This window comes from Pleurodeles waltl, chromosome 5 (genome assembly GCF_031143425.1).
Source record: "Pleurodeles waltl isolate 20211129_DDA chromosome 5, aPleWal1.hap1.20221129, whole genome shotgun sequence".
Classification (NCBI taxonomy): domain Eukaryota; kingdom Metazoa; phylum Chordata; class Amphibia; order Caudata; family Salamandridae; genus Pleurodeles; species Pleurodeles waltl.
In genome coordinates, this window is record NC_090444.1 from 1,822,266,733 (window position 1) to 1,822,338,821 (window position 72,089).

Below are 72,089 nucleotides of genomic sequence, written 5' to 3' on the forward strand. Positions count from 1 at the left end.
TTAAAGTGTATCTAGGGGTCTTGTGATGTACCAGGTAGGTGGCATCCCCCTTCTGTTCCATCACCTCATATGGGCCTACCCAGTGATATTAGAGAGCTCTACAGGCTTGATGGCTCACAGCTTGTGATCAGGCTGAAACTCTACCAGAGTGGTATTCTGGTCATACCGGAGTTTCATTACCTCTTGACTCTCCTCATGATTGTTTTTAGTCTTTTCCCAAAAGAGCTGCAACTGTTTTAAGTAGAGCCTGCATGTAGCTGACTACATTTTGAGGGGGTTTCCTGGGAGCATGTGCCAACCCCTCTCTCACAAGGCTGAGAGATACAGGTTGTCAGTTGAGGAGCTCAAATGGGCTAAATCCCAACCTCCTTCTGTGGCACCTCCCGGTAGGAGGACAGCAGGCATGGCAAAAGGACATCCCACTTCTGATTCATGGGCTCAGGCAGGCCCATGATAATGAATTCTGGATACTGTTGAGTCTCTGAACAAGCCCGTTGGTTTAAGAGTAATAGGGTGTGGATAACTTAAAGGTTACCTCACATTAAACTCACATGGACTTCTTGTACACTGACATGAAGTTGGTGCCGCTGCCAGACACCATTTCTTTGGGGAACTCCTCCCGGGTAAAAATCTCCATCTGGGCCCTGGCCACTGCTGGTGCAGTCACTGACCTCAGAGTGATGGCCTCTTAGTACCATGTGGTGTGGTCCACCAAAGCCAGTGTGAACCAGTTGACTAAGGCAGTTTTGTGTTCCAAGGGTCCAACAATGTTTATGCCAACCCTCTCAAAGGGAGTGTCAATGACAGACAAGAGAACCCGAGGAGCCTCGTTCCTGCTGGCCTGACATTTTGGACAAGATCTATTACAGGATATATCTGAGACTGTCTTCACCTGGGGCCAGTAAAAATGGGGGACAAGGCTGGCAAAGTTCTTGTCCTGGCACAGATGTCCTACCAGGGACCATGACCCACCCCCATTAAGAAGGCCCTGTAACACTGAGGGACCACCAGCACAAAGGATGCCCCAAGTCCAGAAACCTTAGGCTCACTGTAAAGGAGGTACTTTTCCCAATAGGTGAGGTGATCTCCAAATGTATCACTGCTGTCTAGGCTTCAGCTTGCTGTGTGAAGCCCTCTAGAGTTGGGTATGCGTTCTGCACCTTGCAAAATTCCTCCCTGATGAGCCCATCCTCAACTTGCCATCCTGCAATTTCTGGCAGGCCTTCCAGAATGGCAGTGTCCTCCCCGGTAGGTTCAAGGGTGGCTTCCTCAGGCACCCTGTCAATCTAGACTTAGCATTCCTCTTCTTGGCAGCTGCCTGGGTCATTGTTCCAGGCTCCAGGCTTCCTTGACTCCCCTCTTGAGCAGCCATGGACAATGTGGTCATACAGACCCATTCAGGCAAGTCTAACATCTCCAGGTGTAAGCTGAGCTCCACCTCCTTTCAGACAGTGTGCTCTAGGTGGTTGATTAGCAATCTACAGCCATGGCAGTTACATTTACAGAACCTGAGGACCCCCCCTCAAATGGAACCAGAGCCACTGACTAGTGGCTCTCACAGGTGACTGCGACTAGGGAGGACCTGCTCCAAAGACACCAGATGGCCCCTCACAGTAATCATACTGGCTCCTGTGCCTTTCAGAGCCTCCACTCTTTGCCTATTGATGGTGACCAACTGCCTACACTCAGAAGTATTGGAAGGCATGTGGGCTTATGGCACCATCTCTCTATTCCCTAGTGACTCTAATGTAACCTCTGCTTTCTCTCCCCATTCTAACTAGGACCATCTCCTCCCCAAGCACTATGCTGGCCAACCCAGGTGTCTGCCCCTGGTGGGGGCTGTGCCCTCTAGGGGCATTTAGTGTCTCCCTTGGAGTGCCCATACGTGTAGCATTAAGTACACTGGGTGATGAACCACACTGTCTGTTTCTCAAAGAACCCCTTACTTTTAGGCTTAGACTGGGACTGGTTACTGGTGTTCCCTTGGGATTTATTTTGGGGGCCTTTAGAAAACTCATTTTCAAGTTTAGCTTCCCCCTCTTTCTTCAGGTGTGACCCCAGACCACCCTTCTGCTGATCCCCAATACCTTTTTCAACACTGTGGTGCTGACACAGAGGTCTGTCCACTGAGCAAGCTCCCTAGCTGACAGCTCACTGTCAACTAGGTGCTGACACAACTCTGTAAAACAAATATTGCGCATGTGCTCTCTTAGTACCATATTAAACAACCGAGTAAAATCATCAACTCTGCTGCCCCGCACCCAACCATTCAGTGCCTTGCTGGCGTAATCCAGAAAATCCACCCAAGACTGGTTCAGTAACTTTTGCCCATCCTTGAATCTAATGTGGTACGTTTCTGGGGTGAGTCCAAATTTGATGACAAGGATGGTTTTCACTGGGATGCTCTTCATCTGATCCCTTACCTCCAAGGTAATCAAGGGATACCAGCCCATAGTAGGCATGTGTGTCCAGAGTGGTGCCCCCCATAAACCTCTTCTGGGGCCCTGTGCATCCTAAGGGCCACCTGATAGGCAGAGAACTCCTTGCCTATGTCATTCCTTACCACAGAGCTGGGCACCAGTTCTTTAGGTGTGTGAACTTTCTTGCCCCCCTTTATGCTGCCACCATTGTTGCTGGACTCTGCTTAACTAGCTCTTATGCCCAGCTGTCTGAGGCTCCTCTCCTAAGCCATTTTTCTCTCTTCTGCCTCCATGGCCAGATTATTTTCCACCATCATAAGCTTTGCCTTCTGCAACTTAAACTTCCTCTCTACCTTCCTGTCCGCCAGCTCCTATGGGAACAGGTCTTGGGAAGACACACTCTCTTCTCTGGCAGGGAGTTCCAATTCAAGGAGACAAGTCATTCCACTCTCCTGAGTGTTGCATCTCTGGGCTTGCATACAGGCCTTGCTCGTGTGCCTGTGCATCATCTCCCTCATTCTCATCCTCTGTTGTTGATAATACTTGGTGAACCTTGACGCAGGCTTTTATGGTCTTCTGGAGTTCCATTTTCCTGATATTCATCTTTACTGGAAGCCCCCTCTCCTTATAGAAGTCTTTGAGCTCAGCCACAGTGTAGACATGCTGGCCAGCTCAAACCCCATTACTGCAGGTATCGTCCTAGGGACAGACAGTCAGGTAGAATGAGAGGGGATTTAGAAAAAGCATAAGACTCAATGAAGGAGAATTGAAAAGAAACTTGAAAAAATCTCAAAATATTTATCTGGGATTTTAGTGTTACCAAAAATCACTGTATGGCACTGCACAAACACGTCCTAATCCTCACTGTTAAACACTAGTGTTGGGTTACTGGTTGAGGGGGCTGAAACCCTACTTAAGTAGCAACCACAATTTATTTTTGGGTGAAGTCACAAGCAAACCCCAAATTAACCTGTGCTCAACCCTCTGGTAGCTTGGCACAAAAGCAGTCAAGCTTACCTTAGAGGTAATGTGTAATGTATTTATAATACAGTGAACACACAACACAAGAAAAATCCCACACCAATTTAGAAAACTAGAGTAAAATGTAATTAATTATTTGAAATAAAAACAATAAAATTCCAATCAGTAGAACAGGAGATATTCAATTTTAGAGTTTTAAGTAAAAGTAGCACCCAGAAGCACAAAGAGCCAGCTGTGGTTATCTGGTTGCACTGGACTGGGACAAAGTCACAAATTCAGGCCAACTGCTACAGAGTGTGGGTCGGATACAGGAACTAAGTTAGGCCTTCTGAACAAAGTGCCCTAAAGACTGCTTTGCAGAGCATTGTGAGATCCCACATCGAGGAAGTGTCACACAACGGCAGTTCCAAGGAGCTGCGGGGCTGCCATGAGGAGTCCTGCATCGTCATCAGGGGTGCTGTTGACGAGGGGCTTGCCATACAAAGTCCTGCACCAAGAATGTGTTACGCAGCGGTGATTCTGAAGAAGCTATGGGGCTGCGATGCAAATTCCGCTATTGTTTTCAAGGATGCTGTTGATGAGGGGCTTGTGATGCGATGGCATACGTCGAGGATGTATCACGCTGCAACTATTCAGAGGAAGCTGCGGGCTGTGATGCAAGGTGCTACTTCAGGGGTGCGTTGTGCAGCGGCGGGTCCGAAGTGGAGCTGCAATGAACTTCATCATGCTGCTTCCCACAAGACCACAGCTGGGCTGGCAGAGCCTAGTTTGCTAAAATAACGTGTATGAAGCTATAACTAAAATGACTACACAACAATACCTGGTCCCCAGTTTGAAGTATGAGAAGTTTCCTGAGGTTTCCACCCAAAGAGGTGTCTGGAATGTATTGCTTCCCTGGTCCTAGCTTGCCTGGCATCACAAAAGACTAGTGTCAAACCCTTTCTGAGTTTGCTTAGGCAGAGCCTTTGTGATATGTAAGTATGGTGGGTGACAGTTCCTCCCCCTCATCAAGTCAGAGATGGCCCATCTTACATCTGTTAGCCTTAGGGTGAACTTCCCACACATATTTGGCCTTACCTCTCCATTTATACTGATCTTATTTTTGTTGGCATCAGAACTCTGTGGACTTTACCACTGCTAACCAGTGCTAAAGTGTCTGTGCTCTCTCCTTTATACATGGTGAAATTGGCTTATCCCCAAATAGCACATTTAATGTACTTGTAAGTCCCTAGTAAAGTGTCAATACATGTTCCAGGGACTGTAAATTAAATCTACTAGTAGGCTTGCAGCACTGACTGTGCCACCCACATATGTTGCCCTTTCAAACATGTCTCAGGTCTTTCTTTGCAGCCTTTTAATGCAGTTTTAAACTACCATTTCGATCTGGCAAAATAAACCGGTTGCCAGGCCTTAACCTATCTTTTTAACACATATAAGTCACCCTTCGGGTAGGCCCTAAACAGCCCATAGGGCAGGGTGCAGTGTATTTAAAAAGCTGGACATGTACTTTTAACTTCTACATGCTTTGGTAGTGAAAATGCTTAAATGAGTTTGTCACTGCTGCATGGTCTACCTCTCCCACAGGATAACATTGGGTTAACATATTACATTTAATTAGTGATAACTTTCCATTGGGAGCAGGTAGGAATATCAAGTTTTTGAACTTGGGTTTGCCATAGTCCAGGCATCAGTTGTCTGTATGAATTTACTTCACTCCTTTGTTTCCAAGGTTGCACCAGTCATTAACTGAATGTGTAAGGGCAGATTCTGCAATTCTTTGTGCAAGGTCTCTCCCTGCAAAACTACTTTGTCTGAGACCCTGAGGATGAAACATTTCTCAGGCTATGCACTGCTGAAGGGTGTTGAGGGATTCCTGTATCTCTTGACAATCAGGACTACAGATATGCTGAGGTCTCTCTGGCCTGCTGTCTTGGTATCTTCTCGATTTGTTGTGATACTGAGGTACAAGTGGGTGCTGTAAGACTATAACGCAGGGGTGGTTCCCAGACTCTACAAGAGTTAGTTTTATGCATTGTTGACTGTGTGCTTGAGGTAAGTGAGGGTAATGGGTACATCAGCTGGCCATTCCAATTTGGTTGGCAATAGGTGCCTGTGAATAATACATCTGGAAAGAGCATTAGAACTGATTTTCAAAATCTAGAGCTTTATTGGGATTCATATTTGGTGATGTGTCTAGTTTTGGTGCCCAGTGGCATTCATCTTGGCCAACATCCTTGTAACGATGAGGATGATTTTGCCAGTTTTCACTGGAAATTTGTACAAGTAGCCACATAACTTTTCATTATTTGCCTGCATTATTTAGGACTACGATTCCAAGCTTTAATAAAGGGTATTTCTTACATGGTCCAGAAATACTTTGTCAGTCTCAGAACTTGCAGCTTTGCCATCTGCTTGACATAGGACAACTCCTGATCCATCTTTGCTGCTATGCAGAAGTCCCTGGAATGGGCTGAGAGAATAGCAAACAAATATCATGAATACTTTGTCAATGTCTTCTGTCTATTGTCCAAAAAAGACTTGCATATAGTCGGCATTCTCTGGATGTGGATCAGTGTTCTGGCTGGTTTCTTAGTTTAAAATATCCAACCACATAACGCTTCTTGGCAGAAAAACCTACGATCTCAGACAGCGAACGCAACACATGTAGTCATAATATTGGCCGAAGGCTGCAGCTTGATTGACGTACTTCACACTGGAGTGGTAGAATGGATGTTTCAGTTGGTTGAAATCCTTCAAGAGGTTTTGCACCACGAGTTTCTGAGATGTTACCTGCAATACTGCGCAGCAGTGGGATGTAGATGGTAGATGCCAAGAGGGAAGAGTTACACCCTGTTTTCTTTACTCTATTCTCCATAGCAATCTAATATATGTTCCTTAAGTCAAGTACTGAAATCAGTGGCTTCTAGCAGGGCTGACATGATTGTCCTCATGAGTGCCATATGTTGGTCTGCTATGATTTAGTTGTGTAGTGTGAAGTGATGAACATATAATCAAGCCTTACTGTTCTTCTTCCCGGTGAACACATTAAGGCATAAAAAATGTAAGACTCATGGATAAACTGATGCTTCAGATCTTTCAAGTTTCTTTTCATATTCTCCACATTTGCTAAGAAATAGGTTACTTATTTAGGCAAATGTTTAGTTAGACCCTGTGAATCTCTCCAGCATCCATCTTGCAGTTGTGGAAGGTGATTAGAGTTGACATCTGGCAGATCCCATGCCCAAGTGTTGTCCATAGTCTGTGCTATGCCATTATCTACCCAAGGGTTATGGCATGCTTAAAGACACTCTACAATACAAACACTTACCCCTTCACCACCTGAAAGATTCCTATTTCATCCACTAGATTTGATTATGGTCTCCTCCTCTTTAACTCCTTCCAGAAGAATGCCTCCTGCTTAGAGTGTAGACCAACAGTTTTCAGATATAGTCAGGTCCAGCTGTTGCATGACAGCTGTACAGGCTGGTGAAAGTGCTGAACAAGGAGGAATGTTTTTGCAAAAGTGCTTATGACCATGTTATGTTCTTATGTAAAGGGGCATATGAGGATCAGGAGAATTAATTCTCAATTTATGCCAGCAATCTATTTCAGCAGCCAAAGGTGAACATGTATGGGAGTGCAATCCCATCCAATGGCTCCAAAGACTTACCTTCTGTAGATCAACATATAAATGATGTTTACCTTCAAGTAACTCTCCAATATTGCCAAACGGTCCCTCCTGATTCAGTCTTGGAAGGTGTAGGAGGCTGGACTGGCTTGTAGTGAGTACCAAGGGGTACTTACACCTTGCACCAAGCCCAGTTATCCCTTATTAGTGTATAGGGTGTCTAGCAGCTTAGGCTGATAGATAATGGTAGCTTAGCAGAGCAGCTTAGGCTGAACTAGGAGACGAGTGAAGCTCCTACAGTACCACTAGTGTCATATGCACAATATCATAAGAAAACACAATACACAGATATACTAAAAATAAAGGTACTTTATTTTTATGACAATATGCCAAAAGTATCTCAGTGAGTACCCTCAGTATGAGGATAGCAAATATACACAAGATATATGTACACAATACCAAAATATGCAGTAATAGTATTAGAAAACAGTGCAAACAATGTATAGTTACAATAGGATGCAATGGGGACACATAGGGATAGGGGCAACACAAACCATATACTCCAAAAGTGGAATGCGAACCACGAATGGACCCCAAACCTATGTGACCTTGTAGAGGGTCGCTGGGACTGTAAGAAAACAGTTAGGGTTAGAAAAATAGCCCACCCCAAGACCCTGAAAAGTGAGTGCAAAGTGCACTAAAGTTCCCCAAAGGACATAGAAGTCGTGTTAGGGGAATTCTGCAGGAAAGACACAAACCAGCAATGCAACAACGATGGATTTCCGGTCGAGGGTACCTGTGGAACAAGGGGACCAAGTCCAAAAGTCACAAGCAAGTCGGAGATGGGCAGATGCCCAGGAAGTGCCAGCTGTGGGTGCAAAGAAGCTGCTACTGGACCGTAGAAGCTGAGGATTCTGCAGGAACGACAAGGGCTAGAGACTTCCCCTTTGGAGGATGGATCCCCCACGCCGTGGAGTGTCGTGCAGAAGTGTTTTCCTGAAGAAAGACCGCCAACAAGCCTTGCTAGCTGCAAATCGTGCGGTTAGGGTTTTTGGATGCTGCTGTGGCCCAGGAGGGACCAGGATGTCGTCAATTGCGTCTGGGGACAGAGGGGGCGTCGAGCAAAACAAGGAGCCCTCTCAGAAGCAGGCAGCACCCGCAGAAGTGCCGGAACAGGCACTACAAAGTGGAGTGAAACGGTGCTCACCCGAAGTTGCACAAAGGAGTCCCACGCCGCCGGAGGACAACTTAGGAGGTTGTGCAATGCAGGTTAGAGTGCCATGGACCCAGGCTGGACTGTGCACAAAGGATTTCTGCCGGAAGTGCACGGAGGCCGGAGTAGCTGCAAAAGTTGCGGTTCCCAGCAATGCAGTCTGGCGTGGGGAGGCAAGGACTTACCTCCACCAAACTTGGACTGAAGAGTCACTGGACTGTGGGAGTCACTTGGACAGAGTTGCTGGATTCAAGGGACCTCGCTCGTCGTGCTGAGAGGAGACCCAGGGTACTGGTGATGCAGTTCTTTGGTGCCTGCGGTTGCAGGGGGACGATTCCGTTGACCCACGGGAGATTTCTTCGGAGCTTCTACTGCAGAGAGGAGGCAGACTACCCCCACAGCATGCACCACCAGGAAAACAGTCGAGAAGGCGGCAGGATCAGCGTTACAGAGTTGCAGTAGTCGTCTTTGCTACTTTGTTGCAGTTTTGCAGGCTTCCAGTGCGGTCAGCAGTCGATTCCTTGGCAGAAGGTGAAGAGAGAGATGCAGAGGAACTCGGATGAGCTCTTGCATTCGTTATCTAAAGAATTCCCCAAACCAGAGACCCTAAATAGCCAGAAAAGAGGGTTTGGCTACCTAGGAGAGAGGATAGGCTAGCAACACCTGAAGGAGCCTATCAGAAGGAGTCTCTGACGTCACCTGCTGGCCCTGGCCACTCAGAGCAGTCCAGTGTGCCAGCAGCACCTCTGTTTCCAAGATGGCAGAGGTCTGGAGCACACTGGAGGAGCTCTGGGCACCTCCCAGGGGAGGTGCAGGTCAGGGGAGTGGTCACTCCCCTTTCCTTTGTCCAGTTTCGCGCCAGAGCAGGGCTGAGGGGTCCCTGAACCGGTGTAGACTGGCTTATGCAGAAATGGGCCCCATCTGTGCCCATGAAAGCATTTCCAGAGGCTGGGGGAGGCTACTCCTCCCCTGCCTTAACACCTTTTTCCAAAGGGACAGGGTGTAACACCCTCTCTCTGAGGAAGTCCTTTGTTCTGCCATCCTGGGCCAAGCCTGGCTGGACCCCAGGAGGGCAGAAACCTGTCTGAGGGGTTGGCAGCAGCAGCAGCTGCAGTGAAACCCCTGAAAAGGCAGTTTGGCAGTACCCGGGTCTGTGCTACAGACCCGTGGGATCATGGGATTGTGCCAACAATGCCAGGATGGCATAGAGGGGGCAATTCCATGATCTTAGACATGTTACATGGCCATATTCGGAGTTACCATTGTGAAGCTACACATAGGTATTGACCTATGTGTAGTGCACGCGTGTAATGGTGTCCCCGCACTCACAAAGTCCGGGGAATTTGCCCTGAACAATGTGGGGGCACCTTGGCTAGTGCCAGGGTGCCCACACACTAAGTAACTTAGCACCCAACCTTTACCAGGTAAAGGTTAGACATATAGGTGACTTATAAGTTACTTAAGTGCAGTGTAAAATGGCTGTGAAATAACGTGGACGTTATTTCACTCAGGCTGCAGTGGCAGGCCTGTGTAAGAATTGTCAGAGCTCCCTATGGGTGGCAAAAGAAATGCTGCAGCCCATAGGGCTCCCCCTGGAACCCCAATACCCTGGGTACCTCAGTACCATATACTAGGGAATTATAAGGGTGTTCCAGTATGCCAATGTAAATTGGTAAAATTGGTCACTAGCCTGTTAGTGACAATTTGAAAGAAATGAGAGAGCATAACCACTGAGGTTCTGATTAGCAGAGCCTCAGTGAGACAGTTAGTCATAACACAGGTAACACATACCTATAGGTCACAAACTTATGAGCACTGGGGTCCTGACTAGCAGGGTCCCAGTGACACATAACAAACATACTGAAAACATAGGGTTTTCACTATGAGCACTGGGCCCTGGCTAGCAGGATCCCAGTGAGACAGCGAAAACACCCTGACATACACTCACAAACAGGCCAAAAGTGGGGGTACCAAGGCTAGAAAGAGGCTACTTTCTCACAGAAGGTAGGTTCAGAGGTAAAGGTATGTGTTGGTGTAGATATCCATGTTGGTTATGTGATAAAGTAGAACCACAGGGCTCTCTTAGTTTCTCCTATCCAAAGAAGGATTGGCGAAATACACAGGCTGCCCACATTAGCAATAACCTACTCCCCTGTAGGAGAGCTAGATTGATGTCAGACTTACACCTGGCACGAGAATCGTTACAGTCGGTCAACTTGTCCACTTTCCAGTTCCTCATATGGAATGGAGGAAGAGGACCCTGGTGTGGGCTAATCCCAGCTGAGGATTTAGGTTAGTGCATTGGCTAATCCAATGCCCTTACTCCAGAAAATAGGAAAAAGCTCCACTGATGCTATGATGAGTCCTCTTCTGCTGGTACTGGAATGGAGAGGTGTTGTGGACTCTGTCAACAAGGTAAAGATATGACAGCCAGGATTATGATGTGCACCACAATCATTTCCCCTCCAGAAACACACAGACACTATTTTAAGGCAAATGCTGGGAGTGAATGAGTGGGTTTCCTCCCGTTCTGCTGCAGAACGAGGCATGCTGAGACTGACGGAATACATGGGAGCACTGTTGGTTTCAACAATGTGAATACTAGAAAGGGATAGGAGTGGTGGGGTCTTGGTGAGTTAAAAATACTACCCTCTGGATGATATTACCAATTTAATATGTCTCACAGGGGTGGTATGATTAAAAAGGGGTGTTGGGAGGGTGTGCATATTATGTACCTGTCCTCCTAGGTGGTCTACATGTTTTGGAGTCTACCCCTGGACTCTTCTTCAGGACCAAAGTGAACTCCCTAGTATCACTCCTTGTGCGCCTGCCACTGATAGAAGCACTGTTACTACTCGGTATGTGGTAAGGTAATGTATATAACTAAATTGAATAATATCCATCAGTATCGTTGCTTTGCTGGGCAAACTGTCAGTATCTATGCTTTTCGTATGTTAGGTCCTCCAGGAGGGGGGTGTGCTTGTAGTCACACATTCGTCAAAGCAACACTCCTGCCAGTAGCCTACTTGTCACCTCGCCGGGGCCTAAAGCTGAGAAGTAGGCTACTGGTGGGAGTGTTGCTTTGTGTACATTTACTGAAGCCTTAAGGAGGATAGACCCAGCTCCTTTAAACCCTCCTTCTCCCCTTAAGTTAGAGGAAAAAAGAAGACAAAAGACACATGTTGATTTGGCTTGAAGAAAGAGTACTGGCATAAACATACATATATATGTAGTTATAGTTAGGACAATGTTTCCAAGTGTTTTGCCTATATCTTTGGCACCATTTGATGAATCATCATGAAATTTTCCCCAAAAAAGTGTTGTGGTGATTCTTGTTGAGGACCGAAAGTTTCGGGGTGATCCGTCAAGCGGGGGCTGAGGAAAGGGGGGGGTGAAAAAGGTTGCGTTTCCCATGTCAATTGCCATAGAACCTTTAGACACGTCTACAGCCCAAAGCGCTGGATGGAATTATACCAGATTTGTCAGAAAGCTAGCTTTCGGTATGCACCTCACGCCTTTGCTTATTTGGTGTAAATCTGTTCAGTAGTTTTTGAGATATAAAAGGGAAAATAAATTTGTAGATCTCTGGCTGTGATGACTTCGCAAATATTTTGTGAATAATTTGTGAAAATTCACGAATTTTTGCAAATACACATGCCAAAAGAAGCGCTGCAATTGTCTGACTGCAACCTGACTAGAAAGTTGCGGCCGCCATTTTATTTCACGGGGGTTGAAAATCCAAATTGAAGCGGCATAAGGGATCAGAGTGATGGTACCCTGCCCCCAGGGGTGTAATATAGGTGTGTTCTAGGGGACAAATTATAGGTTTAAAATAATTTTCCGTCACCATGCACGGTATTTGTGAAAATTTGTGAATTTTCGCAGATTATTTGCAAAATGTTTGCAAATATGAAAACATTTGAAAGAAAACCCACAGACTCATTCATACACTAAATAATTTGCTCAGACATTCACTTAGAGACTCAAGCGCCCATTCACACACCCACTTAGACACTCATGCACCCACTCAGACCCAATCGTAGACTCACACACCCACTTTCAGACACACTCAGACATTCATGCACCCATTCACAGATCCACTGACAGAGATAGGCCCTGTGGCCAAAGGCTGTGCATGGCGCGGGGTGGGTGGTTATAAGTACTTGGCTGCAAGGCCTGGCTGCAGGCTAGGCCTTGTGACCAGCCCCAGCCGCGCACGGCTGAAGGCCAAGCGCTGCGGGCGCTGGAATAACATATAGTAATTAACATTACTTTACGTTAAAAAATCATAGAAATTCACTGAAAAAAACAAAGGTTACAGGAACCTTATAGTTAGGGTCTGAATTTAGTTGTACAAAACCATAGAAATTCAGCAGTTATAGTTAGAATTCTATACCTCGTACCCTAAGGTAACCATAACTCGCGCCTTTGCCATGCACAGCTAATTACTCCACATATATGATTGATGAGATCTTGAATGACATCTTCGATATTATCACTACAATATTTGCAATAATGGCAAGGGCACGAGTTATAGTTATCTTGGGGCGCAAGTTATAGTTACATGAAATAACTCTAACTATAACAGCTGAATTTCTCTGGTTTTGTTTGAGTAAATTCAGAACCTAACTATAATGTCCCTGTAACCTTTGCAAGTAATTATAACTCATGCCCTAAGGTAACTATAACTTGCGCCCTCACCATGCACTGCTAATTACCCCACAAAATACATCACTCATGACATCTTTGATAACATCATTGATAATATCAATGTAACATATACAGTACAGTACAATTATTTAGCAGAAAACTGTGCATGGCGGGAGCGTGAGTTATAGTTCCCCAAGGGCACCGCTTATAGTTACTTGAGATAACTTTAGCCATAACTGAGATAACTTTAGCCATAACTGATTCATTTCTATGGTTTAGTACGTTTAAAATGTGAGCCTAACTATAAAGTCCCTGTAACCTTTGTTTTTTCAAGTGAACATATATATACACTGAAAAGAACAATAGTTAAACTAAAAGTATAATTATCTTTGTTTTAAAACATATGTTGTAAAACTGAGAAATTACTGAATAAAAAAACAGGTAGATTGAACTTATGGTCACAAAATCAAACCTAAGAATCACTGAAACACTCCATTTAGGGATAGGTAAACTAATCATGAATTGCGCCCCTCGTCATGCACTGCTTATGATCACTCATATTACATCACTCATGACATGTTAAATTTAATCATTGATAAAATCAGTGATGACATCATAAATGACAACATTGCTCTTGTGGGAACAAAAAAAAACTGTGCCATTGGAAATCATGTGTGCCTGACTGGTAACAGAGTAAGATTAGGCAAGTGTTTGCAGTTTGTTCCATTTAAGGGCCAGATGCAGGAAACACTTTGCGACTCGCAAACGGCAAAATCTGCCGTTTGCGACTCGCAAATGCGTGTTTCCAATGCAGAAATGCATTCTGCGGGTCGGGACCGACTCGCAAAATGCATTTCAGAATCGCAAATAGGAAGGGGTGTTCCCTTCCTATTTGCGAATCGTAGTGGTATGCAATACCATTTGAGACCGCATATGCGGTCGCAAATGGTGTCGCAGTTACCATCCACTTGAAGTGGATGGTAACCCACTCGCAAATTGGAAGGGGTCCCCATGGGACCCCTTCCCCTTTGTGAATGGACCCAAAACAATTTTTTCAGGGCAGGTAGTGGTCCAAGGGACCACTACCTGCCCTGAAAAAATACCGAAACTAAAGGTTTCGGATTTTTTTCAAGTGCAGCTCGTTTTCCTTTAGGGAAAACGGGCTACACTTACAAAAAAAAAAAAACTGCTTTATTTAAAAGCAGTCACGAACATGGAGGTCTGCTGACTACAGCAGGCCTCCATGTTAGCGAGTGCCCATAGTCGGTATGGGGCCGCAATTTGCGACCCACCTCATTAATACTAATGAGGTGGGTCTTTGCGACCCCATACCGACTCGCAGAAGGTGTCTGAGACACCTTTCTGCATAACATTTTGCGAGTTGCAAATTGCGAGTCGCTAGTACTCGCAATTTGCAAGTCGCAAAATGTTATTTTGCTACATCTGGCCCTAAGAGTTTTACTTTTGCACTTAAGTTTTTTTCTGGAAAACAACATTGACCAGCGGGGTAAGGCAAGTGGGTGAGCACAACACCAAAGGATTGGGCCAATCGATTTAGTGACCCCTAGTGTTGATCTTTGTTGCAAAATGCTTGTGAGGTGCTACACTGGAAATCATAGTCATCTAGATTAAAGTCTTCATCTGTCATGCTGTGGCACCTTTCCCCAAAAGTCTGTAGCTTTACAACTGTTGTTCCAAAAGTTCTCAAACACTCAGGTATGTCGCTTGGACAGCAGGCCACATGTCCAAATGGGAGAAAAGATTCCCCTCACTTTCAGTCAAGACCAAAGCAAAAAGTCTAGTTGGCAAAGGTATTGCCAGTTTTCTTCTAGGCAGGCTCCTTGATTCTTCCATACTTTTCTGCACAGAAAACTAGTTTCACAGTAGGTAGAATTTTTCCACTGGACTCTGTGCAGGGATCAGCAAGAGTCCTGATGTCCTGGCAAACAATGAAACAGATTCAGAGATTTATGCTGAAGGTGGAGTTGCTTCAGTAGCCAGACAGGTATTTTAAGCTGGTACTCTTCTTCCATCTCAGCTCTCTACCTCTAACTTGACAATACTCATTTTTGTAAGGTTAACACAACAGTGATCAGCGAATTTCTGTAAACAAATCACTTCAAAATTCCACTACATGCTCTTCTTTTCTTCTCAGTATTATGTTTTAGTTTCTCTTTCCCAGGGCTGATATATCTCAAAAGTAGTTTTTTTACCCTAAAAAAAGAAAAGGTCAAAAATTCCTTCCTGTGTGAATGCCCTATAGAAAGTGTTTCGATGGTGGGAACTCAAATAGGGGGTATGGACCGAATTCCCCCTCAGAGAATAAGAATCCAAGACTGGTTAAAAATGAGCACCCACGTGAATGGTTCTAAAGAGGAAAGTAATTCTTGATGCTGATTTTTTAATAATTAAGTAATAATGTGATCAATATATTAGTTGGAAGAAAAATTACGAGGAAACTTGATGAGTTGCGGAATGCTCAAAGTCTTTATTCATTGGTACATAGATACATTCGAAGATGATTGGCGAATGTAGATCAAAACAAAGCCGACACGTGTTTCGCCCTCTATGGTGAGTCCACCTAGGGCTTTCTCAAGGCTGTAATCAATTGAAAATAAGCAAATTAGAGGTTTAGGTGGACCTATTAGATATTGGTGAGTTAGGAACATGTGGTGTGACATGCAGGGCTGTGACCACTCCGTGCCTTTCTTCCTAGATTTTGTGTGATATAAGTGATGGTTAGAAGTGGGACAGAAGGTCTGAAAATACCCAAGAGAACCTTCATTTAAGGGTGTAATATTAAGTTACATTAGTAAAAGAGAAAAAAAAGAGAGAACATGGTGACTCCCTATTAACCTAAATAAGTTAGTCCACGTGTTACTGATGGTAAAATTCAAGAAGGCTCGTGAGGTCAATATGTGAGTTTCTGTGCTGACACATCAGGCAAAGATGTGAGGTGAGTTTAGAAAAAAGTCTCTAAGTTAACTGATCATGCTCTCCAAAAGGTTCAAGACAGTATCAAGCAAAAGAGGAATCATACCATTACAGTGTTCATATTTTTGCAGCACATCTTGTAATAAATGGTCTGAATATTAAAAGAAAAAAATTAAATGAAAAACATCTCTCAAAAGACTAGAACACAGATAATAATCACAAATCACTAATATCAAAACGAAGTAAGGTAAATGTAAAATCATTACAGAGAACCAAATGATAGAGCTAAATACGGTAAAAGCGTTGTTTATTAAATTAATCTACAAGAGGTTATTGAAATATGGTGTTTGACTTTAGTACAGGAACTATTTGGTTGTGCTGATTTTTAAATTAAGGGATAACCCATAATTTTCTGTCAAAGTTTGGAGTCAAAATATAAAGTCCAAAAGACTAAGGGTCTCTGTGCCTAATACGACAGAATCCCTGAGTTTAGGGTGAAGAGCTTACCCAAATACCAGTAGATAGTTCAATGGAGAGAGAAACGGCAACAGTTGGCCGTGTTCGCGTCTTAGTCGGTCGCCATCTTGAAATGGTTTCTACAATCGTATGCGTGCGTTTATGTGTGAAACGTCCATGGCTCAGTCATTCTTTTCTTTTTCGTGCCCTAGCTGTGAAAATATCCGAAAGTAATGGGCGCCATATTGGAACGGACCGAAAACCCCGAAATGAATAGAGCTGAAAATAATTCTGCAAATAACTGAGTCGAACAAAACAAAAAGATTATAAGCGGTCAATCAGTCATGGTTAAAAAGGGGGGGCTCCCCGGGGCCAAAGTATATTTTGAATTGGTGTTTTATTGCATTACGTGGATGAGTCCTTCGTCCCGTGTTGTGGGAACCGAAGATATGGCAAATAATTATATTGAGTCAGTGCCTACTTTAGGAAGTCCTCCGGGGAAATAAAGCCCTGAGTCCTGAATATGGGTTGAAATAATAAGCATCATCTTGTGAGAATTAGTAATTCACTGATGAGGAAGGTGAGTTTGTTAAAAAGGGGGAGATGTAAAGTCTAGTCATAGGGTAAATATGGTGAGTATTAACATAGAGTGAGATTATTGAGTGTCAAAAGCCGCTACCACAAAGTCAGGGAATATTGTGAATATAAACAGAAGCGACTAGGTAAGTAAAATTGCATTCACGATTGCTTAACCAAATTCCAAACAGACAAATACTATATAAGAAAGGTCTGATTCCATCGAGAACCATAATTCCAATTGTGGATGACATGGAGAGAATCATGCTTAATACAGTAGGTATAGTCAAATTATCAGGCTTAGTAATAAGCTATGTCTTACTATATATTTGAAAAGAGTACATTTGTGATTACTTAAAAGATCTAATAAGTGAAATACAGTCAATATGTAGGGTAGATCTGATTCTATCAGAGAAAACATAATATCAATTGCGAATAACATAGAAAATCTGTAATTGATACAATAAATATTGTCAAATTGTCAGTCTTGTTCCTAGGATGAGTCTTCCTCTGTAGTCAGATGAGACACTGCAAACTTCCGGTATTCGGTAATTCAGCCAATAGTGCCATTACAGATCTTTGTTGAGTCCCCTCCGTACTGCATCATATTGGATATTAAGGCGGCTTTCACTTTGATGTAGTTTTAGTTCGAGATTACCACCTCTGGGGTGTGGTTTAAATTGTAAGAGGCCACAGAAAGTAAATGTACAATCATTCGGATGATGTTCAAGAAAGTGTTCCACCAAAGGCAGTTTGGAGTCATTTTTTTGTATATTGCGGTAGTGTTCTTGTATCCGAATTTTCAATGCACGGATTGTGCCCCCAATATAAGCTTTTTTGCAGGGACAAATAATCATATAGGCTGTATTAATGCTGTCACAGTTGATGAAATCTCCTATCATAAAAGGTTGATCATTGATCAAAATAGATTTAGATTTTGAGAGACCGAGTTTACAAATTGAGCACTTTGTGCAGGTATAAAAGCTTTTAGGTTGTTGTATGGCACTTTGTTTGAAAGGTTGGTCAGGGTAGAAAGAGGAACAAAGTTTATCTTTAAGATTTGGGGCTCTTCTGAAACCCATTTGAGGGTAAGATGAAAGGTATTGGTTAATAGATGGGTTATTCTGAAGCAGGTACCAGTGCTTGCGGAGACGTTTACGGATCAGGTGGTGACCATTGTAGAAATCTGTGATGAAATGAATCACTGAGTTCTTGTAAAAAGCCCAGCTCACCTGAGTCCTTGTTCAGTTCTGATGGAGGTTGAAGACAATCCGACCCCACCCTGAAACTGCTTGTTCCAGCACACTAGTTTTTAAAACAGTGCACTAAGAACAGAAGCTCAAGGGAAGTGGGGAAGTGGATAAAATAAAATAAAGAGACAACACCGTTCTTGCGTTTCCACTGTTGAAGTGCTGCACAAATCTGCGGCCCTCTCTGACTTCTGTAGAAACTGGTGCCTAATGAAATATAAACAAAGAACAGATAAGTACAACCTATTCCTAACTGGGTTCCTGACTATCCCTTTATTTATTAGAAATTTTCTTCTAAAAGTACCTCTTGGATCCTGGTCTCTAGTTTCCAGGTTTGGAATGTGTTACTGCTCTGGGATGTGCTTTCTATTACTCTAAAGCTTCTAAAACATTAAACAAATACCGTTATCAGAATTACTAATATCATCTTAATATAACTAAAGCCTAAATTCCCAATAGCAGACTCACTTTTCCCATATTTCCAGAATCTTTTATAAAACAAATACTGTACTTTTACGTCAAAATACAGCATGTAATTTGTGCAAGTCCTTGATTTACTGTTTGCCTTGCTGTTAATGGTTTCCACGGTTCGATTCTTAAAAGTTCCATAAAAAATGTTTGCTTCACAAAGTTCCGCAAAGTATTCTTGTAACAAAGAGTTTGAATCACAATGTTCGTGGAAGGTATCTTGTTTCCAGAAATTGTTGTCAAAGTTCTTTCAGGTAATAAAAGTTTTGCACTTACTTGTTGCTGGCAAGAGATACTGATCAGTCTAACCTTGTCTTCTTTCTCTTTTGCAGGTTGCTTGTAGGAGAGAGGCTGAGGCAAGGAGGAACCGGAAACCGGAAGAAGGAAGAACCAGCAGCTGCGCCCATTGAAGCCAATGAAAGTCTGTAGAGAGCAGGAGTGCCAGCGCCGAGGGATCTGTCCTCAGGTAAGCGGGAGGTAGACGAGCACAAGCACTGGGTGAGGCTCGGGGGCTGCCTTTTATAGACAGGGCTGGGTGTGGTCCTCACATGCTGCACATGTTCTTGAAAGGTGTGCAGAGCTGGGTGTGGTTTGAAGAGCTGGGTGTGGTCCTCACATGCTGCACATGTTCTTGAAAGGTGTGCAGAGTTTCAGTTATTATGCAAATGAGTTAAATTAACACATGGCCTAGAGAGGAGTGTTTTAAAGAAGCCTTGGTAAAAGCAAGGCCCAATGTGTAAACAAAACAGCACATTAAACAACATACACAGAAGCCTAGGGGGGGGGAAGGTGAGATAACAAGAAAGGATTTCAATAGTAAGTTTAAAAGGGAGCTATTACAGAACCCACTAGTGCAGTGAGAGGGGACATGCTCTTTGCTGTGCACAAACCCTAATAGTTCTTATCTGCAGTTTTGGATTTGTTGAGCATCATGTTGCAGTCTAGCTTAGCATAATGTTCCTTAATCTTAGTTAGAGTTGGGGTGTTGTAACCTCTGGTAGACAAACGTTGGATAATTTCAGAAGAAACTTTCTCATAGTCAGCCATGTCGCTGCAGTTCAATCTGGCTCTCCTAAACTCTCCTGCCTGGATGTTACGGATTATGCTAGATGGATGACAGCTAGAGGCATGTAAAATTGAGTTAGCTGCAGTCCTCTTTCTATGAAGGCAAGTGTGTAATTGGTCATTTTTGATATACAAGGTAAGGTCTAGATATTCAATTGTAGTTCTCGAGAATTTATATGTTATATCAATGTTCCATCGGTTGGGTGTGAGAGATTCAAGAAACAGTTGAAGTACGGATTCTTGACCCTGCCAAATTAACAAAATGTCATCTATATAGCGACCCAAAAAGATTATATACTGGGAAAAGTGTTAAAAATTATCGTTCCAGAGCCAGAATCTTTCTATGGCTCCCATAAGGATACATGCATATGGTGGCGCAAATTTAGCTCCCATCGCTGTCCCTTGAAGTTGGAGATAGAATTGTCCTCCAAAAAGAAAAAAGTTGTTCTGAAGACAAAATGATAACATTTCTATTATCATTTTATTGCATTCTGTATATTGAGCCGATCTTGTGGAGAGACAGCTTCTAACTGCTTCTATCCCATCTTGATGTCGGATAGAGGTATAAAGACTCACCACATCTATTGTGGCTAGGATGTAGTCAGACTGCCAATCAATGTTCTGAAGTTTTTGTAGAATATCCTTAGTGTCTTTTATAAAAGGATGGTAAATTTTGCATGAATGGTTGTAGTTCAGAGTCGATAAGGGTACCCAGGTTGTAGCAGATAGAGTTGATTCCTGAGATGATTGGTCTGCCTTTGGGGGGGGTTACCTCCTTTGTGTATTTTCGGTAATACGTATAGAGTGGGGATAGTAGGATTTTGTATGAAAAGGAAATTTCTTTCTTCAGACGAGATGATTTGTTCAGAATGCCAATAGTCTAACAGGTGCTTCAATTTCTTTTCAATTTCTCAATTTCTCTCTCACGTGTGGCATTTGAGGAAAGCTTTTTGTAGCATGTTGAGTCATTAATTTGTCTATGAATTTCATGTAAGTAATCATTTTTATTGAGAATAACAATATTTCCTCCCTTGTCAACTTCTTTAATGACAACCGTATTGTTCTTTTTTAATTGATTGATTGCCATTTTATGTTTAGTACTGATATTTGATGGTAAGTATTGTTGTTTCTTGATATATTTGCGATACTCCTGATCCAGGTCTTGGGTTATAGCTGTGAAAAAGAGATCAGTCAAATTGCCAGCAGACAGTCGGAGTGAAGGTGGATTTAATAGGGAGATCAAAGGATTTGTATGATGTGGTCTCAATGTCCAGTTCCTGGGCTATTTCAGTGATTGATAGGTCTTGTTCTTCAACGTTGGAAAGGTTACTTAGTAGGCATATCGCTTTAAAATGTTTGGCTGTAAAATCACTAGAAGCCTGTGATGGTTGAAGTGAAGGAGATTTAGGAGCTGAGGTGGAAAAAACGATTTGATTTTAAGTTTACGAGTAAACTTAAAAATATCACTTTTTGTGCGAACAAGATCCTAGCAGTTTGTTGGACAAAATGAAAGTCCCCTGTTGAGTATTTCAACTTGGGTGGATGATAAATTTATATCAGATAGATTGACAATCAAATCTTTATCTGTGCTCGGTGTCTTGCTTCCTTGCTTCGAGCTCTTGTCTGTATACCTGTCAATTTTGGTTCTTCTGTTATAGTACCTGGTGGTCTTATGCGATTGTCTTGTGTAGTGCTAAGACAGTGTCTTCTGACTTCCTCGGAAAAATTTACACTTGGTTTACTGTGTTGGTGTTTTTCAATTTCTTCTGATGATTCAATATCTGAAGAGGGGATAGTTTCTGAGCAGCTAGATAGTTCTGTGGCGGGATTAAAATTCTTTATATTGTCATACTGTTTCCCAAAGGTGGAGACTCTGCCTTGTTGTTAGTCAGTTAAATCACGTCTAAATTTTCTATTTGTCCTCTGAATAATGTCTTCTTCATAGTGGTCTATGATGTTGTTGAGGACCTTATAATTGTTTACCAAGATATCTCCCCAATTGGCTTCTGTAGGAGGCTGGACTGGCTTGTAGTGAGTACCAAGGGGTACTTGCACCTTGCACCAGACCCAGTTATCCCTTATTAGTGTATAGGGTGTCTAGCAGCTTAGGCTGATAGATAATGGTAGCTTAGCAGAGCAGCTTAGGCTGAACTAGGAGACGTGTGAAGCTACTACAGTACCACTTAGTGTCATATGCACAATATCATAAGAAAACACAATACACAGTTATACTAAAAATAAAGGTACTTTATTTTTATGACAATATGCCAAAGTATCTTAGAGTGTACCCTCAGTGAGAGGATAGGAAATATACACAAGATATATATACACAATAGCAAAAATATGCAGTATAGTCTTAGAAAACAGTGCAAACAATGTATTGTTACAATAGGATGCAATGGGGAAACATAGGGATAGGGGCAACACAAACCATATACTCCAGAAGTGGAATGCGAACCACAAATGGACCCCAAACCTATGTGACCTGGTAGAGGGTCGCTGGGACTATTAGAAAATAGTGAGAGTTAGAAAAATAACCCTCCCCAAGACCCTGAAAAGTGAGTGCAAAGTGCACTAAAGTTCCCCTAAGGACAAAATAGTCGTGTTAGAGGGAAAATGCAAGGAAAACACAAATCAGCAATGCAACAACGATGGATTCCTGACTGAGGGTACCTGTGGAACAAGGGGACCAAGTCCAAAAGTCACAAGCAGCTCGGAGATGGGCAGATGCCCAAGAAATGCCAGCGGTTGGTGCAAAGAAGCTCTTACTAGGCTGAAGAACTGTGAATACTGCAGGAACGACAAGGGCTAGAGACTTCCCCTTTGGAGGATGGATCCCCCACGCCTTGTAGAGTCGTGCAGAAGTGTTTTCCCGCCGGATGGACGCCAACGAGCCTTGCTACACGCAAATCGTGCGTTTGGCGTTTTTGGACGCTGCTGGGGCCCAGGAGGGACCAGAAGGTCGCAAATTGGACCTGCAGAGAGAGGGGACGTCGAGCAAGACAAAGAGCCCTCACTGAAGCAGGTAGCACCCGGAGAAGTGCCAGAAACAGGCACTACGAGGATGCGTGAAACGGTGCTCGCCGAAGTTGCACAAAGGAGTCCCACGTCGCCGGAGACCAACTTAGAAAGTCGTGCAATGCAGGTTAGAGTGCCGTGGACCCAGGCTTGGCTGTGCACGAAGGATTTCCGCCGGAAGTGCACAGGGGCCGGAGTAGCTTGCAAAGTCGCGGTTCCCAGCAATGCAGCCCAGCGAGGTGAGGCAAGGACTTACCTCCACCAAACTTGGGCTGAAGAGTCACTGGACTGTGGGGGTCACTTGGACGGTGTCGCTGGATTCGAGGGACCTCGCTCGTCGTGCTGAGAGGAGACCCAAGGGACCGGTAATGCAGCTTTTTGGTGCCTGCGGTTGCAGGGGGAAGATTCCGTCGACCCACGGGAGATTTCTTCGGAGCTTCTGGTGCAGAGAGGAGGCAGACTACCCCCACAGCATGCACAAGCAGGAAAACAGTCGAGAAGGCGGCAGGATCAGCGTTACAGAGTTGCAGTAGTCGTCTTTGCTACTATGTTGCAGGTTTGCAGGCTTCCAGCGCGGTCAGCGGTCGATTCCTTATCAGAAGGTGAAGAGGGAGTTGCAGAGGAACTCGGCTGAGCTCATGCATTCGTTATCTAAAGTTTCCCCAGAGACAGAGACCCTAAATAGCCAGAAAAGAGGGTTTGGCTACCTAGGAGAGAGGAAAGGCTACTAACACCTGAAGGAGCCTATCACAAGGAGTCTCTGACGTCACCTGGTGGCACTGGCCACTCAGAGCAGTCCAGTGTGCCAGCAGCACCTCTGTTTCCAAGATGGCAGAGGTCTGGAGCACACTGGAGGAGCTCTGGACACCTCCCAGGGGAGGTGCAGGTCAGGGGAGTGGTCACTCCCCTTTCCTTTGTCCAGTTTCGCGCCAGAGCAGGGGCTAAGGGGTCCCTGAACCGGTGTAGACTGGCTTATGCAGAATTGGGCACATCTGTGCCCAACAAAGCATTTCCAGAGGCTGGGGGAGGCTACTCCTCCCCTGCCTTCACACCATTTTCCAAAGGGAGAGGGTGTCACACCCTCTCTCAGAGGAAGTTCTTTGTTCTGCCATCCTGGGCCAGGCCTGGCTGGACCCCAGGAGGGCAGCTGCCTGTCTGAGGGGTTGGCAGCAGCAGCAGCTGCAGAGAAACCCCAGGAAGGGCAGTCTGGCAGTACCAGGGTCTGTGCTACAGACCACTGGGATCATGGAATTGTACCAACAATGCCAGGATGGCATAGAGGGGGCAATTCCATGATCATAGACATGTTACATGGCCATATTCGGAGTTACCATGGTGAAGCTACATATAGGTAGTGACCTATATGTAGTGCACGCGTGTAATGGTGTCCCCGCACTCACAAAGTTCAGTGAATTGGCTCTGAACAATGTGGGGGCACCTTGGCTAGTGCCAGGGTGCCCTCACACTAAGTAACTTTGCACCTAACCTTTACCAAGTAAAGGTTAGACATATAGGTGACTTATAAGTTACTTAAGTGCAGTGTAAAATGGCTGTGAAATAACGTGGACGTTATTTCACTCAGGCTGCAGTGGCAGGCCTGTGTAAGAATTGTCAGAGCTCCCTATGGGTGGCAAAAGAAATGCTGCAGCCCCTAGGGATCTCCTGGAACCCCAATACCCTGGGTACCTCAGTACCATATACTAGGGAATTATAAGGGTGTTCCAGTAAGCCAATGTAAATTGGTAAAAATGGTCACTAGCCTGTCAGTGACAATTTGGAAAGAAATGAGAGAGCATAACCACTGAGGTTCTGATTAGCAGAGCCTCAGTGAGACAGTTAGTCACTACACAGGTAACACATTCAGGCACACTTATGAGCACTGGGGCCCTGGGTTACCAGGGTCCCAGTGACACATACAACTAAAACAACATATATACAGTGAAAAATGGGGGTAACATGCCAGGCAAGATGGTACTTTCCTACACTACCCCCCCCCAAACGAAGGACAATAAGACTAGCCATTACCTGATGAGTCTTCATTGTCTAAGTGGAAATATCTGGAGAGTCCATCTGCATTGGAGTGGCTACTCCCAGGTCTATGTTCCACTGTATAGTCCATTCCCTGTAGGGATATGGACCACCTCAACAATTTAGGATTTTCACCTTTCATTTGTTTTAGCCAAAGTAGAGGTTTGTGGTCTGTCTGAACAATGAAGTGAGTGCCAAACAGGTATGGCCTCAACTTCTTCAGAGCCCAGACCACAGCAAAGGCCTCCCTCTCAATGGCAGACCAACGCTTTTCTCTAGGGGTCAACCTTCTACTAATAAAAGCAACAGGTTGATCCTGGCCCTCAGAATTAAGTTGTGATAGGACTGCCCCTACTCCTAATTCAGATGCATCAGTTTGGACATATAATTTTTTAGAGTAACAAGGGCTTTTCAGGACAGGTGCAGAGCACATGGCCTGCTTCAGCTCCTCAAAAGCTTTCTGACAGTTTGCTGTCCATAATACCTTTTTAGGCATTTTCTTGGATGTGAGGTCATTAAGAGGGGCTGCAATGGAGCCATAGTTCTTAATGAACCTCCTGTAATACCCAGTGAGGCCTAGGAAGGCTCTCACCTGAGTCTGAGTGGTAGGGGGAACCCAATCAATAATAGTTTGGATTTTCCCCTGAAGTGGTGCAATCTGTTCCCCACCAACAAGGTGTCCCAGATAAACCACCTTACCCTGCCCTATCTGGCACTTTGAAGCCTTGATAGTGAGGCCTGCCTTTTGCAGGGCCTCCAAAACTTTCCAAAGGTGGACCAGGTGATCATCCCAGCTGGAGCTAAAGACAGCTATATCATCCAAATATGCTGCACTGAAAGCTTCCAGCCCTTGCAGGACTGTGTTCACCAACCTCTGAAAAGTGGCAGGTGCATTTTTCAGACCAAAAGGCATTACAGTAAACTGGTAATGTCCTCCAATGGTAGAAAATGCAGTCTTAGATTTAGCATCTTCTGACAATTTGATCTGCCAATACCCTGCAGTCAAATCAAAAGTGCTTAGATACTTGGCAGATGCCAGTGTATCTATGAGCTCATCTGCCCTGGGTATAGGGTGAGCATCAGTTTTGGTTACCAAGTTGAGACCTCTATAGTCGACACAAAACCTCATTTCCTTCTTTCCATCTTTAGAATTGGGTTTTGGTACCAGTACCACAGGAGAAGCCCATGGACTGTCAGAGTGCTCAACCACTCCTAGTTCCAACATCTTCTGAACTTCTTGCTTTATGCAGTCCCTGACATGGTCAGGCTGCCTATAGATCTTACTTTTGACAGGTAAACTGTCTCCAGTATCTATAGTGTGCTCACACCAAGAAGTGGTGCCTGGCACAATGGAGAAGAGTTCTGAAAATTGTCCTAGGAGATTTATGCAATTATCTTTCTGCTCAGCAGTAAGACAATCAGCCAAAACTACACCTTCCACAAGAGCATCTTGTTCTGTGGAAGAGAAGAGATCAGGTAGAGGATCACTGTCTTCTTCCTGTCCCTCATCTGTTGCCATGAGCAGGGTGAGATCAGCCCTGTCATAGTAGGGTTTCAGGCGGTTGACATGGAGCACCCTAAGGGGACTCCTGGCAGTGCCTAAGTCAACCAAGTAGGTGACTTCACCCTTCTTTTCAACAATTGTGTGGGGTCCACTCCATTTATCTTGGAGTGCTCTTGGGGCCACAGGCTCCAAGACCCACACTTTCTGCCCTGGTTGGTACTGAACCAAAACAGCCTTCTGATCATGCCATTGCTTCTGGAGCTCTTGGCTGGCCTGAAGGTTTTTACTGGCCTTTTTCATGTACTCAGCCATCCTTGATCTGAGGCCAAGTACATAATCCACAATATCCTGCTTAGGAGCTTTTAAAGGTTGTTCCCAACCCTCCTTTACAAGTGTGAGTGGACCCCTAACAGGGTGTCCAAAAAGAAGTTCAAAGGGGCTGAAGCCCACTCCTTTCTGGGGTACCTCCCTGTAGGCAAAAAGGAGGCATGGTAGAAGGATATCCCATCTCCTGCGGAGTTTTTCAGGGAGTCCCATAATCATGCCTTTGAGAGTTTTATTAAATCTCTCCACCAGTCCATTTGTTTGTGGATGATAGGGTGTTGTGAACTTGTAAGTTACACCACACTCCTTCCACATGGCCTTTAAGTATGCAGACATGAAATTGCTTCCTCTGTCTGATACTACTTCCTTTGGGAAGCCCACCCTGGAAAATATTCCCAGGAGGGCCTTTGCCACTGCAGGAGCTGTAGTGGTCCTTAAAGGAATAGCTTCAGGATATCTTGTGGCATGGTCCACTACCACCAAGATAAACCTATTGCCTGAAGCAGTAGGAGGGTCAAGGGGGCCAACTATGTCAACCCCTACCCTTTCAAAGGGAACCCCAACCACAGGCAGTGGGATAAGGGGTGCCTTTGGAGTGCCACCTGTCTTACCACTGGCTTGACAGGTTTCACAGGACTTACAAAATTCTTTTGTGTCCTCAGACATCCTAGGCCAATGAAACAGTGGTACCAATCTGTCCCAAGTTTTCATTTGACCCAGGTGCCCAGCTAAGGGAATGTCATGTGCCAGTGTTAGGAGGAACTTTCTGTACTCCTGAGGGATCACTAATCTCCTGGCAGCTCCAGGTTTAGGATCCCTATGCTCAGTGTACAAGAGGTTGTCCTCCCAGTAAACTCTGTGTGAGTCACTGACATCCCCATTAGCCTGTTTGACAGCTTGCTGTCTGAGACCCTCTAATGTGGGACAGGTTTGCTGTGCCACACTCAGCTCCTCTCTGGCAGGCCCCCCTTCACCCAAAAGCTCAGCAGTGTCTGCTTCCAGCTCCTCTGGTGTAGGTTCTGCACAGGGAGGGAATTCTTCTTCCTCAGAAGTAGAATCCACTGTAGAGGGAGGGATAGTAGGAAGTGGTTTGCTTCTACTAGCCCTAGCTTTAGGGAGCACTTGGTCCATTGTTCCAGGATCCAAGCTTCCCTGTCCTTTTTGCTTTTTGGCCTGAGCCCTTGTCAAAGCAAAAATATGCCCTGGGATGCCCAGCATTGCTGCATGGGCCTCCAACTCCACATCTGACCAAGCTGATGTCTCCAAATCGTTCCCTAATAGACAGTCTACAGGTAAATCTGAAGCTACCACAACTTTCTTTGGACCAGATACCCCCCCCCAGTTGAGATTTACAACAGCCATGGGGTGGCTTTGTGTTATGTTGTGAGCATCGGTTACTTGGTACTGGTGTCCAAGTATGTGTTGTTCAGGGTGCACCAGTTTCTCAATCACCATTGTGACACTGGCACCTGTGTCCCTGTAGGCCTGGACCTCAACACCATTTATTAGGGTTAGTTGCTTGTACTTCTCCAAGTTATGGGGGCAAGCAACCAAAGTGGCTAAGTCAATAGCCCCTTCAGAGACTAAAGTAGCCTCTGTGGTCTCCCTAATCAGACCAACCCCAACTAAATTACCAAAAGTGAGCCCAGCTACTCCCTTGGATTGGCTATTAGTAGGTTTGCTCCCACCACCACTGCTATTAGTAGGGACACTAGGTGTAGCAGTAGGGGTTGTAGTGGTAGGAGCTGTGGTGCCTTTCTTTGGACAACTGGGATCTGTTGTCCAATGGCCTTTTATTTTACATAAATAGCACCATGGTTTCTTTTCCTTGTTCTGATTAAAGGAGGATTTGGACCCACCACCCCCACCAGAGTGTTTTTGTGGGCCTGATGAAGACTCATTTTTAGATTTGTCCCCACCCTTGTCAGAAGACTTACCATCCTTCTTTTTGTTGCCATCTTTGTCACCCCCTGTATGAACTTTTCTGTTCACTCTTGTTCTGACCCATTTGTCTGCCTTCTTTCCCAATTCTTGGGGAGAGGTCAGATCAGAGTCCACCAAGTACTGGTGCAACAAATCAGACACACAATTATTAAGAATATGCTCTCTCAGGATCAAGTTATACAGGCTGTCATAATCAGTAACTTTACTGCCATGTAACCACCCCTCCAAGGCCTTCACTGCCTGGTCAATGAAATCAACCCAGTCTTGTGAAGACTCCTTTTTGGTATCTCTGAACTTTATCCTGTACTGTTCAGTGGTTAAGCCATAACCATCCAGGAGTGCATTCTTAAGAACTTGGAAATTGTTAGCATCATTTTCTTTTACAGTAAGGAGCCTATCCCTACCTTTTCCAGTAAATGATAGCCATAGGATAGCAGCCCACTGCTTTTGAGGGACATCCTGTACAGCACAGGCCCTCTCAAGTGCAGCAAACCACTTGTTAATGTCATCCCCCTCCTTGTAAGGGGGAACTATCTTATGCAGATTCCTGGAATCATGCTCTTTTGCAGGATGACTATGGGGAATACTGCTGCTGCCACCATGGGTATCTAAACCCATTTTCTGTCTTTCCCTCTCTATTTCTAAATACTGTCTATCCAAATCCAGCTGTTGCTTCTTGAGCTTCAGTCTGGTTTGCTCCACTCTCAATCTATTGAGCTCCCTTTCTAACAATCTGTCATCAGGGTGGGTGGGAGGGACATTTCTAGATACAGAGGTATGATGGGAATGAACAGAAGGAGACCTGTCCCTTACCAAGGGCACCCTAACAGCTTGGCTACCAGCATAATGTGAGAGCACATCATCAGTATGATGTGATTCAACCTCTGTACCAACTATGCTAGACTGTCTAGTAATGGGCAGGCTGAGAAGTTTCTTTCCTGAACCTTTTCCTGGGGGAGTCCCTGGATCAGATTGAGAACCATTAGCTACTTTTTCTACAGATTGGGCACTTATGGCCTTATCCTGTACTCTAAGCATATTAATTAACAGTTCTAAGGAAGGATTCTTCCCTACACTCAAACCTCTCTCTATGCAGAGACTCCTTGCTCCTTTCCCGCTAAGGTGATCATATGCAAGTTTGGACAGTTCAACTTTTTGGCCTGTGCCAGACATTTTTAGAGAGAGTTAAAGTGATAGACAAAAGAGAAAAAAGTTTTCAGAACTTTTTGGAAAGACAGAAAAAACTTTTTAAACTTTTAAGAACTTTTTGAAAGTTTAGAAGTACTTTTCAGCACTTAGAAAAGAGTGAACAGAGGAAATGCAAAACTTTTTGCCTATGTGTATATACACTGACCTTGTTTTGTATATTTTTCTCTTATGAAAAGTACAATGACAAGAGTGGTAAGTAGTCTCAAAGCACTTATCCCACCGCTGCACAACCAATGTAGGAGGCTGGACTGGCTTGTAGTGAGTACCAAGGGGTACTTGCACCTTGCACCAGACCCAGTTATCCCTTATTAGTGTATAGGGTGTCTAGCAGCTTAGGCTGATAGATAATGGTAGCTTAGCAGAGCAGCTTAGGCTGAACTAGGAGACGTGTGAAGCTACTACAGTACCACTTAGTGTCATATGCACAATATCATAAGAAAACACAATACACAGTTATACTAAAAATAAAGGTACTTTATTTTTATGACAATATGCCAAAGTATCTTAGAGTGTACCCTCAGTGAGAGGATAGGAAATATACACAAGATATATATACACAATAGCAAAAATATGCAGTATAGTCTTAGAAAACAGTGCAAACAATGTATTGTTACAATAGGATGCAATGGGGAAACATAGGGATAGGGGCAACACAAACCATATACTCCAGAAGTGGAATGCGAACCACGAATGGACCCCAAACCTATGTGACCTGGTAGAGGGTCGCTGGGACTATTAGAAAATAGTGAGAGTTAGAAAAATAACCCTCCCCAAGACCCTGAAAAGTGAGTGCAAAGTGCACTAAAGTTCCCCTAAGGACAAAATAGTCGTGTTAGAGGGAAAATGCAAGGAAAACACAAATCAGCAATGCAACAATGATGGATTCCTGACTGAGGGTACCTGTGGAACAAGGGGACCAAGTCCAAAAGTCACAAGCAGCTCGGAGATGGGCAGATGCCCAAGAAATGCCAGCGGTTGGTGCAAAGAAGCTCTTACTAGGCTGAAGAACTGTGAATACTGCAGGAACGACAAGGGCTAGAGACTTCCCCTTTGGAGGATGGATCCCCCACGCCTTGTAGAGTCGTGCAGAAGTGTTTTCCCGCCGGATGGACGCCAACGAGCCTTGCTACACGCAAATCGTGCGTTTGGCGTTTTTGGACGCTGCTGGGGCCCAGGAGGGACCAGAAGGTCGCAAATTGGACCTGCAGAGAGAGGGGACGTCGAGCAAGACAAAGAGCCCTCACTGAAGCAGGTAGCACCCGGAGAAGTGCCAGAAACAGGCACTACGAGGATGCGTGAAACGGTGCTCGCCGAAGTTGCACAAAGGAGTCCCACGTCGCCGGAGACCAACTTAGAAAGTCGTGCAATGCAGGTTAGAGTGCCGTGGACCCAGGCTTGGCTGTGCACGAAGGATTTCCGCCGGAAGTGCACAGGGGCCGGAGTAGCTTGCAAAGTCGCGGTTCCCAGCAATGCAGCCCAGCGAGGTGAGGCAAGGACTTACCTCCACCAAACTTGGGCTGAAGAGTCACTGGACTGTGGGGGTCACTTGGACGGTGTCGCTGGATTCGAGGGACCTCGCTCGTCGTGCTGAGAGGAGACCCAAGGGACCGGTAATGCAGCTTTTTGGTGCCTGCGGTTGCAGGGGGAAGATTCCGTCGACCCACGGGAGATTTCTTCGGAGCTTCTGGTGCAGAGAGGAGGCAGACTACCCCCACAGCATGCACAAGCAGGAAAACAGTCGAGAAGGCGGCAGGATCAGCGTTACAGAGTTGCAGTAGTCGTCTTTGCTACTATGTTGCAGGTTTGCAGGCTTCCAGCGCGGTCAGCGGTCGATTCCTTATCAGAAGGTGAAGAGGGAGATGCAGAGGAACTCGGCTGAGCTCATGCATTCGTTATCTAAAGTTTCCCCAGAGACAGAGACCCTAAATAGCCAGAAAAGAGGGTTTGGCTACCTAGGAGAGAGGAAAGGCTACTAACACCTGAAGGAGCCTATCACAAGGAGTCTCTGACGTCACCTGGTGGCACTGGCCACTCAGAGCAGTCCAGTGTGCCAGCAGCACCTCTGTTTCCAAGATGGCAGAGGTCTGGAGCACACTGGAGGAGCTCTGGACACCTCCCAGGGGAGGTGCAGGTCAGGGGAGTGGTCACTCCCCTTTCCTTTGTCCAGTTTCGCGCCAGAGCAGGGGCTAAGGGGTCCCTGAACCGGTGTAGACTGGCTTATGCAGAATTGGGCACATCTGTGCCCAACAAAGCATTTCCAGAGGCTGGGGGAGGCTACTCCTCCCCTGCCTTCACACCATTTTCCAAAGGGAGAGGGTGTCACACCCTCTCTCAGAGGAAGTTCTTTGTTCTGCCATCCTGGGCCAGGCCTGGCTGGACCCCAGGAGGGCAGCTGCCTGTCTGAGGGGTTGGCAGCAGCAGCAGCTGCAGAGAAACCCCAGGAAGGGCAGTCTGGCAGTACCAGGGTCTGTGCTACAGACCACTGGGATCATGGAATTGTACCAACAATGCCAGGATGGCATAGAGGGGGCAATTCCATGATCATAGACATGTTACATGGCCATATTCGGAGTTACCATGGTGAAGCTACATATAGGTAGTGACCTATATGTAGTGCACGCGTGTAATGGTGTCCCCGCACTCACAAAGTTCAGTGAATTGGCTCTGAACAATGTGGGGGCACCTTGGCTAGTGCCAGGGTGCCCTCACACTAAGTAACTTTGCACCTAACCTTTACCAAGTAAAGGTTAGACATATAGGTGACTTATAAGTTACTTAAGTGCAGTGTAAAATGGCTGTGAAATAACGTGGACGTTATTTCACTCAGGCTGCAGTGGCAGGCCTGTGTAAGAATTGTCAGAGCTCCCTATGGGTGGCAAAAGAAATGCTGCAGCCCCTAGGGATCTCCTGGAACCCCAATACCCTGGGTACCTCAGTACCATATACTAGGGAATTATAAGGGTGTTCCAGTAAGCCAATGTAAATTGGTAAAAATGGTCACTAGCCTGTCAGTGACAATTTGGAAAGAAATGAGAGAGCATAACCACTGAGGTTCTGATTAGCAGAGCCTCAGTGAGACAGTTAGTCACTACACAGGTAACACATTCAGGCACACTTATGAGCACTGGGGCCCTGGGTTACCAGGGTCCCAGTGACACATACAACTAAAACAACATATATACAGTGAAAAATGGGGGTAACATGCCAGGCAAGATGGTACTTTCCTACAGCTTCCTCAATTTGTTTGTTGAGCGTATCAACCTCTTCTCGATATTTCTCATATTCTTCCTGAGCTATATCTATTAGTTGGTGAATCATATTATTGGAGGCCATCTGTAGGTTAGCTTCCCATTGTTGGAGTCTTTCTTGCGACGTGGTGTCTGTCGGGGGAAAAATTAAAATTCTGAGGCCTCGTGGTATCAGGTCGTGTTCCAGATACTTTTTTTAGTGAGGCTGCTTCCCACCATTTAGAAGTTTCCTTTTTTAAAGCCCGTTCCAGTGCTAAAAAGGTACTTTTTGCTGACAACGGATTGGAGGAATTAAGGCCCATATGTACGAACACATTTTCCCATAGACACAGAATGGGTAAAACCCTTCCATACATCTGGCCCCAAGTCTTTTTATGCCAGCACCTGAAGTACTGAAGACTTGATCCAACTTGGAATTGCGTAGTTCCCGTCTATTTGTCTGGTTCGCCATGGACAAAGTTGAAGACAATATTGAATAGTCTGTATATATCAAATGGCTTTACAGGAAGGTAGCTTGACAGCATTTTTTTTTACCCTAAAAAAAGAAAAGGTCCAAAATTCCTTCCGATGTGAATGCCATATAGAAGGTGTTTCGATGGTGGGAACTCAAATAGGGGTTATGGACCGAATTCCCCGTCAGAGAATAAGAATCCAAGACTGGTTGAAAATGAGAACCCACATTAATAGTTCTAAAGAGGAAAGTAATTCTTGATTTTGATTTTTTAATAATTAAGTAATAATGTGATCCATATATTAGTTGGAAGAAAAATTACAAGGAAACTTGATGAGTTGCCGAATGCTCACAGTCTTTATTCATTGGTTCATAGATACATTCGAAGATGATTGGCGAATGTAGATCAAAACACAGCCATTCATTGGTTCATAGATACATTCGAAGATAATTGGCGAATGTAGATCAAAATGCAACCGACATGTGTTTTGCCCTCTATGGTGAGTCCACCTAGGGCTTTCTCAAGGCTGTAATCAATTGAAAATAAGCACATTAGCGGTTTAGGTGGACCTATTAGATATTGGTGAGTTAGGAACATGTGGTGTGACATGCAGGGCTGTGACCAGTCCGTGCCTTTCTTCCTAGATTTTGCGTGATATAAGTGTTGGTTAGAGGTGGGACAGAAGGTCTGAAAATACCCAAGAGAACCTTCATTTAATGATGTAATATTAAGTAGCACTAGTAAACGAGAAAAAAAAGAGAGAACATGGTGACTCCCTATTAACCTAAATAAGTTAGTCCACGTGTTACTGATGGTAAACTTCAAGTAGGCTCGTGAGGTTAATATGTGAGTTTCGGTGCTGACACATCAGGCGAAGATGTGAGGTGAGTTTAGAAAAAAGTCTCTAAGTTAACTGATCATGCTCTCCAAAAGGTTCAAGACAGTATCAAGCAAAAGAGGAATCATACCATTACAGTGTTCATATTTTTGCAGCACATCTTGTAATAAATGGTCTGAATATTAAAAGAAAAATACTAAAAGAAAAACATTTCTCAAAAGAATAGAACATAGATAACAATCACAAATCACTAATATCAAAAACGAAGTAAGGTAAATGTAAAATCATTACAGAGAATCAAATGATAGAGCTAAATACGGTAAAAGCATTATTTATGAAATTATTCTACAAGAGGTTATTGAAATATGGTGTTTGACTTTAGTACAGGAACTATTCGGTTGTGCTGATTTTTAATTTAAGGGATAACCCATAATTTTCTGTCAAATTTGGAGTCAAAATATAAAGTCCAAAAGACTAAGGATCTCCGTGCCTAATACGACAGAATCCCTGAGTTTAGGGTGAAGAGCTTACCCAAATACCAGTAGATAGTTCAATGGAGAGAGAAACGGCAACAGTTGACCGTTTTCGCGTCTTAGTCGGTCGCCATCTTGAAATGGTTTCTACAAGTGTATGTGTGCGTTTATGTGTTAAACGTCCACGGCTCAGTCCTTCTTTTCTTTTTCATGCCCTAGCTGTGAAAATATCCGAAAGTAATGGGCGCCATATTGGAACGGACCGAAAACCCTGAAATTAATAGAGTTGAAAATAATTCTGCAAATAACTGAGTCGAACAAAACAAAAAGATTATAAGCGGTCAATCAGTCATGGTTAAAAAAGGGGGGGGGGGCTCCCCGGGGCCAAAATATATTTTGAATTGGTGTTTCATTGCATTACGTGGATGAGTCCTTCGTCCCGTGTTGTGGGAACCGAAGATATGGCAAATAATTATATTGAGTCAGTGCCTACTTTAGGAAGTCCTGCGGGGAAATAAAGCCCTGAGTCCTGAATATGGGTTGAAATAATAAGCAACATTTTGTGAGAATTAGTAATTCACTTATGAGCAAGGTGAGTTTGTTAAAAAGGGGGAGATGTAAAGTCTAGTCATGGGGTAAATATGGTGAGTATTAACATAGTGTGAGGTTATTAAGTGTCAAAAGCTGCTACCACAAAGTCAGGGAATAATGTGAATATAAGCAGAAGCAACTAGGTAAGTAAAATTGCATTCACGATTGCTTAACCAAATTCCAAACAGACAAATACTATATAAGAAAGGTCTGATTCCATCGAGAACCATAATTGCAAGTGTGGATGACATGGAGAGAATCATGCTTAATACAGTAGGTATAGTCAAATTATCAGGCTTAGTAATAAGCTATGTCTTACTATATATTTGAAAAGAGTACATTTGTGATTACTTAAAAGATCTAATAAGTGAAATACAGTCAATATGTAGGGTAGATCTGATTCTATCAGAGAAAACATAATATCAATTGCGAATAACATAGAAAATCTGTAATTGATACAATAAATATTGTCAAATTGTCAGTCTTGCTCCTAGGATGAGTCTTCCTCTGTAGTCGGACGAGACACTGCAAACTTCCGGTATTTGTTAATTCAGCCAATAATGCCATTCCGGATCTTTGTTGAGTTCTCTCCGTACTGTATCATATTGGATAATAAGGCAGCTTTCATTTTGGTGTAGTTGTAGTTCCAGATTACCACCTCTGGGGTATGGTTTAAATTGTAAGAGGCCACAGAAAGTAAATGTACGATAATTTGGATGATGTTCAAGAAAGTGTTCCACCAAGGGAGTTTGGAGTCATTTTTTTGTATATTGCGGTAGTGTGCTTGTATCCGAATTTTCAATGCACGGATTGTGCTCCCAATATAAGCTTTTTTGCAGGGACAAATAATCATATAGACTGTATTAATGCTGTCACAGATGATGAAATCTCCTATCATAAAAGGTTGATCATTGATCAAAATAGATTTAGATTTTGAGAGACCAAGTTTACAAATTGAGCACTTTGTGCAGGTATAAAAGCCTTTAGGTTGTTGTATGGCACTTTGTTTGAATGGTTGGTCAGAGTAGAAAGAGGAACAAAGTTTATCTTTAAGATTTGGGGCTCTTCCGAAACCCATCTGAGGGTTTTATGAAAGGTATTGGTTAATAGATGGGTTATTCTGAAGCAGGTACCAGTGCTTGCGGAGAAGTTTATGGATCAGGTGGTGACCATTTTGGAAATCTGTGATGAAACGATTCACTGAGTTCTTATCTGCAGTTTTGGATTTGTTGAGCATCATGTTGCGGTCTAGCTTAGCATAATGTTCCTTAATCTTAATTAGAGTTGGGGTGTTGTAACCTCTGGTAGACAAATGTTGGATAATTTCAGATGAAACTTCCTCATAGTCAGCCATGTCGCTGCAGTTCAATCTGGCTCTCCTAAACTCTCCTGCCGGGATGTTACGGATTATGCTAGATGGATGACAGCTAGAGGCATGTAAAATAGAGTTAGCTGCAGTTCTCTTTCTATGAAGGCGAGTGTGTAATTGGTCATTTTTGTTATACAAGGTAAGGTCTAGATATTCAATTGTAGTTCTCGAGAATTGATATGTTATATCAATGTTCCATCGGATGGGTGTGAGAGATTCAAGAAAGAGATGAAGGGGATTCTTGACCCTGCCAAATTAACAAAATGTCATCTATATAGCGACCTCAAAAGATTATATACTGGGAAAAGTGTTCAAAATTATCGTTCCAGAGCCAGAATCTTTCTATGGCTCCCATAAGGATACATGCATGTGGTGACGCAAATTTTGCTCCCATCGCTGTCCCTTGAAGTTGGAGATAGAATTGTCCTCCAAAAAGAATAAAGTTGTTCTGAAGACAAAACGATAACATTTCTATTGTCATTTTATTGCGTTCTGTATATTGAGCCGATCTTGTGGAAAGACAACTTCTAACTGCTTCTATCCCATCTTGATGTCGGATAGAGGTATGAAGACTCACCACATCTATTGTGGCTAGGATGTAGTCAGAGTGCCAATCAATGTTCTGCAGTTTTTGTAGAATATCCTTAGTGTCTTTTATAAAGGATCGTAAATTTTGCATGAATGGTTGTAGTTCAGAGTCGATAATGGTACCCAGGTTGTAGCAGATAGAGTTGATTCCTGAGATGATTGGTCTGCCTTTGGGGGGGGGTTACCTCCTTTGTGTATTTTCGGTAATACGTATAGAGTGGGGATAGTAGGATTTTGTATGAAAAGGAAATTTCTTTCTTCAGACGAGATGATTTGTTCAGAATGCCAATAGTCTAACAGGTGCTTCAATTTCTTTTGAATCTCACGTGTGGGATTTGAGGAAATCTTTTTGTAGCATGTTGAGTCATTAATTTGTCTATGAATTTCATGTAAGTAATCATTTTTATTGAGAATAACAATATTTCCTCCCTTGTCAGCTTCTTTAATGACAACCGTATTGTTCTTTTTTAACTGATTGATTGCCATTTTATGTTTAGTACTGATATTTGATGGTAAGTATTGTTGTTTGTTGATATATTTGCGATACTCCTGATCCAGATCTTGGGTTATAGCTGTGAAAAAGAGATCAGTTGAATTGCCAGCAGACAGAGTCGGAGTGAAGGTGGATTTAATAGGGAGATCAAAGGATTTGTATGATGTGGTCTCAATGTCCAGTTCCTGGGCTATTTCAGTGATTGAAAGGTCTTGTTCTTCAACGTTGGAAAGGTTACTTAGTAGGCATATTGCTTCTAAATCTTTGGCTGTAAAATCACTAGAAGCCTGTGATGGTTGAAGTGAAGGAGATTTAGGAGCTGAGGTGGAAAAAAATGATTTGAGTTTAAGTTTATGAGTAAACTTAAAAAGATACATTTTTGTGCGAACAAGATCCCATAAGTTTGTTGGACAAAATGATAGTCCCCTGTTGAGTATTTCAACTTGGGTGGATGATAAATTTATATCAGATAGATTGACAATCAAATCTTTATCTGTGCTCGGTGTCTTGCTTCCTTGCTTCGAGCTCTTGTCTGTATACCTGTCAATTTTGGTTCTTCCGTTATAGTACCTGGTGGTCTTATGCGATTGTTTTGTGTAGTGCCAAGACGGTGTCTTCTGACTTCCTCGGAAAAATTTACAATTGGTTTGCTGTGTTGGCGTTTTTCAATTTCTTCTGATGATTCAATATCTGAAGAGGGGATAGTTTCTGAGCAGCTAGGTAGTTCTGTGGCGGGATTAAAATCCTTGATATTGTCATACTGTTTCCCAAAGGTGTAGACTCTGCCTAGTTGATAGTCAGTTAAATCACGTCTACATTTTCAATTTTTCCTCTGAATAATGTCTTCTTCATAGTGGTCTATGATGTTGTTGAGGATCTCATACTTTTTTACCAAGATATCACCCCAATTGGCTTCCTCAATTCGTTTGTTGAGCGTATCAACCTCTTCTCAATATTTCTCATATTCTTCCTGAGCTATATCTATTAGTTGGCGAATCATATTAATGGAGGCCATCTGTAAGTTAGCTTCCCATTGTTGGAGTCTTTCTTGCGACATGGTGTCTGTCGGGGGAAAAATTCATATTCTGAGGCCTTGTGGTATCAGGTTGTGTTCCAGATACTTTTTTTTAGTGAGGCTGCTTCCCACCATTTAGAAGTTTCCTTTTTCAAAGCCCGTTCCAGTCCTAAAAAGGTTATCCCTTAAATAAAAAATCAGCGCAACCGAATAGTTCCTGTACTAAAGTCAAACACCATATTTCAATAACCTCTTGTAGAATAATTTCATAAATAACGCTTTTACCGTATTTAGCTCTATCATTTGATTCTCTGTAATGATTTTACATTTACCTAACTTCGCTTTTGATATTAGTGATTAGTGATAATTATCTATGTTCTAGTCTTTTGAGAGATGTTTTTCTTTGAATATTTTTCTTTTAATATTCAGACCATTTATTACAAGATGTGCTGCAAAAATATGAACACTGTAATGGTATGATTCCTCTTTTGCTTGATCCTGTCTTGAACCTTTTTGGAGAGCATGATCAGTTAACTTAGAGACTTTTTTCTAAACTCACCTCACATCTTCGACTGATGTGTCAGCAACGAAGCTCTCATATTAACCTCACGAGCCTTCTTGAAATTTACCATCAGTAACACGTGGACTAACTTATTTAGGTTAATAGGGAGTCACCGTGTTCTCTCTTTTTTTTCTCGTTTACTAGTGCTACTTAATATTACACCCTTAAATGAAGGTTCTCTTGGGTATTTTCAGACCTTGTCCACTGTCCCACTTCTAACCATCACTTATATCACGCAAAATCTAGGAAGAAAGGCATGGACTGGTCACAGCCCTGCATGTCACACCACATGTTCCTAACTCACCAATATCTAATAGGTCCACCTAAACCTCTAATTTGTTTATTTTCAATTGATTACAGCCTTGAGAAAGCCCTAGGTGGACTCACCATAGAGGGCGAAGCACGTGTCGGCTGTGTTTTGATCTACATTTGCCAATTATCTTCGAATGTATCTATGAACCAATGAATGGCTGTGTTTTGATCTACATTCGCCAATCATCTTCGAATGTATCTATGAAGCAATGAATAAAGACTGTGAGCATTCCGCAACTCATCAAGTTTCCTCGTAATTTTTCTTCCAACTAATATATGGATCACATTATTACTAAATTATAAAAAAATCAGCATCAAGAATTACTTTCCTCTTTAGAACTATTCACGTGGGTTCTCATTTTCAACCAGTCGTGGATTCCATATCTCAAAAGTAATTTGGCATTGCTTAGTTCTCCAGTTGTACAAAATGGCGGTACATACCTTAGTTTAGATTTTACAAGCTAATCAAGCCCTTCTATGATCTAGGCAGATACACACCACTTCTTCCTAGGGGATTTAATTCATTCCGTTCTTTGAGATGTCTGCCCTTCAAAGGATCTAAACATCTGGGAGTTTCATTGACAGGTTCGCTGTACAAACAGAAGGGGACTGAGAGGCAGGAAAGCCTTTGAATTAGAACAGCTTTATTCATGGTGAGTGGAGCACTTATCTTAAGAAAGGGGAAAGGTGGGAGAGAAACCAATTAATATGTGTGTCTCAGTGGTCTCTGCTACAAAGAGGGGCTGAATGACACTCGGACAAATAGGTTTCTTAAAAGAAGGATCTATAGCAACTTTAAACACTTCACCTTTTACAGCATATACAATAAGCAATCATGTTGACTATTTTTTAATTGTATTTAATTAGTTATATGTTATTAAAGAGAAACAGGGTTTTGAACATTTGCTTGCAACACAGGACTTAGCTAATGCTATTCCTTTAAATCCAAATGTGGAGACCGCTTACATTTTGGATTTAGGGACTATACTACAGGGATTCATTTCCACAAAACACTTTGGTGGTCATTATGTAGTGTCCGTACCGCCAACAGGCTGGCGGTTCGGAGGCCCTTATTACGACCGCAGCGGTAGTGCCGCGGTCGCACCACCGGGGCCGGCGGTTTCCCGCCGTTTTAGCCCCGGCGGTGATAATCCACCAGGGCAGCGCTGCAAGCAGCGCTGCCCTGGGGATTATGACATCCCTACCGCCAGCCTGTTTCTGGCGGTTTGCACTGCCAGGAAGAGGCTGGCGGTAAGAGGTGTCCTGGGGCCCCTGGGGGCCCCTGCACTGCCCATGCCACTGGCATGGGCAGTGCAGGGTCCCCCTAACAGGGCCCCGGCCAGCTTTTCACTGTCTGCATAGCATAGCACTCGTCGCACGGCCGCAACACCGCCGGCTCCATTAGGAGCCGGCTCCTATGTTGCGGCCTCATCCCCGCTGGGCCGGCGGGTGCAAACTTGGTTGTCGTGATGGGGGGCGCTGGAGTGCGGCCGCATTGGCGGCCGCACAGCGGTTACCGCTTGGCGGGCGGAGGTAGCTGCCCGCCAATGCCGTAATGATCCCCTTTGTGCCTGATTTCAAATTTGGTGGAGGGGGTCACTCTGTCACAAACCTGGTGGATAACCAGTCCACCTTATTACAATTCCATTATAGCCTATAAAACTTGTAATATGGCGGGTAGGATATCCGTAACATTTGTGATTGAGTAACCCCTCCGCCAAACTCTAAATCAGGCCCTTTGACAGCTAAGTTCTACAGAGTTAAATTCAGTATTCCAGTACAACAGAATTTGCAATGCTAATCAGTCTGGCCTTGGCCAGAAGGTGTGATGCTATCATTTTTTATATTTTTATGAAAGTATACACCAAAGAAATCAAAAGGAAAAAAAGTAAATATGCCACTGCCTAAACGTAGTAGCCTTATGGCTTAAGTTTATGAATCAACAATTGTATATAATTTTCTCAGAGCAGTAGGAGTGTTTTTCTCAGACCTGCACACGTGGACAAGTTATAAAATTCCTTTTTAGTTTTAATGTACCGTCAATGGAACGTAAGGTTCTTATTAGCACAAAGAAATTTTACTATTGGATTTGAATTACTGTAACCTGAAAACACAGTTTAAATGCAATAAAAATAAATAATACATAATTTAAACAAATAAGCAATGGAAGGAAAAGGCCATTGGCAAGTTAAGTATTGGTTTTCCAGCCCTGACACAGAAGTGCATTTCTTTTCAGTCAGATGTGCATATGTGGCATGGGGAAATGCTTTCACTCACAGAGTAAGAGAACCAATGGCTGAAGTGGTCTAAACCATTTCACCATGCTGTGGCGGGTGGATGCAAAACGGAATCACTTCTGAACGTACCAATGGGTGAAGAGGGTTCCCAATACAGGTATGCTGTCCACCAGAAAGAGTCAGTGAGAACAAAAACTTAAAGAAGAGACTACAAGCGTAACACAATAAGTTCAGATAATATATCTGTAAAAGCCACAAATGTCAGAGATATAATTGAAAAAAGTTTATGTGTTAATTTTCATGTATCATTTTCAAATATCTCAACTCACTGTTATGTGGAGGATGCCTGCCTCCTTGGAATTGGCTTCACATACCCAACTAGACAATTGCTCATGATAGATTTCAATTTGATCACCCTGTTATTCATCACAATTACTTCCATGCGTTCACTTACCAAAATAAATAACTTCACTCGATTTGAGGTTTTGACAGGCTGGGAAATGTGCCATTGTCCCATTATTATTAAGAGCTGCAGGAAATATGTACAATGTGTGAGCAGAGCCTCACTCACTGGGAAGGTAGTATCATACATACACCCGAACTCACATAGGAGTTTCGTGTCAACAGAAGCACAGAAACTGGAACCACTATGTATGTATTTCATCGAACAACAGGGTTTTTTCCTTCCTGAGTTGCCATTCATGCCACAAATGGAGCCAATGTCTAAAGTGGGCTCATTCACTGCCCGATGCTGTATGCTCCCCAACACCAAACAGGGATAACCCAATATGCCCACAGTACAGGGGTAACTATACATTTATTCACTAACAATCATCATGTGGGACTCATTGCACCAGAGCTTGCACCACCTAGTATTTGCAAACCTCTGTTAATTACTTGTAATCATTCGAAACCAATTCAATTAATTTGTATACACATGCACAAATGCCCCTTATAAATATTGAACGCCAACCAATATTTTGCATAAATACATCTCTATATTCAATTCATTATCTTTACATAGGTTTTATCAAATATTGACCTCATATAAGTGCAGACGTTGCAGTGTTCACATAGATTACAAAACAGAAACACAACTGCATAAACAATACAATGACACACTGTACATTTCATCAATGGTTGTCTGATTTGGATAACCATTAAATGGAGGAGGCCTACACCATAGGTAACCCCTACACACTTATTCATGTCACAACCAATTAGATGTATATATTGTCGACATTTTGGCCCCACATTTATTCTTTGGGGGTCTCATCAGGACACTCTTTTCCACCTCCCAGATTCTGGGGTCAATCAATGTCCCAAAATGACTTGTGTGTGAATCAATCTGCATGTATCATAACGTCCGTTGTGCGTGCTGGGCTGACCGTAATACTTAAAATGAAGCAGTTTTACTACTTGGACTTCCCTCTCAATATGAAGAGTGTGTGAATCCACCTCTGTTAGTTCGGCGGCCAGGGTGCTTTACTCAGACAACCATATGGCTGGGTGGAAGCAAAGCGTGAATGACAGTTCAAAACATCAATGCATGCTGCCTGCTGACCAAAAACCCCTATATGTAAAGATATAGGCCCTCATTATGAGTTTGGCCTCCGCCGCCTGCCAAACTCAAACCGCCAAGAGACCATCTGTGTGGAGACAGCATTTCTGCCCACCAGCCCCGTGGTGAACAGGGTCTTAACATTCCAGCCGGCACGTAATTGAGCCGGCGGCAATGTGGCAATGTAGCAGGTGCAGAAGCACCCGTCTCACATTCCGCTGTAAATGGGGGCACCTGCACTGCCCATGCCAAGTGCATTGGCAGTGCAGGGGGCCCCTGATGCCCCCATTCCGCCAGCCTTTCCATGGCAGTGGAACCGCCATGAAAAGGCTGGCAGTATGGGGACTCATAATCCGGAGCAACGCTGCCCTGGCGGATTACAACTGCCGGGACTGCCAGGCTGGCGGCAACCTGGCGGTGCCGGCAGTCCGACTGTGTCGGCTCCGCCACTGTCGTAATGTGGTGGTCCGACTGCCACAACTGCGGCGGTCTGACCGCCTCAGTGAGTCTTTTGGTCTCAAGACTGCCAGACTCATAATGAGGGCCGTGATGTTATTTTTTTAAAACAAGAGTCTGAAGAGACAGCTAAATCCATCTTAAAGGCCAAACCTAAGAAACGGTATATAGTCAGTGAAATTAATGCAATCCTTTCTCTGCATGAACTCCCAGGTGTTATACTATGTGGATTTGTGTAGCCACCCATAAGGGGTATCCTGGTGCTGTGCAGTTGTAGTGCTGACTGCTGAGTGAGGGAATGGTTATTGCAAGAGCCAGGTTTTCAGCTTTTTGTCTAACTCAAGAAGATAGAAGGGTCTGATGTGTGCTGGGAGGTCATTCCACACTTCAGGAGCAATGTAAGCAGCGGCCTGACTGACGGTTCTGGTCCAGGGTATGCTTGGGATGTGGGTGAGGAGTTTGAACTGTGTGCATGTGTATCGGGAGCCAGTGGAGCTCCCTTAGATGTGGTGTGAGTTTTGTCTCGAAAGTTGAGGATGAGTTTGCCTGCCACTTTCTGGATGGTTTGTAGTTTCCTGGTGAGTAGCTTTGTGATTTCAGCATAGAGTGTTCCCATAGTCCAGTTTATTGGTGAAGATGGCGTGGGTGATGGTTTTTCTGGTGTTGCAAGGGAGCCATTTGAAAATTTTCTTTAACATCCTCAGGGTGTAAAAGGAGGATGTGATAACACTGTTAACTGCTGTGGACATGCCCCTGGTGTATGAGCTTGGTGGTAGGAGTAGGTCAGAGGTCAGCTGGCCATCAGGTGAAATCCCATAGTTATGTTTTTTTCTGAAGATCACTACTTCTGTCTTGTTGGTGTTGAGTTTAGGACAGTTGGTCTTCATCAGGTGGTGACTTCGGTCATGCAGGCAGTGAACTTGTTCTACACGCTGAGGGTTTTGTCCGAGAGGGATACAGTGAGTTGTGTGCCATCTGAGTTTGAGAGTATGAATTTGGCCAGAGAGGTCATGTAAACGTTTAAGAGGATAGGGCTGAAGGATGATTCTTGGGGCACTCTGCAGATGAGTAGGGTGCGAGGCTGGCAGTTTGAGTTCTTTCTGTCAAAAAGAACAGATCCAAGTGGAGGGCAGGTCCTTGAATGCCAATCTCATGTAGGTGTCTGATGAAGATGGAGTGGGTTACTGTACTAAAAGCTGTGGTCTCTCCATTGTCCATGATCCTGTGGATATTGTCTGTAGCTATCGGTGGGTCTGAATCTGGCCTGTGTGGCATCAAGGAGCTATCTATTTATGTGGTGATCGGTGGGTTGTCTATTGATAGCCTTCTCAAGGATGTTGGCCGGGTAAGGTATGTCCCAGTCAGCAGTTAGAGACATTGACTGGCTCTGCTGAGGGTTTTTTCAGTAAAGCAGTGACCACAGTAAGTTCCCAGTGTTCCACGAAGGTGGCAGAGTTGATGGAGGCATTCTGGGCACCTGTGAGTACTTCACTGATGGATGTCAGTCTGCTGTTGAGGGGATGGTGGGTGCAAAGGTCTAACAGGAAACTTGCATGGATGGACTTCATGATAATAGCAGTCTTATCTGTGTTGATGGTGGTCCATGATGTTGTGGTTTGTTCATAATCTGAGACTTGAAATCTTGCTGATAGGTCAGTGGGGTCAGGTTGAGGGTGGAAGTTGTCATAGATTGATGTAATTTTGTTGCACAACAACTCTGAGACATTGTTAAAGAGGTCTTCAGATGGGGTGATGTGGGTGATGGCTGTAAGGGCGATTAAATCTTTGATGATGGCAAAGATTTCCTTGTTGCTAGTGGTGCCTGCATTAATACGGTCATCGAGGGCACTCCACTGGGTATTACGGATTTGCTGGTGGTTCTATCTATTGGTGAATTTGAAGACTTTTCTGTCTGTGGTGTCCTGGCTTGTTTGGCAGTTGCACTCTAATTGATTGCAATTTTTTTCATAATTCTTACTTCCTTGTACCAGCTGGCTTGTGTTCATCTGTTTGCAGTGTTTCAATGTTTGAGGGTAGTGTGTTCCTGCGCAGGTGAAGATCCAGTCATTGAAGTCCTTAATGTCTTCCTTCAGGTTGCTGTTTTTTTTGGGTCGCTCTTTGGGAAGGGTAGATACCCAATATATGTCTTGGATATTTTCCTTGCTACAATGCGCAATGGCCGTGGTAGTAGGTCTTTTGTGGTTTGGGATGAAGAAGTTTGGCAATGGTGTATTGACTCTGATGTAGCTGAAGGAGGACAAGATTGGATCCAGGAGGTCTCTGAAGAAATGCAGGTCCAGAGACGTGCTACATGATTCTGGGGTTCCTGAGGTTTACAATAGAGTGTTGTCAAGTAAGAGCATGTAAACCACTATGGCGGCCACCCTGGATGGGTCATTTTTATATTGCTGGAAAGTTACAATGCTGTTTTCTGCTACATAACTGAGCAAAATAAGTGATGCACGTTCTTGACCATTCTGCTGTCTTTGGGTGCCACATTAGAAATACAAGAGCTCCCAGCTTGTTAGAATGCAAGTTACCAATGCAAGTAGTGGTGACTACTGCACTTCTTTGCTTCTCCGCCAGTTCTTCCAATACCAATTCATACAGTAATAGGGAAGATTTCAGTATCTCACAGTTATCAACACCAATGGCTGAAGAGGGTTTGCTCATTGCCCCCATGCTGTTGTGGGTGAAAGGAAAATGTGAATGGCTCAATAACAGATCAATGGGTAAAGAGGGCTTGCTGAAAACCCCTATATGTATGTTTTATATATCGTATGGGTGAGTGTATATGATATGTCTACAGTGTGAACCTAGCCAAAAGTCAGCAGAGCGCTGTACCTGGTCAATATATAATTTCAGAAAAATCAAAAGGTTCCGGCAAAAAAAAAAATATATATCATAAGCGCCAGACCTAAATAAGGGATTTTCCCACTTCCAATCTCTGATCTTAGTTTGGAGTATGATACAGCACAAATCATGTTGCAAGGTCTTCTCCTAATGTAAGGATGAGACTCCTCCTGGAAGTTGAATGTGAACATTGAACTTGTTTTTATAAATGAAATGCTGAAGCTAACATTATGTAAGTTTCACAGCAGACTCACATTAGCAATTTGACTTTCAATATATGTCTGCCTCTTGTCAGAATTTACAGCAAACTTATAAAAGTGTCCAATGAGGATGGAGGAGTGGCAGCCTGAATACTACTTGACCTGTCAGCTGCCTTTGACATCATTTTCCACTCCATTCTTTTGGGTCTGATGGCAGGACTTGAAGTCAATGACACGATCTGCAATTGCTTTGCCTCCCTTTTGAGAAAGCGCAGCCAAGCAGTTTCCCACTCTATCTTTTGGTGCCCTGCTTAGTCCCATGTTACTTAATCTATATGTTGCACCGCTCGACAGACTGATTGATTCTTTTGGACTTAAGATCTATTCTTAAATAGACGATAACCAGATTATCATATAACTGGCAATCCGTTGCAAAAATGTATGGTCTATATTAGAAATTGGGTTTCTAGTTGGCAGAGGTATGTGGCAAGTAGGGACCACAATTGTCAGGGTAATCAGATACACAACTTAAATTAACCTGTGCTCACCCTCTGGTAGCTTGGCACACAGCAGGCAGGCTTAACTTAGAAGGCAATGCATAAAGTACTTGTGCAACACCTGTTTACAGTAACACAGTGAAAAACACCACAAAAGAGATTCCACACGGATTGAAAACATAAATCTTTATCTGAGTTAAATCAGGCCAAAACAACAAAAATCCAATCAATATATTAAGGGTTGTGCTGGATAATTGATTCTTTACAATAAAGATCTGTGCTTGGAACGGGGCTCCTTTTAGAACCTTTAAGGTAAACTTTCTGAACCCGAGAGCGTGGAGAGGCGTTTAACCATCCTTGCAGGAATCAGCATGAAATCTGAAGCAATTGTCCCACAGGTGGCCCTCGGGGATGGGCGGCAATTAGGAAATCAGCTGCAGTGGTTATAGTACCTCCTGGGAGAAGCAGGAGCCTGAGTGGGCGCTCTCCAATACGATCCTCATAGCTAGGGGGGTTTCTGCAGCAGCGGGCCTCACATATGAGACCCACATCCATGGAGTGAGTCACGCTGCTGTGCAGCTCCCTTGGCGGCAGGCGGGCTGATAACTGGTGTCTCTGGTGCCAGCGGGCCTCGCACATGGGGCCCACGTATCTGGATTGTGTCATGATACTGCATACCTTCCTTGGAGGCAGGCAGGGCTGGTGACCAGTGTCTCTAGTGGCAGTGGGCCTGGCAGCGCAGCTCCTCTTAAATACAGAGGCCCTCATTACGTCCCTGGCGGTTGGCGGAGAAGTGGCGGTCTTACCGGCAACAGACAGGCGGTAAAAAAAATGGAATTATAACCATGGCAGTTACCGTCATGGTCATCTGCCACTTCTCCGTTCTGACCGCCAGGGCGGAGACGACCACTGGGCTGGAGACTTGGGTCTCCAGCCCGGCGGCCATCACAAGACCGCCGGCGGTATCACGACCCAGCTGACCGCCATGGATTTCATGGGGTTTGGAAGCGCCATGAAATCCATGGTGGTAAGCACTATCAGTGCCAGGGAAATCCTTCCCTGGCACTGATAGGGGCCTCCACCACCCCCCACCTGTGAGCCCTCCCCCCACACCCACCAACCACCTGCCACCCCTTAAAGGTGGCAGGACCCCCCTACCCACCCCTACCCCCAACATCGCAACCCAGACACACACTGTACACGCATGCAGACACCACCAACACACATACCCGCACACATATCAACAAACATGCCAACAGACATACATGCACACATCCATTCAGACATACATACAGACACATTTCCAAACACAACACACCCCCGCATGCACACACACACTCACACACCCCCTCTACATACTCACACAACACACAACACCCTCCCACCCCCTCCCCTAACGGACGATCATCTTACCTGGTCCGTTGATCCTCCGGGAGGGGACGGGATCCATGGGGGCTGCTCCGCCACCAGCACCCCGTCAACAGAACACCACCACGCCGAATCACAGAACGTGATTCGGTGGGCGGTGTTCTGTTGATGGGGCGGTGGAGGTGGAGCAACCTCCACTTCCCCGTCGACCGCCAGTATGGCTGCTGGCTGCTCTCTGTCCGGAAAAGGACGGAGGGCTGCCAGCAGTCATAATTCGCCAAGCGGAAAACCGCCTGCACTGGCGGTCTTCAGCACAGCGGTCCCTCGGTGGTCTTGCAAAAAGACCGCCGAGGTTGTAATGACCACCAGAGTCTCCTCAGGACCCCAATGTAAGCTGACCTGCAGGGGTTAGAGGTCTATTACTTATACCCAAAAAGGCCTTTGATGTGAGGGAGACTTCAAGGGGGTTCTCTGAAGTGTGCAAGGGTCTCTTTTATCCCAGCCCTGTCTGCCAGACCATCTGTGGGGGGAAAGCAGTTATTTTGTCTGGAGACAGGACACCACCCATTGAAGTATAAGTGTCAGCCACTCTCCTTCCCTCTGCCCAGGAAGACCCTTCGGTATGCAGATGAATACAGATGCAGTTGAGTGTCCCGTGTTTGTGGTTGTCTAGAGGGAATTTACAAGTGTAGCTGTCATTCAGCCCAACTCAGACGTGTATTCAGAGACATGCTAAGTGACCTAATTGTTTATGGTAAGAAAATGCCAACTTTCTAAAAGTGGCATTTTCAGACTTACAATTTAAAATCCGACTTCACCATAAGTTGTGATTTTAAATTGTGAGTTAGAGACACCAAACTCCATTTCCCTATCCCTTCCCAGTTGGAAATTACATTTGACAGGTGTTTTAATTTAATCCCAAGCCTGTCCTACGGGAGAGATAGTCCTTGCAATAGTTAAAGACGAATTTAAGAGTTTTCACTATCTGAACATGTTAAATTTAAAAGCGCATGCCTAACTTTTTTAATGCACTGTACACTGCCCTTGGGGCTGGCTATTGCTTACCTTGGAGGTGACTTACATGGAAGGTTTGGGCCTGACAAGTGGGTGCACTTGCCAGGTTGAAATGGCAGTTTAAAATGTGCACACAGGCTCTGCAGTGACAGGCCTGGGACAGGTTTGAAAGACTACTGTAGTGGGTAGCACAATCAGTGCTGCTGTCCCACTAGTAGCATTTAATTTACAGGCTCTGGGCACCTATAGTGCACTTTTCTAGGGACTTACAAGTAAATTAAATATGCCAATTGTAGAGAAGCCAATGTTACCATGTTTTAGAGTACACAGCACCTGAACTTTAGCACTGGTCAGCAGTGGTAAAGTGCACAGGTTCTTAAATGCCAGCCAAAAATGGGTAGAAGAAATAGGAGGTCAGAGGGCAAAAAGTTAGCGGAAACCACACTAAGGGTGCAAGGTTAACCATCAGCATTGGCGTGGTCTGTTCCAGGAAGGTGTTCCACCTTAAATCTTTCCCCTGTAGGGAGGAGAACCACCTCAACAGTTTGGGATTCTCAACCCTCATCTGTATTAGCCATCTGAGGGGCCTGTGGTTCGTCTGAACCCACAAGTGAGTGCCAACAGGTGTGGGCTTGGCTTCTTTAGTGCCCAGACCACAGCAAAGGCTTCCCTTTCAATCGCACTCCACCTCTGTTCCGTGGAAAGTAACCTCCTACTGATGAAGGCAATAGGTTGATCAGGCCCACTTCATTTAACTGTGAGTGTATGGCACCTATGCCATGCTCTGAAGTGTACATCTGAAAAACAAATTCTTTGGAGAAATCTGGAGCCTTGTGTACTGGTCTCGTGCACATGGCCTCTTTTAGGGCGTCAAAAGCTCTCTGGCATGCCTCTGTCCAGATCACCTGACGTGGCTCCTTCTTGGAAGTCAGCTCAGTCAAGGGGGCAACAATGGTGCCATATCCCTTGATAAATCTCCTGTAATATCCGGTGAGGCCTAGGAAGGCTCTCACCTCAGTCTGGCTCTTGGGAGGTTTCCAAGCCAGAATTGTGTCAATCATAGGCTGTTAGGGTTGCAACTTGCCACCCCCTACTTGATGTCCCTGCCCTATCTGGCACTTATTGGACTTGATAGTCAGGCCTGCTCTCAGCAGAGCCTGAAGCACTTCCCTCAGGTGGCACAGGTGGTCCTCCCAGGTAGAGCTGAAGACCGCAATGTCATCCAGATAGGCGGCACTGATGTCCTCCAGTCAAGCTAGGACCTGGTTTACCAACCTTTGTAAGGTAGCAGGGGCATTCTTTAACCCGAAAGGCAAGATCCAGAACTGAAAATGCCCATCTGGTGTAGAGAACGCAGACCTCTCTTTTGCCACATCATTCATGGTGATCTGCCAATATCCAACTTGTCAGCTCCCAGCCGATCTATGAGCTCATCAGCTGTGGGGGTGAGGTATGTGTCAGTCCTGGTGACCGCATTGAACCACGGTAATCCACACAGAACCGGAGTGACAGCAAGTGGGGCAGCCTTGGGGACCAGCACCACTGGGCTGGACCAAGGGCTGTTGAAATGCTACATAACCCCAAGTTCTAATATCTTGGAGACCTTCTCCTTGATGCTAGCCCTCACCTTATCAGACAACCTGTAAATGTTATTCTTTACAGGTGGACTGTCCCCAGTGTTAATTTCATCGGTGCACCATGTAGTGATCCTTGGGGTATGGGGGAATAAAGAGGCAAACTGCCCCAGCAACTGGCAGGAGTCCCTTTGCTGGTCTAGGACCAGTGTAGTGGAGAGGGTGACACCCTCCACTGACCCATTCTGCTCTACACCCAGTCCTACCATTGCAGGCTGAGTACTCTGGGTCAAACCTAAAACACAAACTCGGCATGGCACACTGCCTGTGTGCCCTGTCCACCATATACTGCATACACTATGGATAAGAGACCCCTCCGGCAGGCCTTCCAGCCCTAAGGCAGGGTGCACCATATTATATGTGTGAGCATAGCTGCATGAGAAGTATGCCCCCACTGTGTGCTTGCCAACCCTGGGACATAGTGAGTGAACAGAGCAGCCATTTTAATACATGTGCTGGACACTGGTCAGTACGAGTTTCCCAGCTACAAGATGGCTACTCTGAACCCTGGGTTGTTTGGTATCAAACAACTCAGAATGACAAATCCAAACTGGTACCTGTATTGGATTTATTACTAAATATACCCAGGGGTCACCTAAGAGGTGACCCCTGAAAAAGCTAACTACCCTGCATAGTTGCTGACTGGTCCTATCCAGCCTGCCATTGCCAGACATCCAATCTACAATCTTGGAGAGATCTGTCTCTCTGGATTGTAGAACAATGCCCTTCCTGGATGGAGGTGCTAACACCCTCTCCCTCAGGAATGTGCAATGCCCTGGCGGCAAGCTTCAAAGGGATTACTGCCTTTGAAACTCAACCCCCAGGCCTGCTGCTAGCAGCAGATGGTCACCCCCTTTGCAAACCCCTATTTTTGGCGGGAGCAACGGCAGGAAACTACACAAAGGGTAGGAGAAGTGGCCCCACCTGGCATGCACCACCCCTAAGGTATTGCCAGCGAGGTGGGCACTCCATTTCACTTTCTACCATCTTGGATGGAGGAAAAATAGCCAACCAGGTATAGGGAAGTGACCCCTCCCCACAGGAAGTGGTCACTTAGTGGGTGTAGCCACCCTAAAGTAGATGACCCATTGGTCACTACCAGGTTCTCTCTAAAAACGCCTACTAAATATAGGCCCGTATTTATACTCCGTTTGCGCCGAATTAGCGTCGTTTTTTTCGACGCAAATTCGGCGCAAAACTAACGCCATATTTATACTTTGGCGTTAGACGCGTCTAGCGCCAAAGTATGGGCAAAGAGCGTCATTTTTTAGCGTGAACGCCTTCCTTGCGTTAATGAGATGCAAGGAAGGCGTTCCCGTCTAAAAAAATGACGGCGACGCAAATGCGTCGTATTTATACTCCCGGGCAAAAATCACGCCCGGGAGGTGGCGGGTCAAAAAACCCCGCATTTGCGCCACTTTTTAACGCCTGGGTCAGGGTAGGCGTTAAGGGGCCTGTGGGCTCAAAATGAGCCCACAGGTGCCCTCCCCTGCCCCCAGGGACCCCCCCTGCCACCCCTGCCCACCCCAGGAGGACACCCAAGGATGGAGGGACCCACCCCAGGGACATTCAGGTAAGTTCACGTAAGTATAATTTTTTATATTTTTCAAATTTTTTTGGTGGCATAGGGGGGCCTTATTTGTGCCCCCCTACATGCCACTATGCCCAATGACCATGCCCAGGGGACATAAGTCCCCTGGGCATGGCCATTGGGCAAGGGGGCATGACTCCTGTCTTTACTAAGACAGGAGTCATTTAAATGGCGTCTGGGCGTCGAAAAAATGGCGCAAATCGGGTTAAGACGATTTTTTAGCGTCAACCCGACTTGCGCCATTTTAAGACGCCCTAGCGCCATTTTCCCCCTACGCCGGCGCTGCCTGGTCTACGTGGTTTTTTTCCACGCACACCAGGCAGCGCCGGTCTGCTTGCGCCGGCTAACGCCATTCCATAAATACGGCGCCCGCATGGCGCTTCGGAATGGCGTTAGACGGCGCTAAATTTTTTGACGCTAAACTGCGTTAGCGCAGTTTAGCGTCAAAAAGTATAAATATGGGCCATAGTATTTAGTGGGCATCCCTAGACCAGGAAATTAGATTCAAAGGACAAAAGAAGACCAGCACCAAGAAGATCCAAGGCACGAGTACTGTGGACTTGCTGCAACAAAGAAAAGGCGCCAAACCCTGCTTGCTGCACCCAGGACTCAACAATCACCACTGAGGAGGTGCTGGACAACTGGAAAAACTCTAAAGAACTCCAGAGGACCTCCAGGCTTAGAAAAGCGCCATAGAACTCCCTCCAGAGGGAAGGTACCACTCTACAACAGCAAGTAACCAGCAAGCCAGTGAGGGTCACTTCCCTGACCAGCTGCTAACTCTGGAACCAGATACAGCAGCTGGACCAAACAACACACTGATGACCGCGGTGACAAACCCTGCTAGTTTGCCAAGTTTGGTGGCACTGCATCCTCCAGTGGTCAAATGGTACCAATACCCTGGTCAGCTAACTTTGGACACCTAGGAAACCAGCCCGACTGGGCCAGAAAATACACCAGGAGGAAGCCCCAGTCGAGAGACTTCACGAACACCCCAGACCTCCTGCCAGAGTGCCCCCGTTATCCTGCAAATTACCCTTGAACTAACTTATCTCCTGCTTCTGAGGGCATCCTTGCGCACAGCTCCTGGCTCACCGATTCGCTCTACACCCGGTTGCCCTGTGCCCTGCATCGAAGAGCCTGCTGTGCCCTAAGTGTCCCCCACCCCTTGCAACTCGACCCCAAAGAACCATCTTTAAACTTACCTCTGTAGTGCTTTTCCATGTGGTTACCCGCAGTGGCCCTGCACCAGCTCCAGAGACCTTTCATCGCTGCTTCCACCGATACCGGGAGCCGCCCGAACTTCTTCAACTGGCACAGTGTGCCCACTGACAACCTTGACCAACCTGCAAAAGAAGAACTTGGTAAATCAACTGTACGATTTTATATATATTTTTAAAGGTGATCTTCTATTGATTCCTATGGTGGGTAATTACGCACACAAAAGACTATTTTTGATTAAACTTCAAAAATTACTATCTCGAAAAGTACTCAACCAATTTTGATAATCTTGGTCTTAAAACTTACATAAAAATCTGAAGTACTTTTATAAATTTGTTTCAAGTTATTCCTTTGAGGGTGTGAGTTGCAAGATTGATTCTGTGAGTATAACAAATGGTTTGCACTGCTCCAAGATTGACCTAACTGCTCGACCAAGCTACCTTAAAAATTAGAGCATTAGGTGATCTAGTTTTTACCCCTGAAAACCAACGTGTGGTTGCCTGGACCCCCTGCACAATTTGCCTAGCTTTGCACACTACATTGAGGGCCAGCCTCCTACAGCCAGCAAATAGTTGCCAACATGCTGCAAAGCTCTCCTGGGAGCATTCCTCCTTCACCAGAGTGAGAAGTGCTCTCACAGGGTGCCCATTGTAGCCAACCCCCTTCTGCGGTACCTCCCTGTAGGCGAACAATAGGCATGTAGGAGAACATCCCACTTACGCCTCATGGGTTCCAATGGACCCATAATCATGCCTTTTAGGGTTTGGTTGAAAGTCCCAACCAGCCTGTTGGTTTGGGGTAGTAAAATGTGTTGAACGTATAAGTTACCCCACACTCCTTCCACATGGCCTTCATGTAATGAGACAAAAAATGTGTACTTCAGTCGAATACCACCTTCCTGGGGAAGCCCACACAGGTAAATATACCCATCAATGCCCTAGCCACCACAGGCGCAGACACTGTTCTCAGAGGCATAGCCTCTGGGTACCTGGTGGCATGGTCCACCAAGACCAGAAGAAATCTGTTGCCCATGGCTGTCTTGGGATCCAGAGGCCCCACCACGATGATGCCAACCTACTCAAAGGGGGTGCCAATGACAAGTAAAGGTTGAAGTGGGGCTTTGCACTTCTCCCCTGTCTTGCCACTCGCCCAGTAGGTTTGACAAGATCTCCAGTGTGCATGCTGTATCATTTAGGGGCCAGTAAAAGTGGGTGATAAGCCTGTCAAAGGTCTTGTCCTGCCCCAAATGACCCACAAGTGGCACATCATGAGCCAGACTCAGTAGGAAGGATCTGTAGCACTGGGGGACCACCAACATGTGTGTTGCACCAGTCTCAGGATCCTTAGGTTCACTATACAAGAGATGATTTTCCCAATAAATCACGTGCATGCCAGGAGCATCACCAGCTGCCTGGGCCTCGACCTGCTGCAGAAGGCCCACAAGAGTAGGGCACTTCTTCTGCGCCAGGCAGAATTCCTCCCTGGTGGGACCTCCCTCCAGCTGCCAGTTGGACAGCTCCGGGAAATTCCCCAGTTCGGATCTGTGTCATCCCCTGTAGGTACAGGGATGTTCCCCTCAAATCTCAGGAGTGGGTTTCCGGCAACCTTTGCACTTCCTCTTTTTGGCAGTGCCCCAGGCCATAGTTTCAGGCTTCAGGCTCCAGGTTCTCCTGACCACCTTCACAAGCTACCATAGAGCTCGAAGTGTGACTGGAGCACCACCTCCTACCAGATGAGCTGCTCCAGGTCGTTGTCCAGCAGACAATCCACAGGAATGGATGGACTCACAGCTACTTTCAGCAGACCTGAGATCCCCCTGCCCCCCAGTCAAAGGGAACCTGAGCCACTGAGTAGTAGCTCTTCCGGTTGTCCGCAGCAACAACTTGATAGGAACATGTTAGGGAACTACCTGCTCTGGAGACACCAGGTGACACCTGACGGTTGTCATGTAAGCTCCAGTGTCTCTCAGAGCCTCTACCCTCTGCCCATTGATGGACACCCACTGTACTTCATCCTATTGTTAGGCATATGGGCTTTCTGCCCCTACTCTCCATCACCTAGGGACACTAGGGTCAACTGCAGTTCCTCTCCAGCACTATATATGGACAACTCCTCCCCAAGCGCTGCACTAGCCAGCCCCATTGACTTCCCACCAGTGGGGGTCTGTGCCCGCTTGGGACACTTGGCATCTCTCTTGTAGTGCCCTTCCTGCTGGCATTCGTAGCACTTCACTAGAGCCTTCTCTGCAGACTTGTTCCCAGAGAACCACAGGTTATTTTTCTCAGAAGGAGGAGAGGAACCCTGTGCCATAGAAATGGTATGGGGCCCTTTTGAGAACTCCTTACTCTTTTTGTCCCCCTTCCTTTTTCTGGTGAGGACCATGCCCACCCTCAGTGTGATCCCCGAGGTGCCTTCTTGTGGACTCAGGTGTTAACTCAGCGGTCCTATCGTTAGCACGCTCCCTGGGGTCATTGGGCTTACTATCCACAAGGTGTTGGTATAGATCTGTATAACAAAGATTAAACAGGTGCTCTATTGCAAACAAATTGTACAACCCCTTGTAATCCTTTACCTCACTGCTCTTGACCCAACCATTTAGTGCCTTGCAAAAGGAATCCACACAATCTACCGAGGTCTGTTGAGAACCCTTCTGGCTATCCCTGAATTTCTGCCTGTACTTTTCTGGGGTCAGACCAAACTTTCTGATTAGAGCGTCCTTCATAACGGGATACGTCATCTGGTCGTCACTTCTTGGCAAAGCCAAGAGAGCGTCCCTCCTCTCAGTAGGAATGAGCCCCCACAAACTGGCTCCCCAATCCTCTTCAGGGACCATGTACATTCATAGGGAAACCTAATAGGCCTCCAACCATCTTTCTATATCATACCCCACCACAAAATCAGACAACAAATTCTTGGATATGTGAACCTTAGAAGACACAGTAAAATTGCTGCCACTGCCCTTGCTGGACTCTGCTTGCCTGGCCTTGATATTCAGGTCTCTCAGGATCAACTCCTGAGCCAACATAATTTTTTTTCCTCCACTGCCAATCTCTTTTGGCTCTCCTCCATTTCCAAGGCTAGTTTCTTTTGGATGGTCTCTATCTCCAGGACAAGCATTTTCTCCTTGAATGCTTGTTGCCTTTGTTTTTCCTCAGTTGGAACTTGGCTAGCTCCAGCTTCTCTGGGGAAGGCCTTTGGGTGACAAACAGATCCCTGCCCTGGAAGGGGCCCTCAATCCTGGGAGCAAGTTGCTCGCCTCCCCCACAGACAGCAGTCCAAGACCTCAGCTGAGCCCCTGTTCCAGGTCATCCTCCACATCCACCTCATCCTCAGTCTCCTCTGATGTCTCATTTGCTCCAGCATGGGCTTCTGATTAGGCTGTCGGCTTTTGCAATTCTGCCTTTTCGCTCCTTGCAGGCAGCACAAAACTCTCACAGAAATTGTTGAGTTGGGCCACGGCATAATCCTTAAGCTTGGCCAGCTCATACTCCATCCCTGCAGGTGCAGATGCAGATCCTCCAAACAGAGACATGATTTAGAATAAAAAATAAAAATGCCAATTAGGGAGAACCGAAAAATGCCAACTGCAGAGAGTGAGAAAAAAGGCCATTAGGGATCAGAGATACTTGGTTCAAATTGGTCTAGGTGCAAGTAGTAGTGGACACCAAATTACTGTAAAGCACTGCACAGATACAAGTCTGATCCACACCACTGATCGCCAAAGTTAGAAATTGGGTCTCTAATTGACAGAGGTATGTACCCTGTCCAAGTAGGGACCACAATCCTAGTCAGGGAAAGTCGGATACATAAACTATATTAGCCTGTGCTCACCCTGTGATAAACTACAAAAATCCAACCAATATATTAAGAGTTATGCTGGGTAATTGATTCTTTTCAATAAAGATTAGTGATTGCAACGGGCACCTTTTAGAGCTTTTTCTGTGACTTTCTCAACTCATGAGCGTGGAGAGGCGTTTAACCAGCCTTGCAGGAATCAGCATGAAATCTGAAGCAATTGTCCCACAGGCGGCCCTCGGAGACAGGCGGCCGTTAAGAAATTGGAAGCAGTGGTTACAGTACCTCCTGGGGACAATCAGAGGCCTGAGAGTGCGTCCTCCGACACAATCCTGGCAGGTAAGTGGAATGGCGCAGCGGCAGATCTCACTCATGGGGCCCACATCTCTGGAGTGAGTCACGCTGCTACACGGCTCCCTTGGCTGCAGCCAGGGCTGATAACCGGTGTCCCTGGTGTCTCTGGTGCTGGCAGGCCTCGCACACTGGACCTACATCTCTGGAATGAGTTGCACTGCTGCACAGTGTAGAAAAGATGAAATACGGATCCAAATAAGTATGAAATCAGGTCTTTAATGGAGCATCCCATCCACAGCACAACTCCTCTCCTTCTCTCAGCTCTGCTCAAATCCATCTAACATTCCACATTCTATATGATGTCAAACTATGACATCAGACCAAAGCAGAGCAAAGAGAACATTCTACTGTGATTTACAAAAGAGTATATACCACACACCTCTCTCCTTAAAGACAGAATGATAGTTTTGATAACTATATACAAAATTATTATTTTTTTGAAAATTCACAAAGAAAACTAATAAATACAATGCGTTAGCGAAAACACCATTCTTAACAATTTCCTTTAAATTTTACAATTCTATTTAGATTCCAAATTCTTCCATCTTTTATCTTTACAGCATTTCTGAAAAGTTTGACAACTTCAAAAGGTCCCTGAAATTTACTTTTATTTTTACTCAGTGTCGGTCTTTTAATCAAAACCTGGTCTCCAATCTTTATGTCACTATGATACACACCTTTCTTACGGTCATAATACAGTTTCCTCTTTCGTACATTCAGACTCTCACGTACACTTTTCTCATCCATAATGTCTTGTCCAATTACATTCTTTCTCCAACAAACCCATGCAGGTGCTAAAGATGTGTTAGCTTTCCGACCACGGAAAAGATCAACTCCTGTAGTGGAATGAGGAGTTACTCTATATGCATAAAGACATTTTTTCAAACCTTCCTTCCAATCCCTATTTGAAGTATTTTCTAATTGTATGCATTCCTTAACGCACCTATTGAATCTTTCAATTATTCCGTTTCCTTCTGGATGGTAAAGAGAACATTTTTTGTGCTTTATGCCAATCTTCCCAAAGAACTCACTCATTTCTCTTGAAACAAACTGCGGCCCATTATCTGTGACTACAGTATTGGGAAAACCTTCACGCCCAAAAATGTCATTGAGAAACTCAATTATTTTTTTAGTCTCCGTACTGTGACATAAGCCAATTTCAGTCCATCTAGAAAAATGATCAATTAACACTATCAAATAAGTGACACCACCCCTACCATGTATAGGACCCACAATGTCTATTGCAACTTCTTGCCAGGGTTTTAGTGGCATGTCCCTTACACACATTGGAGGAATTCTAGTTTTATACACTTTGTCACTCTTGGAACAATCAATACATTCTCTTACTACCCGCTCCACTCTCAAATCCATTCCCGGCCACCAATAATCCAAACGAATTCTAGCCTTAGTCCTGCTCATACCTTGATGACCCTCATGTCCCAGATTAACAATTTTATCTCTTAAAACCATAGGAACTACTAGTCTAAGACCACGTAACAGTAAACCACCCTGAATCGATAATTCATCCTTCACCTTCCAATAACCACACAAATCTACATCTTTTTTTGTATCATGTGTCCAACCACTCTTGATCTTCTCACACACACGTTGCAAAACCTCATCCTCTGCAACAGCTCTCTTCCATTCATCCTGTTCTACAATACCACCAGTCACACTGCACACAGAAACATCCCTTAAACCATACCCACTCGAACTTTCCTCTTCCATTGAACTCAATCTAGAGAGACAATCTGCAACTCTATTATATGAACCAGTGACATAATGTACAGTATAATCATACTCCTGTAAACTAATCACCCATCTACTCACCCTGCCTGAGATAAAATCTAACCCTTTCCTCATAAATACTTCCACTAATGGTTTGTGATCCGTAAAAACTTCAAATTTACTTCCCCATACAAAGTTCCTAAGTTTGTTAACTGCCCAATGTACACACAAGGCTTCTTTTTCAATCGTTGAGTAATTGAACTCTGGTCCACGTAATGTTCTAGAGCAAAACACAATGGGTTTGCGAATTAAATCATCATCCTCCTGCAACAACACAGCACCCAAGCCTTTTTCACTTGCATCAGTCATAATTACACTCTTTTTCTTGGGGTCAAATGATTCCAAACACCCCACAGAAGATAAAAGAGCTTTGATGCTTTCAAACTCCTTAGTACATGCATCATTCCATACAAATTCTACATTTTTCTTTAAGAGCTGACGCATACACACAGTTTTAGAAGCAAGATCTGGTAAAAACTTCGCGTGAAATTCCACCATTCCTAAAAAAAACATCAATTCCTCTTTTTTCTCAGGTGTACGAAGATGTATAATACTATCTACTAAATCCTTCTTAGGATGCAATCCTGTAGTAGTAATCCTGTGACCCAAATAATCCACCTCAGTTTCCTTGAAATGACACCTCTTCAATTTGAGTGTGAGTCCATGATCTCTGAGTATAGTAAGAACTTTCCTAACTCTCTCGTCATGCTCAACCATTGTGCTTCCATAAACTAAAATGTCATCTTGGAAACATTTAACACCAGTCATAGAACCAAACAGATTATACATCAATCTTTGGAAAACTGCAGCCGCAGAAACCAATCCAAATGGCATTCTTAGGAATCTATACGTACCAAAAGGAGTGATAAATGTAGTAAAATCACGTGAATCAGGATGAAGCACAACTTGGTGATATGCTGAGGTCAAGTCAAACTTCGTGTAGAACCTAGACCCAGCTAATAAAGTGACCATCTCTGTGATGTTGGGAAGAGGAAATTGATCACTGATGACACATTTATTAAGATTCCTCAAGTCCACACATAACCTCAGCTCACCAGATTGTTTCCTCGCCACCACAATGGGTGAAGTCCACTCTGAAGCGTCTACAGGCTTGATGATCCCTTCATTACACAGCCTCTTAATTTCCCTTTCTACATCTCCCTTCAATGAAATAGGAATCGGTCGCACTTTAGCAGTAACAGGAACTGATCCTTTCCTCAATTTTATTTGATGAGAATAATTCTTCAAACAACCCAACTTCGAACTGAACACTTCTTCAAATTCCTCAACAAATTCTCTAACAGATTCTTCTCTACCCGTACTTATCTCACACACCTGACCTAAAGTTTTCACATATTCATCTTTAACCATCACCGGAGAAGGAGAATTAGGATCCAAAATGACTTTTAACCTAGCCTGATGAGGCCAGCTTATTACACTGCCTTCCTTGACCGGAACATACATTTTACCAAAGATTGTGTTGGACTTATAGCTAATCTCCGCTTCAAAATATCCCCTCAGATCAATGACCTGTCCCCCATATCCACCAGGAACCAGATCAGGACTTTTCAGACTAACCTTGTGACTAAACTTTTGGTAAAAAAACTCATTAGAAATCAATGTTAACCATGCCCCCGAGTCAAACAACATCTCTGTTGATATTCCTAAGATTGTTACAAAATCCTTAGGATATTTTTTCCTCTCAGCAGTCAGTGAAACAGTCAAAATGCAGTCTTCAACTGTCTTCACAGATGTATGATTTTTTGCAGATTTGCAACACTTAGCAAAATGTCCTTTTTTATTGCAGATTCTAAAGGCAGAGTTCACAGCAGGACATTTTTTGTAAGTAGCAAAATGTCCTAAATTCCCACACCGGAAACATCTGGTATTCTTATACCGATTTTCAACAGTTTGATCAATTTTCTCATTCTCACGCTGAGCTACATTATCCTTTGCAGATTCTCCTTTCATCACTATTTTGTTCACCTCCACTTTCCTTTGCTTTTCTAATTCCTCAACACAAGCCAACGTATGTTCAACACCTTTGGCCAAGATGATTACTTCATGTAATGTAGGGTCATCTTTACTCCATAACTCCTGCCTAATCTTATCACTTGCACATCTCAGCATAAATTGGTCTCTAATTCTTTCTTCAATTGTACTACCAAATTTGCACGTCGACGCAAGCTTCCTAAGAGCTGTAACATATTCTTCAATGCTCTCACCTTGTCTCTGTTCCCTCATCCCAAAGTGATAGCGTTCTAATATGGTGCTCACTTTGGGTAGATAATGTAAATCAAGTTTTTTTAGACAAAGCTCAAACTCATTGAGGTCTGTAGCTTCTTCACCTGGATCCGGAAGACTCTCAAATATTTCTTGACCCTCACACCCAAGACAGTGCATGAGAAGTGCAGTTCTACGTTCATTTGTTAAATTAGAACCACAAACCCTGGCATAATGTAAGAAAGTCTTCTTCCATTTGGACCACTTTATCAAAGGCTCACCAGGTTATGGTAGATTACCACTCCAAATGGCCAGAAGTTAGTATTGTCAAAGACACTAAAGCTGGAGTGGTGATTGAATTTTGTGAGGAAATTTGGAAAAGGGAAGGTTATCCCGAGGAGGTGGTGACTGACAATGGGACCCAATTTACTTCGTTTGAGTTTGAGGACTATTTAACATTGTGTGGAGTAAACCATGTGAGGACAGCTGTGGCACATCCAAGAGAGAATGGGTTAGTAGAAAGGTTTAACAGAGTGTTGTGTGACAATATTCAACTGTCAATTCAGACTGGTTTGTGTTGGAGGACTGAAGTGAAAAACATGCTATGGAATTATCGGACGACTCCGCATTCGATGACGCGAGAAACCCCGTTTGTTTTGTTGAAGGGAAGGAAACCGTGTACCAAAGCTGTTCCTGGTTGGATGGGGAAAGCTGGTAAAAAACGTGTAAGTGTAAGGAATCTTGCATTTAGAGTGGAGGGGGTGCAAGAGAAGTATGACGAAAGTGTATTGGGAAAACCAAAGGAATGTGTGGTTGCAGTTGGGGACTGGGTGCGAACCAGAGTATGGCATGGTGGCAGGAAGGGTTTGTCAAAGTGGTCAGAACCAAAAATGGTTGGGGGAGTGAAGTGTTATAGTGTGGTTTTAAGCGACGGTAAAAGATGGAATATGGCTGATGTTGTCAGATGCAGTGAAATGGAAGTAGCTGAGTGGAAGAAGCAGGTTGGGTGTGGCCGTGGTGTCGAGGAGTCAAGAGGGGTAAGAAGGTCACAGAGAGTATTCAAGAAACCAGAATATATGAAAGATTATTATACAGAGTAGTTGTGTTTACGTGTTTTCTTGTGTTCGTTTATGTTATTTCTTGTTTTTTTCTTGTTTTTTTTAGATAATTTTGTTATTGTAAGAAGGGAGATATGTTGTATTCTATTCAAAGGAATCTTAGTGGGCTGCTTAGATGCAAACTGGAAAACAAAATTATTAGAATAGATTCGGTAGCAGTAATGCTAACTCGTCTGGATAAACACATCAAAACATGATCAGCCCAAAAAAAAACAAAGGCTGATACCCTGTAAGAATTGAGGCAAAAAAAAAAAAAAAAAAATTTTACCTTAACTTTTCGCAGGGCAAAATCTCAAAACACAACCACCTGCAAAAAAAAAATAATACAATTCAAATGGTAAAATCCAGCACGAAGTAGCCACAAACAAAATTTTAGGATGCTCCACAAGATCCCATCCGTGCACATCCCATCCTCGTCGCCAGTGTAGAAAAGATGAAATACGGATCCAAATAAGTATGAAATCAGGTCTTTAATGGAGCATCCCATCCACAGCACAACTCCTCTCCTTCTCTCAGCTCTGCTCAAATCCATCTAACATTCCACATTCTACATGATGTCAAACTATGACATCAGACCAAAGCAGAGCAAAGAGAACATTCTACTGTGATTTACAAAAGAGTATATACCACACACAGCTCCCTTGGAGGCAGGCAGGGTCAGAAAAACTGGAGGTCAGAGGGCAAAAAGTTAGGGGAAACCACGCCAAGGATCCCAGGTCTAACAGTCTGCATTATGAAAGTGACCCCCTGGATGAAGCAAAACTCTCTGGTACTTAATGTTGATAAAATGCAGGTCCTTAGCTTTGATAATCACTCCACATGTACTACATAATGGTGGCCAGGCACCCTTGGCCCTCTTCCCACCTCTGCCCAACATTCTAGAAATCCTGGGATCATTTTGGACTTCAAGCTTTGTTTTGAGGAGCACATAAATATGCAACCTCCACTTACTTCTGTCTTTTGAGCATAATCAGGAAGATTCTTCCATATCTGCCTTCTTCCAGGGAATGTCTCATACAAGTCCTAGTAATAACCAGGCTTGTCTACCACAAATCTCAGGTGATCGGCATTCCAGTTTACTTGTTGAGAAGGTTCCAGATGGTCCACAGTGCAGGAGCTCATCTAGTTACTGGACGGAAATGGCAATGTTCTGTTTTCAGGCACCTTACACCAGCCTCACCGGCTGCCTATCTCTAAAAGAAGTATATACAGGATCTTGTGCCTGTGTCACAAGACCTTTTATGCTCCTATGCAAGGAAGTGTCATGTCCTCTTTGTTTTCCTGGTAGTCTCCTAGGAAGGCTTTTCGCTCCAAACCTTTTTGACCTGACAGTTGTTCTCAAATTAAAAAAAAGGCAAGGATTGTAGGTTGCCCACTCGTAGTGGTGACATTCAAGGTTTAGTTTACCGCCTCTGTTGCTTTGGTGTGAACTCAATCTCATGATGTTCAGAAAACAGTTAAAGACTCACGTATTCACAACCCTCGCGCAGTATTTGTTTTTCACTACCATTAGGCCATCTCGTTAATGCCAGGTAACTTCTTTCTGTGTTTTTTGTGTTCTCTACAAAACAAAACTAAACTCTAATATGCCAATTAAATAGCCATGTTTTCTTCCCTCCACTGCCACTTTCAATGCCCAACAGGTCGAGGATTGCCAGTACCTTCTCCTTCCATGGCTGGTGGTTCTTTTAGGATGGGGTGCCTCCAGGGGTGGGCAATGTGTCGCCACAGTTCCTTGAGGCGATGCCCGCGTCCTGCTTTTGAAGCCATTCTCCCTCCTTTTTTACCTCACATGGTTAGCAGAGGGAAGAGTTTTCGCCTTCTCTTTATGGTAACAGCTGCTCAGCGAATTTCAGTTGATTCACTAAATCCATTGCTTAACCCCTGTGGTGCCTTGGACGAGATGATCTCGTCCAAGGCACCGGTTCCCGGGTGCCTTTCACGAGATCACCTCGTCCTGCACCCGGGAACCGGGGGGAGCACTAGCGCTCCCACCATGTGCCCCCCACCCACACACCCCGGTCGTGGATGGAAGGGGAATCCCTTCCCCTTCCACCCCCAACCCCCCCCCCCCTCGCGCGCTGATTGTCACAGAGGCCTCCTCCTTCACGCTGGAAGAGAAATGCAAAGCATTTCTCTTCCGATCACGTGGAGGAGGCCGAGAGAGGCTTCAAAGGGAAGGAAATGTATTTCCTTCCCTTTGAAGTCTCTCTCAGCGTTTCAAAAGCCGGATTGTAAAGCAATCCGGCTTTTGAAACGCCCACTAGACACCAGGGATTTATTTAGAAAACGGAAATTGGCATAAGGGAGCGACCCCTTGGGCAAGGGTCGCTCCCAGGGGGGGCTTTTTTTTTAAGGCCTTTTCTCCTCTTATTAGGCCGATGTGCCCCCAGGGGGGGGCAGGCAGAAACCTCTAGGCACCAGGGATCTTTTTTTTTTAGGTGGGGAGTGACCCCTTAGGCAAGGGTCGCTCCCCTAGGGGACAAATTACATTTAGGCCATTTCTGCCCCCCTAGGGGGCAGATTAGCTATTTTTATGAGGCTAATCTGCCCCCAAGGGGGACAGAAACCACTAGACACCAGGGAGGTTTTTTTTTTATTTGGAAATTGGCATAAGGGAGCGACCGCTTGGGCAAGGGTCGCTCCCAAGGGGGGCATTTTTTTTAAGGCCTTTTCTGCCCCCCCCCTGGGGGTAAAAACCTCTAGGCACCAGGGATCTCTTTTTTTTATTTATTTTTTTAGAGGTGGGGAGCGACCCCTTAGGCAAGGGTCGCTCCCCTAGGGGGCTAATTACATTTAGGCCATTTCTGCCCCCCTTGGTGGCAGATTGGCCTATTTTTATGATGCCGATCTGCCCCCAAGGGGGACAGAAACCACTAGACACCAGGGAGTTTTTTTTTTCTTTGTGAATTTCACGCAAGGGGAGCGACCCCTTAGGCAAGGGTCGTTCCCCTGGGGGGCAAATTTATTTTAGGCCATTTCTGCCCCCCTGGGGGGAAGATCAGCCTATTTTAATTAGGCCGATCTGCCCCCAAGGGAGGCAGAAACCACTAGGCACCAGGGATTTTTTTTTTGGTTTGTTTTACAGATGGTGAGCGACCCCTTAGGCAAGGGTCGCTCCCCTGGAGGGGCAAATTGTATTTAGGTCCTTTCTGCCGCCTTTGGGGGCAGATCGGCCGATTTTAGGTCAGGGGCAGAAACCACTAGGCACCGGGGATCTTTTTTTTTTGCGCCAATGTCAAGCAAGGGGAGCGACCCCGTAGGCAAGGGTCGCTCCCGGGGAGGTGTTTTTTAGAGATGGGGAGCGACCCATTAGGCAAGGGGCGCTCCCCTGGGGGGCAAATTGTATCTAGACCATTTCTGCCCCCCTTGGGGGCAGATCAGCCGATTTTAGGTCAATCTGCCCCTGGGGATTTTTTTTTGTGCCAATGTAGCGCAAGGGGAGCGACCCGGTAGCCAAGGGTCGCTCCCGGGGAGGGGGCGAGGGGTGTGGGGGCAAATTTATTTTAGGCCATTTCTGCCCCCCCTGGCGGCAGATCGGCCTATTGTTATTAGGCCGATCTGCCCCCAGGGGGGGGCAGAAACATCTAGTTGCCAGGGCAAGTTTTTTTTTGTGGTTTTTTTTTGTTTATTTTTTTAGAGATGGGGAGCAACCCATTAGACAAGGGTCGCTCCCCTGGGGGGCAAATTGTATTTAGACAATTCGGCCGATTTTAGGTCAATCTGCCCCCAAGGGGGCAAAAACAACTAGGCACCGGGGATTTTTTTTGTTGCGCCAATGTCACGCAAGGGGAGCGACCCCGTAGGCAAGGGTAGCTCCCCGAGGGGCTTGGGGGGGCAAATTTATTTTAGGCCATTTCCTATTGTTATTAGGCCGATCTGCCCCCAGGCGGGGCAGAAACCTCTAGGCGCCAGGGATAAAAAAAATGTTTGTGTTTTTTTTTTTTTTTTTTTTTTTTTAGAGATGGGGAGCAACCCATTAGGCAAGGGCCACTCCGCTGGGGGGCAAATTATATTTAGACCATTTCTGCCCCCCTTGGGGGCAAATCGGCCGATTTTAGGTCAATCTGCCCCAAGGGGGTCAGAAACAACAGGCACCGGGGATCTTTTTTTTGCGCCAATGTCACGCAGGGGGAGCGACCCCGTAGGCAAGGGTCACTCCCCGGGGGGGGGGGTTGGGGGGCATATTTATTTTAGGCCATTTCTGCCCCCCCTGGGGCCGGCTGAGCTAGAGGCCAAAATCCACAGGTAGGCACTTTGTAACAAACACCTCTGTGTTCTGTTAAAAAATGTGATGTGTCCACGTTGTGTTTTGGGCCATTTCCTTTCGTGGGCGCTAGGCATACCCACACAAGTGAGGTATCATTTTTATCGGGAGACGTGGGGGAACGCTGGGTGGAAGGAAATTTGTGGCACCTCTCAGATTCCAGAACTTTCTGTCACCGAAATGTGAGGAAAACATGTTTTTTTAGCCAAAGTTTGAGGTTTGCAAAGGATTCTGGGTAACAGAACCTGGTCAGAGCCCCACAAGTCACCCCATCTTGGATTTCCCTAGGTCTTTAGATTTAAAAAATGCACAGGTTTGGTAGGTTTCCCTACGTGCCGGCTGAGCTAGAGGCCAAAATCTACAGGTAGGCACTTCGCAAAAAACACCCCTGTTTTCTGTCAAAAAATGTGTTGTGTCCACGTTGTGTTTTGGGCCATTTCCTTTTGTGGGCGCTAGGCCTACCCACACAAGGGAGGTACCATTTGTATAGGGAGACTTGGGGGAGTGCTGGGTGGAAATAAATTTGTGGCTCCTCTCAGATTCCAGAACTTTCTGTCACCGAAATGTGAGGAAAATGTGTTTTTTTAGCCACATTTTGACGTTTGCAAAGGATTCTGGGTAACAGAACCTGGTCAGAGCCCCACAAGTCACCCCATCTTGGATTCCCCTAGGTCTCTAGTTTTCAAAAATGCACAGATTTGGTAGGTTTCCCTAGGTGCCGGCTGAGCTAGATGCCAAAATCTACAGGTAGGCACTTTGCAAAAAACACCTCTGTTTTCTATCAAAAAATGAGATGTGTCCACGTTGTGTTTTGGGGCATTTCCTGTCGCGGGCGCTAGTCCTACCCACACAAGTGAGGTATCATTTTTATCGGGAGACTTGGGGGAACATAGAATAGCAAAACAAGTGTTATTGCCCCTTGTCTTTCTCTACATTTTTTCCTTCCAAATATAAGAGTGTGTGTAAAAAAGACGTCTATTTGAGAAATGCCCTGTAATTCACATGCTAGTATGGGCACCCCGGAATTCAGAGATGTGAAAATAACCACTGCTCCTCAACACCTTATCTTGTGCCCATTTTGGAAATACAAAGGTTTTCTTGATAGCTATTTTTCACTCTTTATATTTCAGCAAATGATTTGCTGTATACCCGGTATAGAATGAAAACCCACTGCAGGGTGCAGCTCATTTATTGGCTCAGGGTACCTAGGGTTCTTGATGAACCTACAAGCCCTATATATCCCCGCAACCAGAATAGTCCAGCAGACGTAACGGTATATTGCTTTCAAAAAATCTGACATTGCAGGAAAAAGTTACAGAGTAAAACATAGAGAAAAAGTGCTGTTTTTTTCCCCTCAATTTCAATCCTTTTTTTTCCAGTTGTTATTTTCTGTAGGAAACCCTAGTAGGATCTACACAAATTACCCCTTGCTGAATTCAGAATTTTGTCTACTTTTAAGAAATGTTTAGGTTTCTGGGATCCAGCATTGGTTTCACGCCCATTTCTGTCACTGACTAGAAGGAGGCTGAAAGCACAAAAAATCTTAAAAATGGGGTATGTCCCAGTAAAATGCCAAAATTGTGTTGAAAAATTGGGTTTTCTGATTCAAGTCTGCCTGCTCCTGAAAGCTGGGAAGCTGGTGATTTTAGCACTGCAAACCCTTTGTTGATGCCATTTTCAGGGAAAAAAACACGAGCCTTCTTCTACAGCCCCCTTTTCTCATTTTTTGGAAAAAAAACGAAATTTTCACTGTATTTTGGCTAATTTCTTGGCCTCCTTCAGGGGAACCCACAAAGTCTGGGTACCTCTAGAATTCCTAGGATGTTGGAAAAAAAGGACGCAAATTTGGCTTGGACAAAAAGTTATGAGGGCCTAAGCGCGAACTGCCCCAAATAGCCAAAAAAAGGCCCGGCACAGGAGGGGGAAAAGGCCTGGCAGCGAAGGGGTTAATTTGTAAATAAAAACGGTGCCGTGCCCAAAGCTCTATTCTGAAACACGCGGCTGCTACAATTAAATGTGCGAGCACGGAATACTGAGGCAGCGTAAACCTGATGCCATCTCGGGCCTCTTTAATCCATTTACAGCCAAACCCTGCCCCTTGAGCTCACTCTTGCAGCTTTCTGCCTTTATGCGCTTTCAGTCTTTCTAAGTGCCGGCCCTCAAAAATAAGTGCCAGTGCCCCCCACCGGAAACCGCCGACACAAATTAAGTACTGAAAATCTCATGCTTAAGAGGGAAATTAATATTGCCGGTACAGATAAATATCACCAGCAGCAAAACTCCATGCATCGGCTGGGGCAAAATAGTTGGTGGCAGCACCAAATAGTAGTATTTTGTTATGAAAACAAATGCAACTGCTGGCCTGGGACGCGTTGGACACACAGGCATACATGCTGCCCACTTAACAAACCAAGCTGTTAATGTCGGTTTAGGATAAGGGGTCGGGGGTGATTAGAAGGAACAGCTCGGCATGCAGCCAGCGCTACTGCTCTTACTTATTAAATAACGGTGCATTTAATACGCGCAGCTCTTGCAGCCCTGGCCGCCCTCCAAAACCAGCTCGAGCTTTCCTTCTCCTGCCTGGATTTTATTATTTGATTTTCCCCACTTTAACCGCGTCCTCCGCCTCCTTGCATCTTAAAGGGCTTTTATGTTCCAAATTGTAGCCAGCAGGTTGGAAATTAGCGACACCGCTGTGATGTGACTTGACTTGGACGGCAGCCTCGTGAAGGCGCGTGGAGAGGTTACGAGTAAGTAATGCCATATTTTATCAAAGCTGATGTTAATTGCCCCCCTGATTACAGCTGGGCTATGACGGCACCGGGGACGGCAGGAGCCAGGGGCTCTGTAAAATGCCTGAAATGTTTAAAAACATTTTAAACCGCGAGTAATTGAGATTGCGCGCCCCAGGATGGTGGCAAATTGGTTTCTCTACCAATTATCCTTGGCGCATGCGCACATAGACAGGGACATTGCAGGTCCCACACTTCACCGCTTCAAATGGCCAAATCAAGGGTAGGATTTCAAGAAGCAGCCTCGTTGCGTGTGGGAAAACGAGAGCCTAAAAAGTAAAATATATTTTATTTCCAAAGGCTTTAAAAATCTTTGATCTAGAGCTGCAAATGTGGTGGATGGAGACTTGCACCGATTCCTCTATACACTTTTGCCTACAGATAGCATTAGCCAAATGTGGTTTAAAACCTTTGTGTACAGTACAGCAAACAGACTCGGCTTTCAGTTAGCCCCTCGCACGTGATTGGATGGCGTATTCATTTATCTTAATTCTCTGCTCCTTGTTGGATAGCTTCCCTCCCTAATCTTGTGTTGTGCTTCCCTGGAGCATCACAGCTTTGTTTTTTGCTCTGCAACGATGGTGTATCCTTCCACTGCTGACTTCAGGGGACTTTGTTCCCTTTCTTTTCAGTACTTCATAGAGTGAATGTACTGTCTTGCTCTTTCCCCACGTGCAGTTGTTCACCCCCCCATCCTCATCTGTCACCCTCGCTCTTACTGCATTCCCCCCAGTGGCTACCTTGGACTGACCCATAGTTCAACCAGGCAGTGCCTGATGGGCTGGTCTGCAGATCAGTGTGTGGGCTGTTTTTTTGTTGTTGCAGATTGTGGGTCGTTTTATGAGGCAATGGCCTGTTTCTTACTACTGATTTTGCAGATATTACCACAAATATTGCCTGTAGCTATCACAAATAAACACAGTCTCCCAAGCCATGCAAAAAGCACATACAGTGGGTCATATTTACAAGAAAGTGGCGCATCGTCCTGATTCGCCACTTTTCTTTCGTTGCCCCACATAACAACACCATGTTTGCATCATATTTACTATACCGCGCACCATGGCAGCCGTTAGGACATTAGCATCAACATTTTGACTCTAGTGCAGCAAAGCATAGAAAGGCCTATTGATTAAAATGGGTGTGTCATTTTAACGCCTGCTCTGAGCAGGGGTTAAAAATGACAGAAAAAATGGCACAGTGAAATGTTGTAAATTTCCCTGCGTCGTTTCTTCGGGCTTCCCTGCATCGGAACGCCCCCCTTGCATACATTATGTCTGGTGCAGGCATAATGTGGTGCAAGGATTTACAAAGTGGAGCAATGCAGGCATTACACAACTTTGCAAATACAGCGCGGGAGAAAGACCTCCTTAACGCAGCCTTAGCGTAAAAAAAAGAAATAACGCTAGGGCGGCGCAGGGTGGCACCAGGGGCAAATATGCCCCAGTGTGTATTTTTATAAGTTGCACACTGGCCTGATCCACAAATGCAAGACACTTTTTTGAGCAATCTTT